At 41.6% G+C, this 72,089-nt stretch overlaps 1 protein-coding gene across 1 annotated transcript; it reads left to right on the forward strand.

Moving 5' to 3' along the window:
* The first annotated feature begins 5,661 nt into the window (after positions 1-5,661).
* LOC128742321 (neuroligin-4, Y-linked) lies at positions 5,662-33,825 on the forward strand. Its single transcript, XM_053838651.1, has 7 exons — positions 5,662-6,325; positions 29,898-30,050; positions 30,124-30,601; positions 30,682-30,849; positions 30,933-31,122; positions 31,642-31,790; positions 31,854-33,825. The coding sequence occupies exons 1-7, from the start codon at positions 5,662-5,664 to the stop codon at positions 33,823-33,825; spliced, it is 3,774 nt and encodes a 1,257-aa protein (XP_053694626.1).
* Positions 33,826-72,089: the final 38,264 nt, after the last annotated feature.

The following is a 72,089-nucleotide window of genomic DNA, read 5'->3' on the forward strand; positions in this document are numbered from 1 at the left end:
GCCAAGGTAGACAAATTCATCGAATACCTCAAACTCATCGCCGTCGATCAATATACTACTGCCCAAGCGGTGTCGTTCGGTCTCTGTTCCGCTGGCCAGCATGTACTTTGATTTAGACGTATTTACCTTTAACCCAATCTTTTCTGCTTCGCGCTTTAGTCTGGTGTACTGTTCAGCCACCGCCACAGATGTTCTGCCGATAATATCCATGTCATCGGCAAAGCAGACGAATTGACTAGATTTGTTGAATATCGTGCCCCGCGTGTTGATATCCGCTCGGTTCATAACACCTTGTAGCGCTATGTTGAACTGCAGGCATGAAAGACCATCACTTTGACGAAGCCCTCTGTGTGATTTGAATGAACTTGACAATCCACCCGAAATCCGAACACAGCACTGTGTACCATCCATCGTAGATTTAATCAGTTTGATGAGCTTCCTGGGGAAGCTGTTCTCGTCCATGATTTTCCATAGCTCTTTCCGGTCGATGGTATCATATGCGGCTTTGAAGTCAACGAACAAACGATGCATGGGAACTCTGTATTCACGGCATTTTTGGAAGATTTGCCGCAGTGTAAATATTTCATCCGTTGTAGAGCGATCTTCGACGAAGCCTGCTTGATAAGTTTCCACAAATCTGTTCGCAATTGGTGATAGTCGGCGGAAAATGATTTGGGACAGCACTTTATAGGAGGCATTGAGAAAGGTGATCGCTCGGTAGTTCTCACAGTCCAACTTGTCGCCCTTTTTATAGATCGGGCAGATAACCCCATCTTTTCACTCCTCCGGTAGCTGTTCCGTATCCCAAATTCTAACAATTAGTCGGTGTATACAAACGGCCAGCTTGTCTGGTCCCATTTTAATAAGCTCCACTGCGATGACATCTTTTCCAGCTGACTTGTTGTTCTTTAGTTGGATGATGGTCTCCTTAACTTCGCCTATCGTTGGGGCTGGCACCTCTTCCCCGTTTGTTGCACCATCGAAATCGCTCTTCTCGCCGTCATGGGTTTCCGCCTAGGCGCCATTTAGGCATTCGTCGAAGTGCTGCTTCCACCTATCGGTCACCTCACGATCGTCCGTCAGAATTTATTTATTTATTTATCTAGTAGAACTTTCAAGTTTCCTGAGAACGATGCAGCTGCTCCAACTCTGCATATTCCTGCTCTTCCAGGTAGCGCTTTTTCTCCCGAAAGATTTGGTTTCGCTGCATCTTCTTCTGTTTGTGTCTTTCCACGTTCTGACGTGTGGCACTGCGCATTTTGGTCGCCCGCGCAGCGTTCTGCTCATCAATCACCCTCCTACATTCATCGTCAAACCAATCGTTCCCCTGATTCCGGGCCACATGCCCGATGAAGCTCTCCGCTACACTGCTGATGGCTGTTTTGATAGTGTTCCAACAGTCTTCAAGAGGGGCTTCGTCCAGCTCGTCCTCTTATGGCAGCGCAGCTTCGAGTGAATGCGCGTAATTTGCGGCGACGTCTGGCTGCTTCAGCCGCGCGAGATCTATCCGAGGCTGGCGTCGGTACCGAATGTTGTTCACAACGGAGAGTCTTGGTCGCATCTTAACCATCACTAGGTAGTGGTCCGAGTCAACGTTAGCGCTTCGATAGGATCTGACGTCGATAATGTCTGAGAAGTGCCGACTGTCGATCAAAACTTGGTCGATCTGTGATTCTGTCTGCTTTGGTGACCTCTAGGGGTACTTGTGATGGACTCTGTGTACTCTGTGCTGGAAAAAGGTACTACGTACGGCCACGTTCTAGAAGGCGGAAAATTCGAAAAGTCTTAGACCCATTTCATTGGTCTGCTGGTGTGCACTGAACCTTCCAATCACCGGTTTGTATTCCTCCTCCTAGCCGACCTGAGCATTGAAATCCCCGATGACGATCTTGATATCATGTTTTGGGCAGCGGTCGTATTCACTCTCCAACTGCGCGTAGAATTCATCCTTGTCGTCATCGGTACTTCTGAGGTGAGGGTTGTGCACGTTGATGATGCTTATATTGAAGAATCGGCCCTTGATTCTCAACCTGCACATTCGAGGATTGATTGGCCACCACCCAATCACCCGTTTCCGCATCTCGCCCATCACTATGAAAGCTGTACCTAGCTCGTGTGTGTTGCCGCAGCTCTGGTAGATGGTATGTTCATCTCTGAACGTACGTACCGTTGAGCTATTCCAGCACACTTTTTGCTGCGCTACGACGTCGAACTTGCGGCTCTTCAATACGTCGCAGAGCACTCGAGTGCTCCCTTGGAAGTTGGAAGTTTTTCGTCACGTGGGTCTATTCCGATTATTTCAGTAAGAATTTCCTTGTTCTTCGTTCCGTGCTTTAATATTTTTCGTGGTGACGGCTTGCAAAGCCTGCTACACCACCCCCTGTTTCGCTGGAGGGCCAACGAAGCTCGAAAGAGCCCTCCTTTCCTGTTGGCATACGACCTTGGCTTCCACCAAAAGTGACTTAAGCATGGCTATTCTCAGGTCCTTCACTATCCTTCCTTCATGCCGAGTTCTACCTCTTATAGTTTGTATATTGGACGGAAGACTATTTTTGGGAGGGCTAAAGATAGATGTGTCTTTAATTTAATAACTTCATGTTGCTTTATCAAAAGTATATTTAGAAAGCTGAATTATTTTACACAATTAAAATAAGTTCTGAGCGAAATATCTAAATAGTTTTAAAGAAAAAAGATCCAAATAACAATTTTCTCAATATTTCATGGAATGTCTCAAGCTACAAAGGGGTTTTTACTATTAAATTGTTAATGGGGGGTTTTCTATTAAAATGTGGAAAATTGGAGAATTCACGAAAAAAATATTATTAGACTCGATGAACATCCCTCATGAACATCACTACTCACCTGCCTCCGATAATGCATCCATCGGCTATGAATTTTATCACGATGAGGCATGCATTGTAAATATCGGAATTCATTCAAAAATTGAATATTGAATATTGAGTGGGCCGATTTAGCGGGTATAGGTTACCCGGGGACGCCGAAAAGTGTTCAAAATAATAACACCATGAAGCGAGCGTAGTTTCAAGTTGCGTTAGTTGCTTCAAAAGCAGCAGAAGGTGTAATTTCGCACTTTTGCTTTGCACATGATATTCGTACATTCAGCGATGCTATGAAACGTGTAGGGATGGGAAAACTACCACTAATTACTGATAGTTATCAGTAAGCAATAATATCACTAAGTATCGTAAGGTTTCGCAATTATTGATGCTTACTGATACAGTTACGTCACCCCGTTAGAAAAATTAGTTGGATTAAAGTTAATGGTCGGTAGTTGCGTACGATAGACGAAAGTGCCACAATATGTCGTCGTTGTCGTAAGAAGAGAGAGCCGGGGTGGCTAGTACTGTTTCAAGCAGTCGTCTTTATTCAACTCGATCTTGGGCCATTCATCGCAAATTTCCCAGTCGTTTCAAAAGTCATAAATCACTTTCGACTTGGTCAAGCCATCTTGCATGTTGATGTTTCGTATTTCCGATGCCGGTGGGGTTGTTGAAAAGAACTGTTGTCGTAGCTCTGACGTCCGGCATCCTTACGACGTGCCCGGTCCACCGTAGCCTAACGACTTTCGTCAGATGTAGATGGGAGTCTCTGGGATTCACAAGCAGTGAAAGTATGTCGTGATTCATATACTTCTACCCTTAATGAAAATCATGCCTCTCGTTTCGATACCCGTTGGTCGGAACACCGCCTCAAGAGTGATATTGAACAGCATACTGGATAAGCTGTCACCCTGTCCCAACCGCCATGTCTCGAAGGGACTCGATAGTGTCCCCGAGACGTGCGAAACACATCACTCGTTCCAATGTAGCTCTGATTAGTCGCGTCAGTTTATCCGGAAAACCGGTTTCGTGCATTATGTGCCATAGCTGGTCTCGATGTATCGTATGTTGCTTTGAAATCAATAAAGATGTGACCCGAGGACACGATGTACCCTCAACATTTCTGCAAGATCTGTCGGATGGAAAAAAATCTGGTCGGTATTTGCTCGAGCTTCCATGAAGTCCACCTGACAAATTACAATGTAAAATTACAATGAATAATGCAGTTATTACAATTTCCTATTTTCTTGCTACAATGTCGCTACAATGTTACTGATATTTACTGATAGTTATCAGTAACGTACTGAAACTACTGATAGTTATCAGTAACGATTTTTAATGATAGTTCCCATCCCTAGAAACGTAAATGTATGTGGCTCATTAGTTCTAGGCGAATTGAACAATTCGCGTCTCTGTTTTGTTATGATAAAGTCGTTTGCCGATGCTCGGCGTAGATATTCATTTTGCGAATTTTCAAACCTCTGGTTGCCATGGAGAGCACTTACGGGTCCAGTTAGTTATGAAATTTCCCAATTGTTCCGGAGGTACGACACTACTGGCCTAACAAGCCAGACGTCGCATGTTCGAATCTTTTACTATAACGTATAAGAGCAGAACGCTTTGCTCTACATGTCTATTTTTAGGCGTAGTTGTGGGATTTATGAAGTTTATTTACGCGGATTTTGTAATTCACTCGTTTTTTACGCGGTTTTATCAAGAAATGCATTCGCAAAGTTGACATGACGGCCGTACAACGCTCCTGTTCCTGACATCAAACGGAAGCTTCGCCGAACAGCCGGTTATGGAACGTTTTCAAATGTACACTAATTTATTTTTAACAATGGACAATGTGTTTTGAATTTCGGTAAATCAGATCTTCTTCATGTATTTTTGGCTTATTTTGACAAATGTACCAGTTGATTTCGGCGATATTATTACTGTAATTATTGTAATAATGCGTTTATCATTACCGTAAACGTAATATACATTAAACATTGAATAATTTGGTAATTTGAAACCCGACAATAAATAATATTTATGTTATAAATAGGTATTATGGTATTATAGATATCTGTTCTGTTGCTTTGTTCTGTTAAATTATTATTTAAATCTTGGGCTTGAGGTTGCCCATGGATCTCATGGAAATCATTTCCTTTTCCTATGCATACATTCTTCACTGAGGCAGCACTTGGTTTTGTTACGAGAAGCATGAGGCATAGTACAACACTTTTGTTTTATGTCGAGGAAATGATGCGTAAAATCAGTTTCAAACAAGCTCCCATAGAGATAGAGAAATTATCTATGAAACGATGCATTATCAGATCAATGAACGTACCAATTATTCCTGTGCATTCAGAAGTCTAAAATCTTTTCGAGTTTCCACAGCTGTCGGCCCAACTCTACCCGCTCGTCAGTCGACGCTCGTACGCCTTTAAATGTATGGCAGCTCCCATCGGAAGAAACAGCCAAATGTTCTTTCTACATGTACATAAAGGTACAGCATACCTAAATGTGTTTAATTTTTCTCAGTTTGGTGCGACGAAGTCGTTGAAAATGATGTTGACGATGATGATGATGACGACGAGAAGCTAAATAAGTCCGGTTAGCAGGGAAAAAAGTGTGTGTATGTGTATGTGTATGTACGTGCGGAGATGAAAATCTTGGCGCTTCGCCTTTGGCTGCCAGTGTGAGATGCATTCTGGGCCGGTCGGGAAGCGTTTTGTGAAAATACTGAATAATTTACTGCGTCGAAATGCTTGTTTACGGCAACGGTTGTCTCGTGTCCGTGTAGAACGGTTTGCTACAGTTCCAGTAGTGCAAAATGAAATTATTTGTTGTGCTAATTAACCTGGTGTTGTGCTTTAGTCTGGCCTACGAACGAGTGGAAACCAGGACCGACAGCGAAGAAAATCTTCTAGGCCATGGTGATTTGTTGAGTGACCGGAACGAATATTTGAAAAAATCCTTTGCCGCTCTGCTGGCTGACGATGGAAGCCAGATATATCCGTCCATGTCAAATGACGGTCCCTTCGCGGACTACCGGCAAAGCCAACAGGAACAATACGGTGGTAGCCATAGCTACCGCAAACCAACGGTTCAACGAGTACATAGTGTTAGTTACGATCCACGCGATGGCACTCCGTATACCAGAGAGGTAGCAGTGAAGCAGGGTCGGATCAAGGGCATCGTTCGTGTAATGCATCCGCAGTCTGGATTGAAAAATGTCGACCAGTTCCTGGGAATACCGTACGCCGAAGCACCGGTCGGGTCGCGTCGTTTTATGCCACCCGGTGCCCCGATACCCTGGACTGGACTCAAGATGGCTATCAAAATGTCGCCTGTTTGCCCGCAGAATCTGCCCACCTTGAATAATGTAAATAACAATTACTCCAAAGGCAGATATGATCAACTGAAAAGACTGCTTCCCTATCTGAAAGTTGAGAGCGAAGACTGTTTATATTTAAATCTTTACGTGCCGAGCTACGGTAAGTGTCGTCGATGTCAAACAGGCATTTCCTTTTAACCTACATCACAGCAGCATAACCTAGCCAGTAAGCGTTTTTGTACAAGTAAACTTATCGATGCCATCTTCCGAAATTCAATGGAATCCAATTTCCAATTAGCTATTCACCGCTCGGACGAAGGGTACCTACCTTTGATCGCTCTTGCGGGTGTCAGTTTGCTTATGTTAGGTACGTGGCTAAAAACTTTCCTGTCACAGAGCGGCCGGTTTTTTATTACCTTCCATAACAGCAGTTGCTACGCGTTTCCGAGAGCATCTGGTGTAAGTATTTCAACGTGGATTTCTTTTGTTCCGGTAAAGTTTTCTGTAAATATTGAACATTGTGTTTAGCTGAAAGGCATTAAAGTGACAAAGCAATTCTGTGCTGCTTTGCATTTTATTATTGGAATAGATACGGTTCTGAAAATTCTAAAATTTGTTTATGCTGACCGGCTAAGCTAGTATAGATCTATATAATTTCAGATCATATTCAAATACCTTATGATTTAGATAAAAAAATTAAAGAACCGGTTTGTTAAAGACCGAATGCGCCAAAATGGAGGACACAAATTTTCTAGAATTTGACAATGTAGAAAATTGCCGCAAAATTTAAACAATTTATGTTTACATCCATCAATTTTTGTTACAACTTGGTAAGCATTCTCTTGCAGTAATGGTATCAACCAAAATCAATTTTCAGATTCACCTTCAGCAAGGCATCCAGCGAGACAGTACGTTTAACTTTGAAAAGTCCCAAAACTCCCCAAAAAGTTAGCAGATCAGCCCAAGAAGTGACAGAAGCCTCCGAAAGAGGCAAGTCGAATTAAATTAACTTTGTATTGATCGGCTAATGGCATCTGATTGGTCGTGGGTAGAAAAATCGAATAAATCATTTCCGAGGAAAATTAAAATTCCTTCAACATGACAAAGACAACCTTGCCTGGCGTTTTCGTCCTGGCGAAATTGTCCTGGGAGCGGGCGATAGAAATTAAACCAAATTTGCGCCCAAGCACCACACCGTGCCCATCCATTGATACAGCAGCAGCGTCGTCGTTACGTTCGATGCCGAATTGCCGCTAAATTTATGGAATTTCGCCATCCTAGTCTATTTGAGTCATTTCGAAGAAACAAAACAAAAAAAAATCATTACCAATGTGCTTCCAGTCGAGCGCGCACTACGATTGTGATGAATGGCGATGTGACGAGGCTTTTAAAATAAAGTGGGTGGGTTGAGGCGGCGTCAGTTATCGTTGCATGGCGCTATGGCTTGTAAAACGTCACAGCTTGAATTCGATTTAAACGGAACGACTGTTTATTGTTACTTTCGTTGTTCGGAAATTGTGTAGACCATTTACATAACCGAATAGGTTAAATAAATAAGAGTGGTTCTTCTAAGTATTCTCTTTAAAAGCTTAATCGTGACAATTAAAGTTAATCAGCAAAACTTTTTCTACAAGCCCGAGTTACTTGTACCGTTCCATTCCATTTGAATTAAATAATATCTTTGAATGCATGGGCGCTTATGAAAATTAACCACTAGCCTATTGAAAAAAAGCTATTTAAAAGGTATGTATGGTTTGCATTGTTGTTGATTATTGAGATTGCCTTAAAGTTAGGTGGGCATTGGATGGTATTTTCGGCATGTTTCTAATTATTGTTCCTGCTCTGTTTTCGTATTATATGAACCTAAAGAACTAATTTATCACTACAAAATTAATGTGCGACCATAGCACTGTATATTGATAGTTTATTGATAGCTATCCCCCTAATTTTTCTAGGAGAGGTGAAGAACAGAGGGTAGGCCCAAAATAGATGTTGGCTGAAAAACTAGTACCGAACGCTATCTGGTCTTAGAAAACAGCTACAATTATTATTTTTTTTGGAAATTTTTGTGGAGATTGCACTATATGGATTATAAAAAGCAACGAAGTACGAACCTAGTAAGTGTTAAGAATCCTTCCCTTATTTTACGCTAATTATCCACTTCACGTCTAAGCGCACTAAAAAACAACTATTTTTCATTACTTTCTTCTACCACTACATCTATTTGAAAGACTATCGTTACAAAAAATTAATCAAACGTCTGACATTATTAATAAGTCAACACATAAACATGAGGTTGATCTTGCAATAAATCTGTTTAATCGCGATATTACCCTTTCAACGCCAATATAAACCTTGTTTGACTCATTCATTGACAAGTAGCCAAAATAAGATGAATTGTGTATTGCTACGCCAGAGTATTGTTATGGCTTTTCGTAAGAACGTTTTAAGCGTTTATTTTTAGCGTTAATTTTATTATAGACTAGCTGATTGCCCGATCTGACTCAGGGCCCCTTTGTCACTTATACATCTGTTTTTGTAAGAAAAGCGTGTAGGGCGCTATATCTCTGCATATTAGCGTTGATAGGAGGAAATGCTTATCAACTTAGGAACTATATGGGCTTGTTTCATTATGCCTGATTTTTGTTTTCAGGTATAATAAATTCAAATTTGTCACGAGGTTTTCGAGTCACTTTAAATCTCGCATGTGCATAATATTTTTAGATATAAATTACCAAATTATGGTTGTATATGAGCACCAATGGCATTATATTAAATTTATTAAAAGGTATTTTTTAAAGGTATCTTAATTTTCGTAATTACTGGCCTTACCAGAAAATTTTTGAATAGTCAGGTTAGTCTCATATAACTCCCCCCATCTACTAACAACAATTCCTTTCCCGAAATACTTGTGAAGATTCAGAGGATTCCCTGGTCTTTAGTAGCAACAAGTATTGGACTAACATTCCTTCCCATCCCTCCAGGACCCGCATTCGGACGTGGCCGGCGTCGGTATTGATCAGCATGCAGGGACCTGATAAGGTTGCACAATGAGGAATAGCGTGCTGTCCCAAGTATGCTCTTTCCAGCCATCATTTTGCAATTTTCATCGGTTCTGGTCAATAACGGAGTAGCAGCACACGGGCGGTATCCTATGCTTATGCTTATGCTTATACATCTGTTTTTGTAAGAAAAACTCTCATAATGCAAGAAACAAAACCCGGTTTTTCATTTGAATTTGTCAACTCCCACTGTCAGTTCCTCTCACGTTGTCCCCCAATCACTTATAAATCTATCGTCTTCTCGGTAATTTAAAAAAATCGACACATCCATTTTTACGTTTTCGAATCTCCCCCTTTTTAATGGCCACCCTATTCTCCCTTTCAGACATAAAACAGTTTGTACAGCTGCTATCGTTCCAAATGCAAGAGAAACGCACAACTTTACCCATTTGAACCTTTCTCTGCCCTTGTAAGAGACCGTCTCCCTCTTTCTACTTTCAACTCTCTGGTGCTGATTCTGTTATGAAACATGTGACAATAAAAAACATGTGAACAATTTAGAAGTTCCGGAGCTATGACGGTATATTCATTCATACTCACGTTCCACGTCCCATTGCATGTCGATACCTTCCCAGTCAGTTCCCCCATCTGTCACGTAGCTAATGAGCTAAATTCCTCCTCGGTGGAACCCCGTCGCAGTCAATTGCACAACCGCAATCGGTTTAAATGCAAAAAAAAACGCAACCCCTTTTACTTATTCAGATCTCTTCCCCCCCTCTCCCCCCTTGTTAGGGATTCCCCTCTTTCGTCAACTTCCCAGTGCTTATTCCCTAATGTCAAGGAACATGTGTGCCAAACTTGATGAAGAATTGTTGTCCAGGAATTTCGGAGCTATGGCCTTCCCCCCTGTTATGAATCCCCCCTCCCTACCCCACCGTTTTTTGTCAACCGTCAACCCCTTAAGTCAAAGAACATTTATGCCAAGTTTGATGAAAAACCGTGCAGGTGTTTCGGAGCTATGGCCTCCCACCTTGATATGCCCCCCCCCCTCTTCTTGTCAACCCTTCAGTGCTGATTCTCTAATATCAAGGAATAAGTTTGGTGGAGATCGGTTAAGGCGTTCTGGAGTTATGGTGGAACATACATATATATTTACATACAAACATGTACTCGAAAAAGCTGAAAAAATTTAAAAATTAATTTCAAATTGAGTTTTCTGGGAACTTTTGGGGAATAAACAGTAATGTTATGGTTAGGACTTCCGGAAGACTAATTGCTTAATGTGAAAAATGGAAAATAAGATAAAATCTTTTTATTACACTAAAAATTGATTGATTAAGGAGACAAAAACAAAATGGAAACATCCGCCTTGTTATCACCGCATCGCGAATTGAAAGTTTCGGCCTACGGTCAACGTCTTGTCTCACTCGAGGTTACTATAAAACACATCTGATTTCGTTACTTCCTTCTACAATTCCTGGTGCTTACCTGGTACCAGCCGTGAGGTAGGTTTCATGCTAGGCTCAGGTTTTAGGCACAGCGCAGAATGATTAAATGAGCCACTTCTTGTACCGCTTCCTTGCGCGAATGTTGCTCACCATGTTCAGTTTGTCATTCCGGTTCGGTGCCTTTCGAATTTTGTAGACGCGTGCAGCCTATAACGTGTCACTATTTACCGCGCAAAATAAACTGAAATTTCGCTTGTTTTGTCACATTACTTACTTACGTGCTTTAGTGGCGACGGTCTGTTATCAATCCTGCACCGAACGAATTATGGTCCTCCAGTACTGTTGGTCCTGGGCTGTCGTTCTTCAATCCTCTTAAAAACCGGCAGAACGTGCAACGTCCTCGACAGCGCACATCCATCGGGTATGGAGTCTGCCCCGAAATCAACGGCTTTTTCTTAGTTTTCTACTGAAAATAGTTTGGACTTCTCTTTCATCGGGCACTGTGGTCACGCGCCCAGCCCATCAAAGCCTGCCTCATTGTACCACTTTCATTATTTCAGCATATTTGTGTACTTGATACAGCTCGTGCGTTTGCGCCACACTCCATTTTCTATTTTGCCACCAAGTTATACTTGAAATTTCACACTCAATAACTCCAAGCACTAGTCGATCAACTTTCTTTACCACCCATTATTCATATCCGTAAGAGGTCACCTGTTCTATGTACCTATGTTCTGTATAGAGCACCAGTTTTGTGTGAATATGGAAACTACAGGGACTTACCCTGGCTGCATATGCCGTAGAAAGCAGTTGAAATTCGTCGTTTTATTTCGCGGCTTGCATCATTGCATTGTCCCATGGCATTAAGGTATCACGGTATATGAATTACACTACTTACTACACTACTTACACACAGGGTAAAATATGAACCCTCACGAAAACCTCTGCATCTGGTACCAACCGGATTCGGGGCCAACACCACTTTTGCGGCGTTGTTGCCCGGCATTCTCACAATATGTCCCGCACATTGTACCCTTTCAGCTTTAGCAACTTTTTGGATACTGGTTTCGCCGAAGAGCTGCGCCAAAGATGGTCCTAAACACATGGCGTTTGAAAACGGCCAGTACTTTCAAGTCCCCGGCGAGCATCCCTAGTAGCACAGTTGTTACAAACCGGTCGTGGCAACCGATTTGTGACTAAATTTAGTCATAAATAAGTTGCTGCAACTAAAAGTACCAAGTATGTGCTACTTGGGATTGTCCACGTTTCTTGCTCATAGAGGAATAAAGGTCTTACCAGCGTTTAGTGCATGGTGTATTTGGTACAGGGGGAAACTTATCAGACCTTAGGGTCTTGTGGAATCCGTAGTCAGCACGACTTCCGGCAAAAATACGTCTATGTATTTCACTGTTGCAGTTGATGTTCACTGTCATCAACAACCCGAGATATACAACGCGTACGCGTACACCCGAGATATATATCCACGTCGTCAGCAAAACAGATAATTTGGCTAGATTAAAAATCGTGCCCCACATCTTAAAGCCTGCATGCATGCAGCTTCCAGCACGATCTTAAATAGGAGACAGGTAATATCATATTTCAAACGGGCTAGATAACGGGCCCGAAATCTTCACACAGCACCGAACACCATCCGTCGTGGCCTTAATCAGTCTTGTCAGTTTCCCGGGAAAGTCGTTTTTTGCATCGATGCGTCCATAATTTTGCATAGCTTTTCGCAATTGATAGTATCGTAGGCGGCCTTGAAATCTACGAAAAGGTGGTGCGTACGGACTTGATAATCGCGACACTTTAGGAGAATCCGTCGCAGCACAAAGATTTGGTCCGTTGTCGATCGCCCGTCTACAAAATCGGCTTGATAACTTCCCACGAATCTACTTGCTAGCGGTGATAGACGGCGAAAGATGATCTGAGAAAGCACTTTATAGGTGGCGTTGAGAATGGTGATCGCTCGATAGTTCTCATATTCCAACTTGTCACCCTTCTTGTATATTGGGAATATTACTGCCTCCTTCCACTCCTCCGGAAGCTGTTCTGTTTCCCAGATCCTGATTATCAGCCGGTGCGGACGAGTAGCCAACCAATCTGGGCTCATCTTGAAAAGCAGCGCTGCGATGCCATCGTTGCCAGCGACCTTGTTTGTTCTTGAGCTACTTGATGACTTCGATCACTTCATCCATTGTAAGGGGCGGGACATGACCATCATCAGTCGTACTGATGTAGTCCTTTTCCCTGCTGTCTTGGTCTTGGACTGCATCTTCGCGCCATTCAGGTACTCATTGTAGTGCTACTTACACCTTTCGGTCACCTCACGTTCATCCGACAAGATCCCTCTATCTTTATCCCGACATGTTTCGGCTCGCGACACAATGCCTTTGCATTATACGTTCAGTTTCATGTAGAATTTTAGCGTTTCGCTGAGAATGATACAGTTGTTCCATGTCCTAGCAATCCATTTCTTCCAGGCGGCGCTTCTTACCAGGGAAGAATTGGGTTTGCAATCTTCGTTTCTGCTTATATCTTTTCACGTTTTAATGGGTCCCCTGCACAGCACCCGCGCTGCATTCTTCTCGTATAACATCCCCTGCCATTCCTCGTCGAAGCTTTCGCTACGTCGATTCATTCCAGCGAACCCAATGGCACTTTCCGCTGCGGTGTTGATTGCTGCTGTAACGCTTTCCCAACAGCCTTCGATTAATTCTCCTTTCTCCGGCAGTACAGCCTCATGGTATTGCACGTACTCAGTAGCGACTTCAGCTAACTAGAGTCGTTCCGTTCCAGATAGAACCGTGGCGGGTGATGATACCGGATATTGGTTACAACGGAAAGTCTTTGGTGCACTTTAACCCTCAAAAGGTAGGTTTCTTCCAGGCGGCGCTCCTTATCCCGAAAAAACTGGGTTTGTTGTCTTCGTTTCTGTCTATATCGTTTCATGTTTTGACGGGTTCTCGTCTTATTCTCGTCTACCATCCTCTGGCATTCCTCGTCGAACCAGTAGTTACGTCGACTTCTTTCAGCGAACCCAATGGTACCTTCCGCTGCGCTGTTGATGGCTGCTGTAATGCTATCCTAGTAGTCCACGAGAGGGTCTTCCTTTAGTTATCCCTCACACAGCAGCGCAGCCACGTGACATTGCGCGAACTCAGTAGCACCTTCATGTAACCTGAGCCGTTTCAGATAGTACCGTGGTGGGCGACGGTACCGAATGTTCTTCTCCTCTGTTGGGTACTCTAACCACTGCGTCCATTATTTTGAACTATTGTGGTATGTCCCGTTTTATTGTTTTACTATACGCTTCAAGCTTACCTATCACTTATTGACAAAGTAAAAGGCTGGTAGCTGGAGCGAGGTTTATGAACCTAGTACCCTGATCGGCGACGCCAACCAGATCTCCCCTTTTTGATACTGCAGTCTGCGTATTATTTGTGCTCCACGATTGCAGAACAAGGGTTCCGAGGTAAAATATCGTCTTGTACGAAACTGAGATCCTGAAGATGATATTTACTCGGACAATATCCTGTCGCAAGACCGGTAAGGTTACTGAGATCTCTCTTATTGAGACTCAGCAACTTTTGAGTAACCTAGAGGTGGATACTCGACGTAATATATTTATTTAGATTGTTTGAGCGATTGTACAGTCATCCTACTGGCTATAACTGTTCGGCTCTCCTTTTGTTTCAGCCCACCCTCCAGCACACAGTCAGAGATCAGGCAGAGTGAATCTCGACTCTTGAGTAGAAAGTTTTGAGGCCACATCTTCGTTTGTCGACTCACAACGAGTCGGCGTGTTGAGGATAGACGAGGATCAGGACTGAACCCCTGCTAGCGCATCGTTCAAGTCCTGCTCCTCCCCTACTCTCCTCTCTACCTCATTCGGTTCCATGTTTTTCGGCAGAGAGAGCTTGCACGGTAAGAAAGCGTCCACTGCATTAGTGACCGGCTTGATGCAGTAAGGGCAAACTGCTGTGGAGGGCGCCCTGGTACTCCACAGGCTCTGTTGCGGAGAGAGAATTTATAGAACCCCCTCCACCATTCATCCCTCGGCACGGGTCGCGTCACACCTTGGATTATGGGTTTATCCATTCAAGTTTTTACATAATAGCCATGGATAACAGCTATTGCAACCATCTCCTTTGGGGGCTTTGGACCCTCTGCATTGGCTCCTGGGAGTCAAGAGAACCGTCCTGTAGGCGGAGAGTTTACACTTCAGCCTTCGCATGAGTGCCCCCTTCTCTGTTCGCATACGACCCTAGTTTCCACCGGTTGTCCGATTTCCACTAAGGAACGTATCCCGGATGGTACCACGAGGAGGTCGAGATAGGAGTTGCTGAATAAGAGGCTCTGGAACCTCATGGTGGTTCTGGAGCGCATTATTCAACCATTTACCATCCAAATGTTAGTTACAACGGAACATCTTTGGCGCACTTTAACCATCAAAAGGTAGTGATCAGACTCGATGTTTGTGCCACGATAGGTCCTAACGTCGATGATATCCGAGGTTCCATCAATCAAAACTTGGTCGAAAATTTAACAAAATAAAAACCGATATGGGCTGTGCTGGATTAGGTACTTCGTATGGCCATACTTTTGGGTGTGGCGAAGTCAATGGATCGATGGTCGTTTTCGTTCGTAGGCGGGTGTGCGCTGAACTTTCCAATAACCGCTCTGAATGCCTTCTCCTGGCCAACTTGAGCCTGAGGTTTCCCATGACGATTTTGGCATCATATCTTGGGCAATTGTCGTATTCACGCTCAAGTGGCGCGTAGAAAAGCGTCCTTATCGTCCTCGTCACTTCCTAGGTGTAGGTTATGCAAGTTGATAATGCTAATGTTGAAGAAACGGGCTCTAATCTTCAACTTGCACGGCTGTCGATTGCCAACCACCCAATCGCACGCTTTTGCATGTCGCTCATCGCAATAAAAGCTGTACCTAGCTCACATGTATTGCTGCAGCTCTGATGATGATGCAGATGATATATCCATTCCCCCTTCCAGCATACCTCTTGTAGCACAACACTTTCAGTTCCATGTTCCAAGCTTGCAATCGTTAGTCTTTTTTCGTTACCTTTGCTTATGCCGATTGTTCCGGTCCCTATTTACATTATTTGCTTTCTGTATTGGTATTCTTTTACGGATGGCTTGTAAGGCCTGCACACACACTGACACGAGAACGATAATTCCCCCTCCTCTGTCAGCATACGATCTTAGTTTCCACCGGGGTTGGTGACCCGATCTCCACTAAGGTTGTTCGTAGCCCGACTGATACCATGACTGGCGGTAGGGATAGGAGTTGCTGGATAAGAGGCTGCCATAGTGGTGTATGTAGTATGCATTATCCACCCGTTTACCAACCTCTACAATTTATCCTTAGACATAATTTTGCAGCAGTCGAAAGTTTTGCGAGATATTTCAAAGATTTTTCAAACTTAGTATCCATGCAAATAAATGCGCCCTTTTTAAAATGATGCTTAAGTTAAAATAATGTCACAATCTGTGAAAGATGTGCTTTTTCTTGTATCAAATCTGCTTTTTTGGTCGATTTCGCGTAGCATTGCTCTAATGAGTTTCTATATTGTAAGAATTTCGAATTTTGACATCAGTAGATTAGACAGCCGAATATACCTTAACTATACCGTTTTCGGCTCCCACCTGCCCCGAGGTACCTTACTAATTCGATTCGACTACTCCGTAAATCCTTCTTTAACCACCTGGAGGGGCGATTAAACTTTCCCCATTCATTAATTCGCTAATTGCGGTGCAAGTTTTTCGTTACTGTTATATTGGTTCGTGATTCAGATTAAAACTTATTCTCTGCTTTGCCAAACACGGTTGTATAGTTGGGATTCTTCGTAGGTATATGGTTTCATTTAAACTTTTTCAGTTTTTTTGATAACATTGTAAGGCTTTGTTTGTGGGAAGAAACTGAAAAAATCATTTGTAGATGAAAGTTTGTCGTCCATTAGCTGTTTCATTTGCTCACATTCGATAGTTATTCTTTCGTTTTAAATCGAACCTAAGAACAAACTTGTTCAATTGTCCGCTGTGAAGTTGCTTATATTTGCTTTCACTGTGAAGTTGTTTTTCTACGTGCGAGAAATAAGCGAGAAGCATTTTTGCTTTAGCTATCATGCATACGTTGAAAGGTTTTTCCACGAAATTTCACGTACGTGTGAGCAGACTTACCGCATATTCTAGCCGATTTTGGTATTATTCATAGAAGCAACTTTTTCAATATAGAGTAAAGACTTTTGCTGGATAGCGACATGCTGAAAAGAAAGTCATCCTGTTTTCAATCGACAAGTGATTTCCTGTCGTCGTCACTGCTAAACAATCAACTAGTACCGTACTTTTCTTCGATACATAAGCATAATTATAATTTCGTGATAGGTCGGTAATTTCGACCTAGGCCATGCAGTGATTGTGTTCAAGGCAAAGCATAACGGGCATAAGCAAAGAGGGAAGTGTAAAAAAGTAACTTTATTTTCGCCTACTTATTACAGAATTTTAAAGAAATCCATTAAGTACACAGATCATATCTAAGTTAATCTACGGCCCATTAAGGCCCATCTTAGAAAATGTCTGGATTGAAACTTTAGAACAATAAACATCACCAACATGATTCTATTTTTATTTCAATATCACAGTGGGTATACGGATACTCCGCTCCCACATAAGGGGCCATACGCCTATGACCGAAACTGGCGATTCCTTGCAAGTTTTTCTGTGCTTGCCACCTACAAAATACATTGCAGGAAAGTCGCAAAAATTCCTGTAGGTGGACAGCACCACCTACCTCCTTATTCGTTTTATGTATTCATACTCCCTATTACGCATATAGGTATGCAATACATTTTCCACAAAACACATTGTTCTGAATGGACCCATCTTCAAAGTGCGTTATCCCTTGGGATGTGCTTAGATTTGTTTGTTTAAACGATGTTTCCATTACGTCAGGGAAACGCACAAAGTGCGCAAATATCAAACGGTCCCATTTCGGCATATTTTGCAAAACCACCACATAAATGCATGGATGTTTCATGAACGCCTCCGAACGGACTACTGGCAGACTGGCTACTACGCATGTAATCTCCCACATTCATTGGATCAGGGATTTGCCATCGGAACAAAACATGTCGTTTCAGATAACGATTCAGACGATGATGATTCGATTTATTTAGACAGTATAGTAGTGTTGATGGTTTTCGGTGCGACACAGCCATAAAAACATTGCGAATCAAATTCCGATTACCGGATGATTGAGAGTGGTCATTTGTTTTTATTGTCGGTTTAGTAAAGGTGTTATAATCATGACAGTCGCCTGTCATTCTTTATTGATTTTAGGAGGTTTTAATGAGCAGTCAAAAATTTACATTGCACTTCATGGCAAACAATTTTTGATTGTTTAAACGGTTTTGCAAATGACGTATTTAGTATGTATTTCGATAGGCTGTTACATTATCGTAAATGCTACGGTTTAACAGTACAGTAAAGTTGCTTTTTACACGGATTTTAAATAAGATTTGGTTATTTTTGATTACTTGAGAACAATTCAACCAATCGACTTAATTTTAATCGTATTTTCCACAATGATTTACCACTAAAAACAGCTATCTAAAAATTTCGCTTTTTACGCGATTATATAGCAAATCTGGAAGCTGTTCCTCGCGTAAAAAGTGACTCAATTGAAAATCACGAAAGCAACATCAACGTCATGTGGAGCCATTGTCATCTCTAATTAAGAGAAAGCTTTACAATTCATTAAGAGTTCTATTCAGCTGCTAAGTCTTTTGTGGCAAATCATTCATTTTACGCAACCAATTCAATTTCAATGCTGTCGGTAGAAAATAATTGATAGCCAGATCTAACGCGTGATTCAGTCTTTTGAGTGCATACAGTGTCCTACGAAACACGCTTGCAGGTTAAACCATTTTCACCTTTCAATGAAAAGGCAAATGTTATTGAAGCCAGATTAATACAATACCATAAACGCAGGTAATTCCGACCAGTTACTAAGTCCGATCACTCAACCCAAGTAGTCGACTTTTAAAAGATTGAATTAAAATTCATAGTTCAAGGGCAAGCTTTGATCATAAGAATTCTCATTAACTAAAGGGTGTCCCACATGAAATTGCACCACGGAAGAAACGCTGTAGAAAATGACCTAATTGACCGATCCTTTTCAAACTTTCAGACAATAAAATAAACCCATTAGTACGCTTTTGGCATATTTATTTCATTCAACTTGCATACCATATGCTGTATGCTCGCACCTTACGCTTAACTCCACTCATAAGGTTCTATACAACATCTGGTTGCATCTTCTTCTATACGGAAACCCACTTTTACATCATGTCTTCCTCATATTTGACTTCCTTGGGATGTTTCCGCTTTATTATAGCCCAGTATTTTTCGATGGGCCTTAGTTCCGGTGCGTTGAGGGGACGAGGAGCATTCTGTGTGTGTGTGTGTGTGTGTGTGTGTGTGTGTGTGTGTGTGTGTGTGTGTGTGTGTGTGTGTGTGTGTGTGTGTGTGTGTGTGTGTGTGTGTGTGTGTGTGTGTGTGTGTGTGTGTGTGTGTGTGTGTGTGTGTGTGTGTGTGTGTGTGTGTGTGTGTGTGTGTGTGTGTGTGTGTGTGTGTGTGTGTGTGTGTGTGTGTGTGTGTGTGTGTGTGTGTGTGTGTGTGTGTGTGTGTGTGTGTGTGTGTGTGTGTGTGTGTGTGTGTGTGTGTGTGTGTGTGTGTGTGTGTGTGTGTGTGTGTGTGTGTGTGTGTGTGTGTGTGTCACTAATGATGTATGTGGTGCAGAGTGGGACTCTAACCCACTAAAAACTCCAAGGGCGTCTGACCTTAACCCCCCCGGAACTACCCTTAAGTATTACTTCGGGGAAAGTCTGTGTTTGTACACTACTCCGTATACCTATCGAGACGTGAACCGATCCAGAGATGACGACCGACATAGCGTCCACTTCTTCACAGCCACCCTCTCAGGGTTCTGCCATCCTTAATGCTACTACATGCTCCTTCACCGTCCACTTTCGTTGCACCGTTCACTTTCCTTGCACCTGTCGAGATGTGTCCGATCCAGAGATGACGACCGTCATGACTGTCATCTCCTCACGGACACCCTCGCAGGGTTTCATGTTGGGCTCAGCACTGCTCCGTCGAGTTGGCCACTGCACTTTCACTTCACATGTCGAGACGCGAACCGTTCCAAGGATAGCGACCAACATAACATGTATCCACTCACGGCCGCCCTTGTAGTGTTTCTGTCCAAGCTTGGTTTGCTCCGTCGCACTCGTCACTCCACCGATGCGTCTGTCGAGACAATGCTAATCGGGAAGAGTAGTTCGCTGGTCGTTTCTCCACTGTCATTGCAGTTGCAACATGATCTGTACACTGTGTCTCTACAGTGCTCCGCATACCTATTGAGTCGTGCACCGATGCTGGGATTAACGTCCATCCCTTCACGGCCACCCTCGCAGAATTTTTTCCGTGAGTGTTGTTATTTTGTCAACTTTCACTCTGCTATCATCGACTCGAGTAGTCCCCGACGGTGGAGCTACCCTACTCCGGCGAGAAGTTCCCCGGCGGTGAAACATTCCCCGAGACCGATTATACGAGACTCTATTTAAGGACTTAATTGTTGATCCTCGCGCCATTTTCGCTGCACCGCCGACATGATTTGTGTGATGGTTCGGTTGACTACATTCCACGTGTGAATGTCACGACACATTTTTTGAACTACATTATCTGGGCTGGAGTCCTCACCGCTAGTAGCAAACATTGCGCTTCACATTGCCCCGAATCGTGGGCAGTCAAACACCACGTGCTCCGGTGTTTCTTCTACGTCAGCGCACTCCGGGCAGAGAGGTGACTCTGCGTGACCGAATCTATGCAGGTACTTCCTGAAGCAACCGTGGCCTGACGGGATTTGAGTCAGGTGGAAGTTGATTTTCCCGTGTTTCCAGTTCATCCACGTGGACACATTTGGGATCAATCGATGTGTCCATCTTCCATTGACTGCGTTATCCCATTCCACTTGCCACTTACGCAATGTATCTACCCGTGTTCGTTTTCGAGCACCGCGGAGACCTCTGTTCCTGTAGCATTCTAGATCCTCCTCCAATACTAATCCAATGGGGATCATGCCGACAATGACGCAGACCGCTTCCAGTGATATGGTGCGGTAGGCGCTCACTACTCTCATGCTCATCAATCTGTACGTGCTATTCAAACGTGATAGATTTCTGTTCGTTCTTAATGCCGAGATCCATGCAGGGCTGCCATACCTAAATATTGACGTGGTTACACTAGCCAGGAGCCTTCTGGTACTATTTATCGCCGAATTGTTCAGCAAAATTCTGGTTAGCGCTGATCACAGCGCTTTTGCTGCTTTCTGACAGGCTACGTGACTATTGAAATTCAGTCGGTCGTCGATGATCACGCCCAGCTGCTTCATTTCACGCTAAGAGTCGATGATGCATTCCCCGACTAAGATCTTTGCCTGCTGCACTGCTTATCGGTTGCTAATCACAACTACCATTAGCATTAATAGTTAGTAGATTAGCACGATGGATTTTTTTGCAGGCAGTGAATGTTGCTAGAGAATAAAATTGAGCATTGAGCGTCCAGCATCGCAAAATACAACCAGTCTAAGCATATCACATATACACTAGCGCCACTTAGTGCGACAGTTCTGCGCTATTTCCCATGGCATCTTGAAGGTGGCAGTCATTTGACTGACCTTACCGAAGACCGCAACTTTCTAGATAGTTAGCAGCGCAAGATAGAGCCAATACAAATATATTACATATACACTAGCGCCACGTCGTGAGACAATTCCGAAATACTACAATCCAACGAAAAGCCCTTGATCTGCTGAACAACTTTGTCGAAGACACCAACGTTCTATACGGTCAAGATCATGAATTATTCCATGTTGAAACCAATTAAGTCAATTCCCATATACTACATAGCCTCCAATAAGACGGTTTCCATTAACGCGATCCCTATTAGCGTCCTTATAAGGGGGATTACTGTACCAACATAACTTCCATGCTTTCACGGGTTTCTAGCCTTGCTTGCTACTGCTCCATTGTGCTGGGCAGGGCTTGAAAAGGGATCGCAAGTTGAATGTGACTGCCGTGAATGCGAACTTTCCGCATTCAAACTCCGCTTTTTGAACGATCATTTGACTGTTTTTTGAATTCAGTCAATTTGCCGCTTGCGCTGCTGCCGTCTTACAATTCATGCGGCATCTCTGCAGAAGCAAACAGTCAATCTCCCGTTTTGCTTTGCGCTTTGAGAATATAAACTGCAAACTGACTGGAAGCATACGGTGACGTATTTTTTCGTTTCTCTTTTTGTCTCCAAATCGGCTGCTCACAGTAATAGTTTGTCACCCGGACGTCGGTCCGACGCAAGCAAAATATTCGTTTGTATTGGGCGGAGTCCGACCGACTTCTTCCATGCACATGTAGTGGTTGTTTTTTTGTAGTATTGAATCATACGATTGTGCGGTTGCTTTTCGTAAGCGTGGTGACTGCCAGTCATTTGACTGTTTGGCAGTCATTCGCTGCTCCAAACGGTAAAGGCAACTTGATCGAAACGAAAATGTTAAAAAGCGTTAGAATGCGTTCATACTACTGCGTGCCATCGGCGTTTGACTGAGCAAACTGCCAGTTGTGTTATGCATAGCATTCGTATTCCATCACTAAACGGACGGTGTGAACTTGAATGCGCGTTGGTGGGACTGCGGTAGAAAAAAAGGATCGGTCGAAGCCCTGGTGCTGGGTGCTCTGCTTCTAGGTGCACCTGTCGAGGCGTGAACCGATCCAGAGATGGCGACCAACATAACATCCATCCTTTCACGGCCACCCTCGCAAGCCTGGTACTGCTCCGTTGTACTCGTCGCTCCGCTTCCGATGCGCTGTCGAGACGTGCTAATCGGCATGGTAGTTCGCTGGTCATCTTTCCATTTTTGTTTCAGCTGCAACATAATCTGTGCTACAATGTTATTGACGGCATTCCAGGTGTTCTCCTTTCGACACATTTCATCCACTGTATTGCTCACACTCAGAGGTAACATCTTGCTCCGCACCACGGCAAATCTTGGACAATCGAAGGCCACGTGTTATAGTGTTTCTACGGTCCCTTTGTATTCCGGGAAAACTGGTGTCGCGGCGTGCCCGAACCGGTGCAGGTGTTGCCTGAAGCAACCATGGCCCGACAGAAACTGGGTCAGGTGACAGCCGACTTCCCCATGTTTCCTGTTCAATCAAGTCGAAAGACCCGGTATAAGCCGGTGCGTCCATTTTCCGTTCTCGGCCGTGTCCCAGTCTTGCTGATTCCTCCCCCATCAGCTACCGAACTCCTCTGGTGTTACTTCGTCCGTAGCACTGGAACGGAGATTGGAGAGGCAATTGAAACGGGGATTGAGGCAGTCATTGGAACTGGGATTGGAGCGGTGATTGGAATGGGAATTGGAACGGAGATTGGAATGGGAATTGAAACGGAAATTGGTACGCGGATTGGAACGTTCTTTGAAACGGGAATGGGAACTGGGAATGGAACGAGGATTGGCACAGGGATATAATCCATAATAACCATCGAGAACGGGGATTGAAATGGGGATTCGGACTGGAATCGAAACGGGGTTTAGAACATGTAATGACCAATGGATACGGGGACTGGTACTGGGATCGGAACGGAGATTGGAACAGGGTTTGGAACGGGGATGGAACAGTCATTGGAACGGCCAATGGAACAGGGATTGTACGGTCATTGCATTGGAACGGTCATTGGAATGGGGATTGGAACGGGGATTGGAATGGTGATTGGAACGGTGATTGGAATAGTGAGGAACGGTGTTTGGAATGAGGATTGGAACGGAGATTGGAACGGGGATTGGAACGGTCATTGGAATAGGAATTTGAACGGGGTTTGGAATGGGGATTGGAACGGAGTTTGGGACAGGGATTGGAACAGGGATTGGAACGGGGATCGGAACGGGGATCGAACGGTCACTGGAACAGGGAATTGAAACGGAGATCGGAACGGTGACTAAATCACTTGTGGTGGCATATAGAGGTCATCTATACCTATAAAAAGGATTTCTGTCTGTCTGTCTGTCTGTCCCTATGTTCCTTTTAGAATCGAAAACTACTGAACCGATCGGCGTGAAAATTTGCATGTAGGGGTTTTTGGGGCTACGGAAGGTTCTCTCGATGGCAAAAGACCCTTCCCCCCACTAAGAGCGGGGGATCCCATACATATGAAACACAAATTTCCTCATAACTCGAGAATTAATCAAGCAAATGGAACAAAATTTTACATGTGGGTCTTTTTGGAGACAGGAATTTTTTCTATGGTAAATTGAGACCCCTCCCCACTTTAGGAGGGCGGGCTCTTATACAAATGAAATGCAATTTTCCTCATAACTCGAAAACTAATTAATCAAATGGAACCATATTTGGCATGTGGGTGTTTTTGGAGGCATTATTTTTTTTATGATGAATTGAGACCCCTTACCTGTTTAGGAGGAGGGGGGGGGGGCTCCCATACAAATAAAATACAAATTTCTTTATAACTCGAGAACTAATCAAGCAACTGGAACCAAATTTAGCATGTGGATGTTTTTGTAGGCATTTTTTTCTATGGTGAATTGAGACCCCTCCCCTCTTTAGGAGGGGAATAATGACCCTTCTCCCTTTTAAGAGGGGGGGCTTCCATACACGTGAAATACAAATTTCCTCATAACTCGAGAACTAATCAAGCAAATGGAACAAAATATGACATGTGGCTGTTTTTGGAGACAAGAATGTTTTCTATGGTGAATTGAAGCCTTTCCCCGCTTCAGGAGGGGGGCTCCTATACAAATGAAATACAAATTTCCCCATAACTCGATAACTAATTAATCAAATGGAACCATATTTGACATGTGCGTGTTTTTGGAGGCATGATTTTTACCTTTGTTATACTATATAACAAAGGTTTAGGAATTTGTCGAAAAACACGAAGTTGATCTAAGGCCCGGAGGGCCGAGTCACATATACCAATCGATAGGGTTCGACGAATTGAGCAATGTCTGTGTGTGTGTGTGTATGTGTGTGTGTGCGCTGCTTATTTTCTATCGCCTATTTCTCGGAGATGGCTGAACCGATTTGTCTGCTATTACTTTTGTTTGAAAGGTATTATAGTGGAGAACATTGCTGTGCTATCTGTTTCGTGGTCCGACTTTTCGTTTAAAAGTTATAAGCAAGAATGTGAAAACTACGTGACACGATTTTCTCCGGAACCACACAATCAATTTCAACGATCTTAGTACCAAATGAAAGCTCTTACTATTGCTAAACATTGTGCCAAGTTTTATTGAAAACAAACAAGTGGTTTAAAAGTTAGCCTTAAAAAACCAGTTTTGACAAGGTTCAAATGATCGCCTGTTTCTCAGAGATGGCCAAACCGATTTATGCGCTATTAGTTTCATTTAGCAGGTAATATAGCCGGATAGATCACTATTGAATGGTTTTTTGGTTGGACGTTTAATTTGAAAGTTATGAGCAATCGTATACACCACACCAAAATTAACAATTATTTATAATGATGAATATGATGAATGACTACCAACAGATGGATTCATTTTATACATTTTACATTTGCTGATAGTTTTGCTGCATACAGACACCATTTTTCCATATGAAGAAACGACAGAAAATTTCAGTTGGGGCAAATTGCAGTACACCTTAATGCTGCTAGCTTCGTTTCTGTAATGTCGATTTATGCTGATCTATTTTCCCAACAATTTAACGTATTAATGCATTGAATAATTATGACATTTTTCTCATAACAAGTTTATTGAAAAATATACGTTAGATAAACAACGATTTGTAACTTTATAACACTATGGCGTTCAAAAACCTACACGTGTTGTATAAAATACAACAGCGTGCGTAACCGAAGGTTAATAAAAATTGATGAAATTTATTCAAGAAAACTTTATTATTGTGAATCAGATAGAATGGCATGACAGGAAATTATGCATAGTTCAAAAACTCATAAACTAGACCTTTACTACGCAATGTATATGTTAAAGAATATTATTTCTTCTTACAACTTACTTTTACTTGCATTTACCCACATTAGTAACAACTTACTCAGCAATTTCATAAGAAAAGGTACTACCAAAATTTATAAGTGCCGTAAAACGGGCTAACATTGACCACCGGGGTAACATTGATCAAATGGACCATTCGCATAAATAAGTGAAATAAACCACTACTGCCAACTTTCCTGAACTGATCAATGTTTCCCCGTTTTACAGTACTTCTATTTCGTTCAAAGTTTGTAAACTTATTCAGTTTCCAAAAATTTTATGTAAACAAACGCACCACGCAATCTTAACCAATAGATGATTTATTTTCCGAGGACTTGTCGATTTCTATCTAATAGCAAGTAAGACCGTATAACAAAGGTGCCTTTCACCACTAGGTGGATTAAATCAGGTTTTTTTCTATGATTCCCCTCTTCCTTTTTAGGAGGGGGGGGGGGGCTCCCATACAAATGAAATACAAGTTTCCTCATAAGTCGAAAAGTAATCAAGCAAATGGACGCAAATTTGGCATGTGGGGGGTTTTGGAGGCAGGATTTTTTTAATGATGGTTTGAGACCCCTAACCCTTGTGGTAGGGGGACTATCATACAAATAAAACAAAATTTTTTGCGTAACTCAAAAACTAATCGAACTCGAGAAAATTTAGACTCTTTCATAAAACATTAATCAATAACAAGACTACCAAAAACTATCAATAGTAACATTAGATAATTCAGCGAGAGACGGCCACAGTCCGCGAGTGTTGCCGGCGACCTGCCGTCGGAAGCGCCGGCCACTGCGGGGGGCAGCCCCCCGTAGAGATCACCTCTATCTAGGTTTATTTATTTTCCTAGATCTACTGACCTCCATTACTTTCCTTCAGTTGGGTCACCCCTGCGAAAAGATACTTTCTACGAAAAGATTTTCCTTGAAATGGTACATCCCGCGTAAGGTTTTTCGCGAAATGGTATTCTGCGAAACTCTATATCCCGCGTTATGGTCAACCTTGAATTGGTGTTCCGCAAAATGGTATTCGGCGAAATGGTTTGTAATGATGGCGAATATTTAAATGCTATCTGCTTTATTTTATCAAGCAGAAGTTGTTTTCTACTTTACTGTGAGGAAAATTTGTATATTAAAACACCCATGAACTCCCCAGAAACTAGCAAAACTCGAGATTGTGACAAAGGTCATCCGAGATTCACGATTTATGTACAACACAGTTTAATTTGTGGCAATACGAAGTTTGTCGGGTCAGCTGGTAAACTTATAAATAGGATTTTGTAAAAAACCTATGATAGAATATTTTGAGGCCTTCGTTAAATTAATTATTTTGACCAATACTAACATCATAGGAGAAAAGTACATGAAAGTTTGATAATAAGTGCCGTCGGACAAAGCGTGTACCTCGAAGCTAACTGGGCGGTTACATCGATTGCGCCGGCGACATCCATTGTCCCTATAGTTTATCCCTGCTTGATTTCCGCGCTTCGAGAAGGAATTTACGACGGCGATCATTATAGCAACCATGATTTTATCATATATGCTATGGTTACAATCAGCCTACTGCTGCGATGATTCTCCTATTTACTTATTTACTTAGGTGGCTTGCCGTCCTAAGACAAAGCCTGTTGAACAAAGTTTTTTCGTGTAACTCGGTTGAAGGCTACCGCTCTCCAATTCCTCGGACACCGAGTACTCTCCGCTAGATCTCGCTCCACGTGGTCTAACCGGATTCCTACCGGATTTGAGGCGAACTCCATCTTTGCAGGGTAGATGTCCGGCATTCTTGCAACATGCCCTTCCCATCGTATCCGTCTAGCTTTAGCCACCTTTTGGATACTGGGTTCGCCATATAACTGTACGAGTTCATGGTTCATCCTCCGCCTCCATACTCCGTTCTCCTGTACGCCACCGAAGATCGTTTTTAGCATTCGTCGTTCGAAAACTCTGTGCACTTGCAGGTCCTCCTCGAGCATTGCCCATGTTTCATACCCGTAGAGAACAATCGATCTAATAAGCGTCCTGTACAGGGTGCAATTTGTACGGGGACTTAGTCTGGTCGACCGCAATTGCTTATGAAGCCCATAGTAAGCCCGACTTCCGCTGATAATACGACTCCGAATCTCACAGCTGGTATCATTGTGCGCCGTTACCAGTGAGCCAAGGTAGACAAATTCGTCGACTACCTCAAACTCATCGCCGTCGATCAATATACTACTGCCCAAGCGGCGTCGTTCGATCTCGGTTCCGCTGGCCAGCAAGTACTTTGTTTTAGACGTATTTACCTTTAACCCAATATTTTCAGCTTCGCGCTTTAGTCTGGTGTACTGTTCAGCCACCGCCACAGATATTCTGCTGATAATATCCATGTCATCGGCAAAGCAGTCGAGTTGACTAGATTTGTTGAAGATCGTGCCCCTCGTGTTGATATCCGCTCGGTTCATAATACCTTGTAGCGCTATGTTGAACAGCAGGCATGAAAGACCATCACCTTTACGAAGCTCTCTGTGTGTTCCAATGAACTTGACAATCCACCCGAAATCCGAACACAACGCTGTGTACCATCTATCGTAGATTTAATCAGTTTGATGAGCCTCCTGGGGAATTGATTCACCTATTTACTTCTGTCGAATCTGTGCTCGAATTTGATACATCTGCATCTCAACTTGCTAACCAAGTGAAAAGAATGAATAACATTTAGTTGCAGTATGTGCACTATTCATTAAGCCAAAATTGTCAGATGAATTATAATAACTAAACAAATTAACAAATAATACTATTCGCTGATGAGATCCCGAAATACTGTTCGTCCGTTTGGAATCCTAATTACAATAATAGTGCTGAGAATTAAGTTCGCTTTGCGAAAGCTGCCATCCAGAAACCCGTGCCGTCTTCTCAGCAATGAAAGCCGCTATCTACTGATCGGTTTCAAGCCTATCCGTGTTCGTAGGGCTGCTTCCAGAGCACTGTTTAGTGAGGACAGCTTTCAGGGTAGAATAGACTGCCCCGCACTTTTGGTACAAATTGACTTACATTTTAACCATAGCGGAATAACGCAGATTACCACTTCGTTGCGATAATTACAACATGAACGGTAGTCTGCGGCAGGTCTTTAATCAGGTTTCGTCATTGTTCGGCTTCAATCTGCCACAATGGATACTATTCAGAAGATTTGCTTGCTTTTTCCGGCAGTGGTAAACCGCAATAGATATACATATTTATTTTAATTTTTTTTTGTAAATGTTTATTCACTTGACTATTTTCAATGTAAACAATCATTAAGGCTGAATCGAGTCCGTTGATTTAATAATAATAACAAAACTTTACCGGACAAGAATTATTTGCAAACATAAACAAAACAAGTGAGAGCTTATTTCCCAATGTTAATCTGGCAGAGAGTAATTCTCACGCAGTTTGGGCTTATTCAAAAATCAGACGAGACTAGTTGTGGCGAGCAATGGCAACACGGCGTGGTGAAGGAATAATTTTTGAATTGATTTTTAGTTTGCGTAAGTCAACTGTTGGGAAATATCTTGTAAATCTTTCTTTTTCTTATCTTGTGCTAAAATAATAAAGTCAGGCAAACCTAACACAACTGGTGGTCTCTTGACTTACCAGAAGTGGTAAATAAACCACCAAGTTCCGCCAAGCCAAGTACTCCTTATTACTAACTTACGAACGGTTACAAACTATCATCATTCTGATCCAATGTTTGACGATGGAATTTCTACTGAACAAATTGATTTGCGCTCTGTGCTATTTTGTTTTTTAATAAACCCGGAATTAAATGTTATTTTAATTTGTTTTGTATATTATTAGCAAGGGATGAGAGCTCCTTTCCAAAAACAAATGCCTAAAATTGTTTTTCCTGCGCTAAGCATATTTTAGCTGGCGAACCAAAATTAAATATATTATTTTGATGAATTGCCGATAATCGTAAATAGAACAATCCTCTCGTATTAGCCATAAATGGTCAAGGAAATTGGTCAATTTGTCGAAACAAATGTTTTAATTAAAACCTACGCAAATTGCAATTTTAGCTCGGCGGGTGGCAGGCCAATTTCTGTTATCTCTCGTCAACAGATGGCTTCGGTTCTGGCCGATGTTTCTCTGAAATCAATTTAACTAATTATGTACCTGTCGGATTCACTCTGATTAATTCGTTTCTCTGGTTTCAGATGGAATTGGACCACAGGCCAAATATCCGGTAATTGTGTACATCCACGGTGAGTCGTACGAGTGGAATAGCGGGAATCCGTACGATGGCTCCATCCTTGCCAGCTACGGCCGGGTCATCATGGTAACGCTTAACTTCCGGTTGGGAATTCTCGGTAATGATGCCGGCAGATTATGAGATAAAAATGAATTTGAATTTTCGATAATCAACGTGGTTTATTTCAATAGGATTCATGAAACCAGGCATCAGTGATCACACTACAAGTAACTTCGGTTTGCTGGATCAAATCGCAGCACTACAATGGATAAAGGAAAATATTGGCGCATTCGGAGGGGACCACAAACTGGTAACGGTGATGGGTCACGGAACGGGAGCAGCCTGTGTCAACTTTTTGATGGTTTCACCTGTTGCCAAGGGTCTTTTTCATCGTGCAATTTTGCTGTCGGGATCTGCTCTTTCAGATTGGGCCCTGACACAGCATCCGTTGCAGTCGACAATGCAAGTGTTGCAAGGACTGAACTGTCCTTTGAACGGTGACAACGATGAAGTTTCTGCTTGCCTACGCAGAAAGCGATACAGCGAGATTTTGAACGTTAAAATAGCCTCGCCACAATTTTCAACGCGCTTCGGTCCGATTGTAGATGGGTTGGTTATTCCGAATACACCACACAAAGTGATGGGCCAATATAGTGACATATTTAGTGGGTAATTTCAACGATTTATCATTGTTTGCATGATGAGATAATTTCAGTGTGTGATTTTATGTTTTTTGCACCCACATTCAGATACGATTTGCTGTACGGAATGACCGAGTTGGAATCATACAATATTTTGAATGCTGTGGCCCTGGCGTACGGACTGCTGGAGAACGAACGGGACAATTTATTGCGGTTTTATATGCAGAATCGATTCGAGATTCGCCCGGATCTGGCACTGGCCGCTACGCTTAGCGAGTATGTACCGGGATGGCACAGTTGCAATTTGTACTGTTTATTGTTTGAATGATCGAACCGACAAATTTAATTCCCACCCACAGGTACACTGGAATCCTGACCGATCCGAACAAGTCACTGGCGGATATACACCGTGACACTTTGCTGGATATACTGTCCGATGCTCGGGTGGCTGCTCCGATGGTACAGACAGGGCTCTATTTGGCTAAGGTTAATCCGAAGTGCTACATGTACGTTTTTGGCCACAACAGCGAGGCGGGAGAGTACGGGCGGGTGAGTTGTAGATTATGTGTATCTTTTCGATTTACGCTAACGTCTTGGGCTTGGCAGCAGAGCTTTCTTCGGCTTGCTTAATCAAGCTGATTACACCGGTCGATACGATTTTGCATAACCAGTCAGGAGGGGTGAAAACTTCTCTTATTATTTGACTTCATTTGGATAATTTATTTCAATAAATTATTTGATAAATTTGATGTTTATATTTTGTGGTTGAAATTATACTGGACTAAGACCAAGCGTCTCCATTGGGTGAGAATTAATGGAGACGCACGGTTATTAATGCCATAAGCACACAAACAAGACGCGAAAGTTTTTTTTACGTAAATTTGGCCTATATTTGAAAAGCTAAAAATGAATATTTAATAAATTATAAACATTTATTTTGTGCTCAGTAAAAATAAATAAATTAAATCGCATTAAAAATTTTAGTTGGTATGTGGTTTAATATGCAACGACTGACTTATCTTTTCTTGTAGTAGGTTTACTCATGTCTTTTACTTTCTGTTATTTCAGTTATCGCAGAGCGTGGTAGGAGAAGATTTGGCTTATATTTTTGGTGCCCCTCTTGGACAGGTAGGGCCCTTTCAGACACACTACAATCCAAGGGAACGTTTGTTCTCAGAAGCAGTTATGAAATATTTTTCCAACTTTGCTCAAACAGGGTAGGTAGCAAATAGCTAATTCCCACTCTCAGTATTTTAACGGCCATTATCTTATCATTCTAGAAACCCTAAAGCTCCCTGGAAAGAGCTGTTTCTCAACATGAATCCAGAGGACTGGCGCTACTACGATGTCGACTGGCCGGAGTTCAATAGCGTAAACCAAAGTTTTCTCCATATGGGCTTGACACCGGTTGTCAGTCGCCATTATCGGCAGCAGTATATGAAATTTTGGAACCAAAAGCTCCCGGAGGAGCTAAAACGAATAACCACGTCGAAGCCATATTCATCTTATTCGGAATTTTTTGCCACACCCGACCGCCGTATGACGACTCCCAATCCGGAATTCATCACTGGCCATATCAATCTATTTCCAATCAAAGTTGATGTTGAGAAGCCCACCGAAGACTCATTTAAAGCCCTGGTCTACCGCATGAAGGACTCGAATACTGGTGGAAGTCCCGGAATGTATAATGCACCGGCAGCTTCGGTGGGAATTCCAGCGGAGGCACCGGCAAAAGAGAAACCGGAGCCAGCCAACGTCGAGCAGGAGGTGGACGGGTCGGAAATGATGAAAACGGAAGCGTCCCTCACGATGCTGATTGCAGTGGCAATTGTTTTTCTATTGTTCAATATTTTTGCTATTGTTGGATATGTCATCAAGCGCCACATTGGCAGTAGGAAGGAGGAACGGAAATTCAATGACAATATTCTTGAAAGCGCTGCTTCGATAAATGAAAAACGATCAAAGTTGAACGACGCCGATGAGGGCTATATTTTGGATATGATGAGAAAATCTAATGCCTACGAACCGATGGTGAAGGCGAACAATTTCACTTTGCCAAGACAGTTCAGCGGTGATACTGTGGATGCTCACACAAAAGTTTGTGACTGGATAGCACAAGATTATGGAACAGTTTGTCCAAATCAAACTCAATGCGATACAATTGGACCTCTCCAACCGTGTCAGGACGATAGCCATAATATGCCTCAGAAGATAAGTGTTGCAATCGATGCGACTCCCCAAGCTAGGAGCAATAGTGTTTTACGACAGGAACCGATTGAAATTACGAAAGCCAAATCATTTGAGTATGCTTCACCGGACGATTATGCAGAAAGTGTAAGCCAAGACTCACCGTGTGATTCTGAGCAGCGGCAACAATGCTCTAGCTCAGGCTCATCGTATTCATACAACGATTGCGATTATAAAATTGAACCGAAACATTCGAAATCCGATCACAATCCGATTTATAACAACTACCCCTGCCAGACAGAGGAAATTACCAGTTTCATCGAAGCTGGCGATATAAATGTAACTTCAAGAGATAAAAGTGAGGAAAAAGATCCACTTTCTCCTGAGGAAGCTCTAAAAGTAATTCAGCGTCGAAACTTTCCCAAAGTTCTTCCCGATTACCCGAACGGAATAGCGGGAATAACGGCGTCTATGAAACGACGCTCGTTGCCTCCACAAGCTTTCCTACTTGGCAGTTCCGGTAGCTTGCGGAGAGACAACTCCCGTCTTGTACCTGCGCCTCCACCTAGAATCTCTTCAACATTGGGAAGACGCTCATCAAAACACAGAGCCAGTAATAATTTTTTGAGCTCCCCACCTATAATGGCTGAAGAGCCACCAATAGACGAGGAGCCACCAATTTCACTCAATACTTTACACGTAGGACCATTGCTGCCTAAGCACCAAGAAAGCACCTACGTTACAATGTCCCGACAAAACTCTGTCGATAACGAACCGACGCCGCTGGTTGAGGAGCCGGCAGTCGATATCATTTGTATAGAACATAAGCCCGAAAGCCACTACAGCTATATCAAGCCACCAAGCAGCATCAAACCCCCATCATCATTTAAGTCATCTCCACCGAGAGACTTGGGTCGACAGGAATGCCGGATCGAAGGTCAACCGAATCCGTCCGGATTGTCAATCAGTCGACCCAGTCCCAGTGCCTTACAGCGAGAACTTAGTTCTGATTCGTCCGCCACCGATACCACATCGGGTAGCACCGGAACGATCAAGCAACTGTAGGCTATTGATAGATCACGTAAACAAGCAGCACCAAACAAAGTGAGCGAAAGGAAACAAGAAAAGTTTATCACACTGCAAAGTATTTATTTATCTACCCACTTCTTCCACTCACGTCCAAACCATTGACAACATAATTCCGATCATCTATTTATTCAACTGCAAATTTCTACATACTGTAAACAATGTCGAGCTTATAATGTATTTACGATTAGTGCTTGTGCCTAATATGTTCCGCCGTTGGTTGCTAACGGCCGGATACAAGTACTTTTATAGATTTATAAACACACAATCAGTCGCTCGTTGCGCAGCGGCATCAGAATAAATATTACACATAAAGGGATTTTTATATAGAGTAACAGCACCGAACGAAATTCTATTTAGATGGAACTGAACGAAGTCCCTTAAATTTTATCCTACTTAGGAGTATCTTATGATGGTTTTGTGGTAAAAAGGCGCAAATTTTAAGTTTAAAACTGAGAAGTTTTTTTTGGCGAGTTTTCCTTTATTTCAGTTATTTCGTTGCTTAACGTCAAATGTTGGAATAGATGCATTGCATCTTACGTTGCCTATTAGTGACTATAAACTAGAAATCAAAGTTGATGTGTCCAAATTATGTATAGCTGCTGTTGGGAACCAAAATAGGTTGGTAACCCTATTATTAGGTATTTATTTTAGTAGAATTAGGTATTATTTTAGAAAAATTCCAAAAGCCAATACTAACCATTCCAGAAATCCTAAATTTACCGTACTCGGTCGATGCACTATGGTCCAATAGGGCAAAAAGTGAAACATATTTTTTAGCATCTTTTGCTTTCATTTTAACAATAAAGTGTCTTTGGAACTTAGGAATACTCTGATAAAAAATCGAAAATCAAGGAAATAAAATAAAACCAATAGAGTAGAATGGAGTGAGGAAACATGTAGAGGTGTTACCGGTCCCCGTCCACCTACACGAGTGTACCCAAATGGGCATACGGACGATAAGCATATGGACGTTAGGCATAATGGACATTGGGCATTGTCGTAGCCAGCCATTTTGATGGCAATTGAAGCGGTAACAGAACGGCGTCCAACCGTGTAAACTATAGCCAGCAAAACGATCGTAGTCGTAGTTCGTACACCGGCAACTCGGAGACCATCGGTACTATGACAGAGAACCTTTCGACAGTTCTCTATCTTTCCCTTACATTGCCATAGAGTACGTATAAATAGACTGACAACAAAAGGCCTTTTCTGATGCGTTCGTTACATAGCGTTTTATCAATAATTTTCACTGAAGAACATTATTTCGTTCATTTCATTTGAAATTAATCTTTATGGGCGATAACCTGAATCTACTACAGGCATAAATACATTACGCGAAATAGACGATAGGCATAATGGACGATAGGTATAATGCGCCGAAGGCATAACGGAAGATAGGCAATCTGCCATTAGCTTGCAAAAGGTTCAATCGACTCAGTTTAAAAAAGCATTGCATCAGGGTGAACCAGATTGCCTATGAAATACACAAATTACCGAATAACGAATGACTGAAACTCAATTGGACTAAAATACAAATGGCATAGTAGATCTAAGGGAATCACAAATGACCGAAGCACATGTGGCCGAATGGAATAGGAAATATTAGCGGTCTTCGACCTGCTCAAACTTCGACTCAATTAAGGGATAACCCCTACTAGTCAGTAAACCGAGGTAAGTAAACCTACGTAAACATATTTTATTTATTTGTAACCGAGCCCTTTGCAATCGCCAGGGGGTGCGGCAAGGGGATGAACTGTCCTGTATGTTATTCAATATCGCTATTGAACGTGTGATCCGGCGAGCGGGCATCGAAACAAGAGAAACGATCTTCAGCAATATTGGGATCTCTGTTTACCACCGACAATAATACGAGTAAGAAGATTGCAAAACGCTAATCAGATGGGTATAATCCTCTACGTACTACGTACTACGATGGGCCGACGTAAAAATTGTTACCATAAAGCCAAATTAAAGCGTATCGATTGGTGACAAAAATACGTTGCCATAAAATTAATAATTATAAGAATCATTCTCAATACAGCAATACCACAATATAAGCATAGGGTAAGGTGGTGCAGAATGCATCGCTTAAGCAAAACATCACTTTGCAGAGCAACGGCGTGTTTGTTCCATGTTTTTCAACTTCTAGAAGATTTTGGGATCTTTTCTACACTTACTTCTGGTGAAATTTCCTAACAAAAACCAGTATTTTTTGTTATTTTTGACGATTTTTGGCAAGAGTCAAAATCATTATGTGAGGCAGAACGCCAAAGCCCGTGGACAAAACGCACCAAGTTTGCCCAGCTAGGCGTTAAACGCAACCAAAAAATTTACCATTCAATCACGTGTTGTATAAACTCCTAAAACTAGGCTGCCGCAATGGCGAAAGCGTTCGTTATAGCGTTTGTTACATACGCTTGTTTGCTGGGATACAATGGGTTCATATCTCAACATTATTGGCAATAAAATTTAATCGTCTACTTTTCTCCAACTGATGTGTGATGAAATATTGTAAGTTAAACAATGTACAATTAGGTTTAAGGCAAATTCTAAGTCCTATACAATACATAATATTGCTACATTTTTAATAAATAATCCGAAACAAAAGATGTACTGCAAGTTAAAAATACTTTATAACTGTTCGATCCCGCCGTGATGCATTCTACCCCTGTTTTGTATTTTGAAGTTTTTTGAAGCAAATTTACATATAATCACGTGTTGTATAAACTCCTAAAGATAGGCTTCCAATATGGCGGAAGCGTTTGTTATAGCGTTTGTTTCATACGTTTGTTTGCTGGGATATAATGACTTCATATCTCAACATAATTGGCAATAAAATTTATTTATTTATTTTTCTCCAACTGACACTCCTATCTGGCACTTCCGGTGCAGATGAAGCTACCCAAGTATGACCATAATTTAATGCACCGGAAGTGCCATTTCCGAATATTGTCCTGCTAACTTTATCTAAAGCTAGCAGTACATTTTCTTTTTCGCTCAATCTATACCTATAACCTATACCTGTCTGTCTGTCTGTCTGTCTGTCTGTCTGTCTGTCTGTCTGTCTGTCTGTCTGTCTGTCTGTCTGTCTGTCTGTCTGTCTGTCTGTCTGTCTGTCTGTCTGTCTGTCTGTCTGTCTGTCTGTCTGTCTGTCTGTCTGTCTGTCTGTCTGTCTGTCTGTCTGTCTGTCTGTCTGTCTGTCTGTCTGTCTGTCTGTCTGTCTGTCTGTCTGTCTGTCTGTCTGTCTGTCTGTCTGTCTGTCTGTCTGTCTGTCTGTCTGTCTGTCTGTCTGTCTGTCTGTCTGTCTGTCTGTCTGTCTGTCTGTCTGTCTGTCTGTCTGTCTGTCTGTCTGTCTGTCTGTCTGTCTGTCTGTCTGTCTGTCTGTCTGTCTGTCTGTCTGTCTGTCTGTCTGTCTGTCTGTCTGTCTGTCTGTCTGTCTGTCTGTCTGTCTGTCTGTCTGTCTGTCTGTCTGTCTGTCTGTCTGTCTGTCTGTCTGTCTGTCTGTCTGTCTGTCTGTCTGTCTGTCTGTCTGTCTGTCTGTCTGTCTGTCTGTCTGTCTGTCTGTCTGTCTGTCTGTCTGTCTGTCTGTCTGTCTGTCTGTCTGTCTGTCTGTCTGTCTGTCTGTCTGTCTGTCTGTCTGTCTGTCTGTCTGTCTGTCTGTCTGTCTGTCTGTCTGTCTGTCTGTCTGTCTGTCTGTCTGTCTGTCTGTCTGTCTGTCTGTCTGTCTGTCTGTCTGTCTGTCTGTCTGTCTGTCTGTCTGTCTGTCTGTCTGTCTGTCTGTCTGTCTGTCTGTCTGTCTGTCTGTCTGTCTGTCTGTCTGTCTGTCTGTCTGTCTGTCTGTCTGTCTGTCTGTCTGTCTGTCTGTCTGTCTGTCTGTCTGTCTGTCTGTCTGTCTGTCTGTCTGTCTGTCTGTCTGTCTGTCTGTCTGTCTGTCTGTCTGTCTGTCTGTCTGTCTGTCTGTCTGTCTGTCTGTCTGTCTGTCTGTCTGTCTGTCTGTCTGTCTGTCTGTCTGTCTGTCTGTCTGTCTGTCTGTCTGTCTGTCTGTCTGTCTGTCTGTCTGTCTGTCTGTCTGTCTGTCTGTCTGTCTGTCTGTCTGTCTGTCTGTCTGTCTGTCTGTCTGTCTGTCTGTCTGTCTGTCTGTCTGTCTGTCTGTCTGTCTGTCTGTCTGTCTGTCTGTCTGTCTGTCTGTCTGTCTGTCTGTCTGTCTGTCTGTCTGTCTGTCTGTCTGTCTGTCTGTCTGTCTGTCTGTCTGTCTGTCTGTCTGTCTGTCTGTCTGTCTGTCTGTCTGTCTGTCTGTCTGTCTGTCTGTCTGTCTGTCTGTCTGTCTGTCTGTCTGTCTGTCTGTCTGTCTGTCTGTCTGTCTGTCTGTCTGTCTGTCTGTCTGTCTGTCTGTCTGTCTGTCTGTCTGTCTGTCTGTCTGTCTGTCTGTCTGTCTGTCTGTCTGTCTGTCTGTCTGTCTGTCTGTCTGTCTGTCTGTCTGTCTGTCTGTCTGTCTGTCTGTCTGTCTGTCTGTCTGTCTGTCTGTCTGTCTGTCTGTCTGTCTGTCTGTCTGTCTGTCTGTCTGTCTGTCTGTCTGTCTGTCTGTCTGTCTGTCTGTCTGTCTGTCTGTCTGTCTGTCTGTCTGTCTGTCTGTCTGTCTGTCTGTCTGTCTGTCTGTCTGTCTGTCTGTCTGTCTGTCTGTCTGTCTGTCTGTCTGTCTGTCTGTCTGTCTGTCTGTCTGTCTGTCTGTCTGTCTGTCTGTCTGTCTGTCTGTCTGTCTGTCTGTCTGTCTGTCTGTCTGTCTGTCTGTCTGTCTGTCTGTCTGTCTGTCTGTCTGTCTGTCTGTCTGTCTGTCTGTCTGTCTGTCTGTCTGTCTGTCTGTCTGTCTGTCTGTCTGTCTGTCTGTCTGTCTGTCTGTCTGTCTGTCTGTCTGTCTGTCTGTCTGTCTGTCTGTCTGTCTGTCTGTCTGTCTGTCTGTCTGTCTGTCTGTCTGTCTGTCTGTCTGTCTGTCTGTCTGTCTGTCTGTCTGTCTGTCTGTCTGTCTGTCTGTCTGTCTGTCTGTCTGTCTGTCTGTCTGTCTGTCTGTCTGTCTGTCTGTCTGTCTGTCTGTCTGTCTGTCTGTCTGTCTGTCTGTCTGTCTGTCTGTCTGTCTGTCTGTCTGTCTGTCTGTCTGTCTGTCTGTCTGTCTGTCTGTCTGTCTGTCTGTCTGTCTGTCTGTCTGTCTGTCTGTCTGTCTGTCTGTCTGTCTGTCTGTCTGTCTGTCTGTCTGTCTGTCTGTCTGTCTGTCTGTCTGTCTGTCTGTCTGTCTGTCTGTCTGTCTGTCTGTCTGTCTGTCTGTCTGTCTGTCTGTCTGTCTGTCTGTCTGTCTGTCTGTCTGTCTGTCTGTCTGTCTGTCTGTCTGTCTGTCTGTCTGTCTGTCTGTCTGTCTGTCTGTCTGTCTGTCTGTCTGTCTGTCTGTCTGTCTGTCTGTCTGTCTGTCTGTCTGTCTGTCTGTCTGTCTGTCTGTCTGTCTGTCTGTCTGTCTGTCTGTCTGTCTGTCTGTCTGTCTGTCTGTCTGTCTGTCTGTCTGTCTGTCTGTCTGTCTGTCTGTCTGTCTGTCTGTCTGTCTGTCTGTCTGTCTGTCTGTCTGTCTGTCTGTCTGTCTGTCTGTCTGTCTGTCTGTCTGTCTGTCTGTCTGTCTGTCTGTCTGTCTGTCTGTCTGTCTGTCTGTCTGTCTGTCTGTCTGTCTGTCTGTCTGTCTGTCTGTCTGTCTGTCTGTCTGTCTGTCTGTCTGTCTGTCTGTCTGTCTGTCTGTCTGTCTGTCTGTCTGTCTGTCTGTCTGTCTGTCTGTCTGTCTGTCTGTCTGTCTGTCTGTCTGTCTGTCTGTCTGTCTGTCTGTCTGTCTGTCTGTCTGTCTGTCTGTCTGTCTGTCTGTCTGTCTGTCTGTCTGTCTGTCTGTCTGTCTGTCTGTCTGTCTGTCTGTCTGTCTGTCTGTCTGTCTGTCTGTCTGTCTGTCTGTCTGTCTGTCTGTCTGTCTGTCTGTCTGTCTGTCTGTCTGTCTGTCTGTCTGTCTGTCTGTCTGTCTGTCTGTCTGTCTGTCTGTCTGTCTGTCTGTCTGTCTGTCTGTCTGTCTGTCTGTCTGTCTGTCTGTCTGTCTGTCTGTCTGTCTGTCTGTCTGTCTGTCTGTCTGTCTGTCTGTCTGTCTGTCTGTCTGTCTGTCTGTCTGTCTGTCTGTCTGTCTGTCTGTCTGTCTGTCTGTCTGTCTGTCTGTCTGTCTGTCTGTCTGTCTGTCTGTCTGTCTGTCTGTCTGTCTGTCTGTCTGTCTGTCTGTCTGTCTGTCTGTCTGTCTGTCTGTCTGTCTGTCTGTCTGTCTGTCTGTCTGTCTGTCTGTCTGTCTGTCTGTCTGTCTGTCTGTCTGTCTGTCTGTCTGTCTGTCTGTCTGTCTGTCTGTCTGTCTGTCTGTCTGTCTGTCTGTCTGTCTGTCTGTCTGTCTGTCTGTCTGTCTGTCTGTCTGTCTGTCTGTCTGTCTGTCTGTCTGTCTGTCTGTCTGTCTGTCTGTCTGTCTGTCTGTCTGTCTGTCTGTCTGTCTGTCTGTCTGTCTGTCTGTCTGTCTGTCTGTCTGTCTGTCTGTCTGTCTGTCTGTCTGTCTGTCTGTCTGTCTGTCTGTCTGTCTGTCTGTCTGTCTGTCTGTCTGTCTGTCTGTCTGTCTGTCTGTCTGTCTGTCTGTCTGTCTGTCTGTCTGTCTGTCTGTCTGTCTGTCTGTCTGTCTGTCTGTCTGTCTGTCTGTCTGTCTGTCTGTCTGTCTGTCTGTCTGTCTGTCTGTCTGTCTGTCTGTCTGTCTGTCTGTCTGTCTGTCCGTCCGTCCGTCCGTCCGTCCGTCCGTCCGTATGTTCCTTATAGAATCGAAAACTACCGAACCGGTGAAATCGGCGTGAAAATTTGCATGTAGAGGTTTTTGAGGCCAGGAAAGGTTTTAGTGATGGTTAGTTAAAGACCCCTCTAATGGTTAGTTAACCCCCACTAAGAGGGGGGGCTCCAATACAAATGAAACACAAATTTCTGCATAACTCGAGAACTAATCAAGCAAATAGAACAAAACCTGGCATGTGGGTGTTTTCGGTGACAAGCATTTATTCTATGGTAAATTGAGACCCCTCCCCTCTTTATAAGGGGAATTATAACTCCTCTCCCCTTTAAGAGGGGGGGGGGCTTCCATACAAATTTCCTCATAACTCGAGAAATAATCCAGCAAATGGAACCAAATTTGGCGTGTGAATGTTTTCGAGGGCAAGAATATTTTCTATTGGGTGAATTGGGCCCCCTACCCGTTTTAGGGGGGGGGGGGATCCTACACAAATGAAATACAAATTGCCTCATAACTCGAGAATTAATCAAGCAAATAGAACAAAATTTGGCATGTGAAAGCTTTCGAGGGCAAGATTATTTTCTATGGTGAATTAGGACCCCTCCCCACTTTAAGAGGGGAGGCTCCCATACAAACGAAATACAAATTTCCTCATAACTCTAGAACTAATCAAGCAAATGGAACCAAATTTAGCATGTGGGTGTTTTTGTAGGCAGAAATATTTTTTATGGTGAATTAGGACCCCTCCCCACTTTAAGAGGGGGGGGGGCTCCAATACAAATGAAAAACCAATTTCCTCATAACTCGAGAACTAATCAAGCAAATGGAACCAAATTTGACATGTAAGTGGTTGTGGAGGCAAGATTTTTTTCTATGGTGAATTGAGACCCCTCTCTTCTTTAGAAAGCGAGTTATGGCCCATCTCCCCTTTAAGAGGGTGGGCTTCCATGCAAATGAAATGCAAATTTTCTCTTATCTCGAGAACTAATCAGTCAAATGGAACCAAATTTGGCATGTGGCAGTTTTAGAAGGCAGAAATTTTTTTTATGGTGAATTACGATTCCCTACAAATGAAATTCAAGTTTCCTTATAACTTGAGAACTAATCAAGCAAATGGAACCAAATTTGGCATGTGGGAGATTTTGGAGTCTTGAATTTATTTTACGACAGTTAGAGACCTCTCACCCCTGTGGTAGGGGGATATGAACTCATACAAATAAAACGGAAATTTTTGCGAAACTCATAAACTAATCGAACTCGAGAAATTCGAGACTCTTCCATAAAACATTAGTCAGTACAAGACCACAAAAACTATCTATAGTAACACTAGATCATTCAGGACGAAACGGTCGCGAGTGTTGCCGGTGACCCGCCGTCGGAAGCGCCGCCCAGTGGGGAGCTTGCAAAACTCGAGATTGTGACAAAGATCATCCGAGATTCATGATTTATGTACAACACAGGTTAATTTGTGGCAATACGAAGTTTGTCGGGTCAGCTAGTTTCATAAGAAATACAGTCTATCTAATTGATATACTATCATACTCAATGATTCATCACAAAAATGGCATTAGCCAGGCATTTTTTCACATATATTGCAAAAAACTTCAAAGTACAAAACAGGGGTAGAATGCATCACAGCGGGATCGAACAGTAATAAAATATTTTTAATTTGCAGTACATCTTTTGTTTCGGAATATTTATTAAAAATGTAGCAATATTATGTATCGTATAGGACTTAGAATTTGCCTTAAACCTAATTGTACATTGTTTAACTTACAATATTTCATCACACATCAGTTGGAGAAAAGTAGATGATTAAATTTTATTGCCAATTATGTTGAGATATGAACCCATTGTATCCCAGCAAACAAGCGTATGTAACAAACGCTATAACGAACGATTCCGCCATTTCGGCAGCCTAGTTTTAGGAGTTTATACAACACGTTATTATATGTTTTATATACAGGTTGCGTTTAACGCATAGCTGCGCAAACTTGGTGCGTTTTGTCCACGGGCTTTGGCGTTTTGCCTCACATAATGATTTTGACTCTTGCCAAAAATCGTCAAAAATAACAAAAAATACTGGTTTTTGTAAGGAAATTTCACCAGGAGTAGGTGTAAAAAAGATCCCAAAGTCTTCTAGAAGTTGAAAAACGTGGAACAAACACACCGTTGCTCTGCAAAATGATGTTTTGCTTGAGCGGTGCATTCTGGACCACTTTACCCTACGTTTACACTCATCTTACAAATTTTCTGGCTAAAGCTGAAACCGCCTGTGCTCGAAGTTTCAAGATTATGGATCCAAATTATGGAGGTGCTGTATATTTTATCCCTTATCGTATCAAAGCCAAGCGCTGGTGATTGCTATAACAATTTTCGTTGAGCTTTGAAGATACAAAAATATTTCATGCGAGCAAGCGATACAAAGCTTCTAGCTTGTTTCGTTTGTAGGAGTATTGAAAAAGCTTTCGAGGCGATGTAAGCGCACTTTAAGCTTTGCGATGCAAACAAACCATTCGAAGTTTTCTGGGTACGCATAGCTTGCTCTCAAACGAGTAACACTTTGTCGAAAGCTTTTGAATGTGCTTTTGCGATATTGAAATATTTCGTATTTTAAGCGGTGTAAGCTAGAAACCATGTTGCATGGCAGAAATAAGAAAAACGTGATGTGTGATTCCCGAAACTTTTGTTTCACCTTTAATGGTTCATTTTTGTTGTTTCAACGAATATGTATTTTATCTAAGAAAGGAATGTTCAAAATCGGCAGATTTTTATACATCACTGTGAGGCCAACTTTCGAAAACGGAATGCAGCGTCTATGTTTTGCTATTTACAATATTCAGAATTGCATTAGTTGCTTATCCTAAAACAAATGAAGTTCAAAACTATTCCCTAAAAGCTAGTTTAAAGTTTTAATCACAGAAAAATAGTTACAAAAATTATATTTATTTTTTTCAACAACAAATACAAATTTATAATAGAATTAGTTCTGATTAGCAAGTTTAAATAAACTAATTTTTTTTCGTTTTTTACCAAAATTGTTCTCGATAGTGAAGTGAAAGTAACCAAGATTGTATTCTATATCAACTTATATGATAATTTTGTCACGATTAGTTACAAAATTTCAGCATTCTTCTTTCTGAATATCGTACAGATATCATAGTATGTACAACGTTCACACATTCTTGAAATCTACAATCGATGTGTCACAGTACATGTTCTCTAGATGCAACATTGAAACAAAAAAATAAGCTACCTACTTGAACGAACGGACGAATAGCTAGAAAACCCATCTACATTTTAAAAGTTTATTTTCTTTTATTGACACTACTTTTACTTCTGTTAGTTGACGTCACAACTTAAGTCTACGGGCGCTCGTTGTCTATGCGCCAATAATGCCAAACGCCACGGGTCAACACTGTCTATCATTGCATTAGCGCGCGTTGCCAAAATTAAACATGTTTATCGTCTGTCCCAACCTACTGGAGACTTTCGGTTCTCGTGTTTTCTGCCGGTTCTGTTGGTGTTCTCCATCGACGTCGGCACACTGCCATCATCTTCTGGAATTTCCGCTTCTACTGGATAGCAGGTCGGGTTATACGTTTATTTTAGCCTATCCTATTTTACTTTGTAATTTTATTTTTGTGCAACAAATTGCAGCTATCCTAACTGGGAATTATCGTCTTTGTATTTAACTTTACGTTTAAGGATTTCTGCTGTTAAACCATTTAACCGATTTGAATGTTTTTAGTTTTAAATGAAACGTATTTTAATGAAGTTTTCATAAAACATATTGTTTTGAAGCTTAAATGGGGTTTTCATGGTTTGTAAACCAACCAGATCCTTATGTTTTTATTTTTTCTGTAAAGCTCAGAATTTTAATCAGAATAATTCCAATAATGCAGTGGACACGTATGGCGTTTAATATTTTCGACAAAGAGGAACCAGAATTATCAATTTGCTTGCTGATAAAAATAAATAATCGTGCGTCTCCATTGCAATGTCGAAGTTTTGTTTCTTTAACTACTTTTATCTTAAAAACAGAGCATTATTCTACTCTAAATTTTTGAGATGTTATGAAAATGAGTCTCAACCTTTTAGACAACTTATAAATAACGGTAGCATAATAGAATTTAGTGTTTTGAGCTTTTATTCAAGCCGGAAACACAAATTATCCCAGCCAGCTGCGCTTTAAACGTAAGCAGCTTTCAATAACGCGGGAAAGTTGTTCACGTCACTCGAGCTGTGAAAAGTATCGTAATGATCGCACGGGCTGAGGTTACCATCTTAAGATTTATCTTCCAATTTTTTTTAATTAAAAAGCCACTAAGCCGCAGCATAGTTCTTTTGAGCACAGAACAGTCTGCCGGCAAGGAATGTACACTCTTAGCAAAAAGTTTTCTGCTAAGAAAATAGTTGGTATCGATTGAGCGAAAGAAACATCCCGTGGGAAAAGAAAAGTATGTATCTGTTTCAGTTTGCTTATCCCTCTTTTCTCCAATTATATTGAAAATTCGAAATGATACTGAAAGCTACAATTGAAAAAAGCGCAATTTCTTGCAAGAGCAGGCGTTCTTCAAAAAAATTCAATCGTTCTTAAAGCTGGCCCAGCAAATAGCAAAACAAAAGAACCTGGCTGAGAAAACACTTAACAGGGTTTACAGGGGGCTCCCCTTGGTTCTCTGGTGCACGTGCAAGTTGGTAGATGAATTTTAATTGAGCTGAATTATTTCTGAGTGGACCGAAGACGTTGGTCTTTTGCATCGAATGAGAATTTGATCCTTATTTCGTTTCACATCGGCGGAAATCCTACGATAGAAGTTGAGTGCCAAGAGTAAGCAAAGCGGAGATGAGGTATGCAGAAAAACAATGAACTCTGACGGATGTGAATGAAACGGAAACTTTCTCCCCCAGCATACTGCTTGATAGTTGGACTGAAGCGCGATGAAAAGAGAGGCTTCATAAATTATTTCACTCGAATTGCGAAGCATAGCTCTAGGAAACTGGAAGTGCAAGTTTCAACTAGGAAGGAGGCTCCGAAATAAGATGTAAAATTCATTGCTTTTGCTAATCTTAGTTTGGCTATTTTCGATATTTTAACTATACTGAATATTAGTAGCGATGCAGTATCAACTGCATACTTGAGAAAATGATGAATTTACTAGATCAACATAAAATAGTTTTCTTCTTTCAACAGTGCAGAAAGGTAGCAGATTCTTGTAAAAATATTTGGTTTAATGATATTTGGGATCTGGAAATTAAATAAAAAGAAAACTTATTCAATTTAATTCTTTTCGGTATATTTTATTCTTGACAGATACGTATTTCGCCTACGACTTGCAGGCTTCGTCAGTGTCTATTTTCAAACTAAATTACTTACTTTACTTTAGTGGCAACGGTCCGTTACCGATCCTGCGCCGAACGAATTATGGTCCTCCAGTACCGTCGGTCCTGGGCTGCCGTTTTCCAATCCCCACGAACACCAGCTGAACGTGCATCGTCTTCGACAGCACACACCCACCGGGTGCGGGGTCTGCCTCGGAGTCTACGGCCTCTTCCTGGTTCTCTGCTGAAAATAGTTTCGGCTACTCTTTCGTCGGGCATTCTGGCTACGTGTCCAGCCCACCGCAGCCTGCCACATTGCACTACCTTCACTATATCAGCATATTTGTATACTTGGTACAGCTCGTGATTCATGCGTCTGCGCCACACTCCATTTTCCATTATGTCACCGAGTAAAGATCGCAGAATTTTACGCTCAAAAACCCCAAGCACTCGCCGATCAGCTTCCTTTAGCGTCCATGATTCGTGTCCGTAAAGGGCCACCGGAAGGATTAGTGCTCTGTAGAACGCCAGTTTTGTGCGAATTTGCAAACTACGGGACTTCAGCTGGCTACGTAATCCGTAGAAAGCCCGATTCGCGGCTGCAACTCGTCGTTTCACTTCGCAGCGTGCATCGTTGTCACATGTCACGAATGTACCAAGGTATATAAATTCCTCCACTACTTCATATCGTTCCCCATGTAATTCTACCTCGGCACCAACACCACTTGGGCTCCCACGTTCCCTACCAGCAACCATGTACTTCGTTTTGGCGGTGTTAAATGTAAGTCCCAATCTCGCCGCTTCCCTTTTAAAGGGTCCGAAGGCCTTTTCCACTGCTCTACGGTTGATTCCGATGATATCGACGTCTCCACAAAACCAAGAAGCATGTGAGATTTCGTGATGATAGTTCCATTCCTTTCCACGTTTACCCTTCGTAATGCACCTTCCAAGGCAATGTTGAATAGCAGGTTAGAGAGTGCATCCCCTTGCTTCAGTCCATCCAACGTCACGAAAGCAGCTGAGGTCTTACCCGTTATTTTAACGCATGATTGTCGCGCGAATGAGCGTAACTAGTTTCGTCGGAAAACCATGTTCTACCATTATCTGCCACAGCTCATTTCGTTTAACTGAATCGTACGCCGCATCTCAGTCTGCAGAACAGGATACGGGAAAGCACCTTGTAGGCAGAATTGAGCAATGTAATTCCTCGAAAGTTTTTACACTCCAGTCGATGTCCCTTTTTGAAAATTGGGCAAATGAGGCCATCCAACCACTCCTTCGGCATTTGTTCTTTCTCCCAGATCCTGACAATGATCCGGTGGATTGCTTCGTACAGCCGCTCGCTCCCCGCTTTTAGAAGTTCAGCCGGGATACCTCCTTCCCAGCAGCCTTACCGTTTTTTTCAGCTCACTGATTGCCTTTTTAACCTCCTCTTGTGTTGGTGGCTCCACAGTTTGACCATCGCTTACAATTCCTATCCTGTCCCTGCTGATCTCCGCATTTACCTCTCCATTCAACAGTGTCTGAAAGTGCTCCTTCCACCTGGCTGGTACCGCCGTTTTGTTGGTAAGCAGGTTGCCAGCACTATCATTGCACATCACAGGCATGGCAAAATTCCTGCATCTCACCATTTTATAGAAACTCCATGTGTCGTTGCTGACGTATCGCTCTTCTGCACCGCCGAGCACGTGCTCCTCGTACTCGCGTTTCTTTAGACGATGGATTCTGTTTCCGCAGCTCTAGTCTCTCTGTACCTCTCTCTGTTTTGACGCGTTACCGCAGTGAGCATGCGACTCCTGGCCTGGTTCTTTTCATCTGTCACTCTCTGGCATTCGGCATCAAACCAGCTGTGACGCTGTCTTCCACGCGTCGTGCCTACCACCTCTCTCGCTGCTGTTTGGATGGCACCATGGATGTTCCTCCACAGCCCATTTATATCTTCTCCTTCTACCTGCTGTTGGAGATTCGTTGGTCAAGCTTCCTGGCGTGCTCCACTGCAGCGCCGTCTGTCGTTACCTGCTGGATGTTGAAACGCAGCGTCCTCTCTGTGCGAGCTTTCGCCGTGTTCGACAGCCTTGCGCGAATCTTACTCACTACGAGATAGTGGTCAGAGTCGATATTTGGTCCTCGAAAAGACCGTACATCGATAACATCCGAAAAGTGTCGACCGTCAATCAAGACATGTACGATCTGAGAGCTAGAGTCTCCATTTGGATGCCTCCAGGTGTGTTTCCGAATATTCAAACGTGGAAAGTAGGTGCTACAGATGGCCATTCCTCTGGCCGCGGCAAAATTTATGAGCCTCAGATCGTTATCATTGGTCGACAGATGCAGGCTATGTCTTCCAATAACTGGACGGAAGAATTCCTCTCTCCCGGTCTGCGCGTTTGCATCTCCGATGATGATTTTCACGTCGTGTTTTGGGCACTCTCCATAGGTCCTCTCAAGCCTGTCGTAAAACTCGTCCTTAGCATCATCGGATTTATCATTTGTTGGTGCGTATAAGTTGATTAGGCTATAGTTGAAGAATTTGCCCTTAGACCTCAACACGCGTATACGGTCATCTACGGGCCTCCACCGGATAACTCGTTGCTTTTGTTTTCCCAACACTACGAAACCGACTCCATGTTCTGCTTTTTTACCGCCACTGTAGTAGATGTGGTTCTTGAAAGAAGTGCCTGAAATAGGGTCTACTGCACGGAACTCCCTTTCTCCGGAATTTGGCCACTAAACTTCCTGAATAGCAACGATCTCCACTTCGAGTTGATGCAGCTCTCGAGCAAGCAAGCCAGCCCGTGCCGGTTCATGGAGAGTTCGGACTTTCGGAGTTCGGTCCTGAATTTCTTTCTTCGTTGTTGGTGCTAATTGAGTTTTCGGTATACTACCTCACCGGGGTCGCGATACCTGCATCCCGCTGATGGGTCTGCCATCTTAGGTAGGCTTGCGGGATACAGCATTTCATATTCAGCCGCCCGTTACGAGACAGACGCTGTGTGAGCCGCCCCTCACCTGGAGAACAGGCGCTCTAGTTCGCACCTCCTAGCTTAGCTGCTTCAGTAAGTACATGAAGCATTTCCGGGTAAGGCCATCGACCGTCATTTTACTTTGATCTGCGTTGAGGCGCCAAGTGGGAGCTTGAGAGAGCCAGAGCTATGTTTAACGCTCCTTCCAACGCTTACCTCCACCACCTCAAATACCATTAGCAAAACCATGAAACCGTCATAAACGAAACACGGCAGCAGTATCATATCGCTGATCTCCGCATCTGTAATCAGCAAGTTAAGAAAACTTGCTAGCGGTGCAAGAACCAGCACGTATCGCTTAGTCCGTTGTTCATGGTAGATGTTCCACTAGCTCGCCTCGCTGCTTTCTCACGACAGCCTTCTCCGACTCACACGGAAATGTACTATTTCAGGCCAATCGAGATGGTCGTGGGGTCAATAATCAAAAGGAGTTGGGGAATGTTAGCCACCTGCTTGACGGTGCGAGCAATCCACATCGAGGTTGTGTATTCGCTAAGCACAAGCTGCATGTATCCTAGCGATCCGCAATTTCATTGCCCACTGCTGCACTCCGCAAAAGATATACAGTGACCGTGGCACAAACTTCGTGGGTGCAAATCGAGAGCTGAGGCAGCTCAGCGACGCGCTAAATCAACATGAGCTGATAAAAGATTTTGCTGAAAATAACATAGAAACGATGTTTAACCCACCACTGTCGCCGAACATGGGCGGTAGCTGGCAGCGACTCATCCGCACCGTTAAAAACAACCTGATAGCAGTCTGCTCCGTGAAAAGACCATCCGACGATTCCACGAATAGTGGAATTTAATATAAAATTTTTTTTTTCTTTTCTTCAATTGCAGTTCTTCTTAGTAGTTGAATTTAGGTAGGTTGCTTTACTAGGGCTACACTACCAAGTCTCGCGATGGGGCTACCATTCTAGCAGCCGCCCACTCCGGATCAGACGCCATCGCAAGCCGCTCCTAGCTTGGGGTACAATCGCTAACTTGGTTGAAAACTCGTCAAACAGACTTGAAACACCGCCCGGAGCGATGCCGCTGCGCGCTGCTTCCCATCCAGGCACGCACCACAACGAGAATTTTCGATAGTAGCACGCAGTGCCGCTGCTGCATATTGGCACGCACCCGAAGAAACCAAAACCCCGAACGAGGTGCTTTGTTTTCGGCTTCGGCACGGATGAGCACGGAGCGAAGGCACGCATGATTTCGTTCTTTGCGTTCTTTCTTCCTCATACGTTCATATTCGGTGTAAGTGACTGAGTCGTTAGGAATTTCGGGCTCCGTGTTCCAGCCGTGCTCCCTAGGTGCTGGCTGATATGAGCTGGCACGGTTTAGCTCGCACACTAATAGAACCAAAACAACTCCTTGGTGTGATATGGTAAAAACTTATGAACGGTAGCTGGTACCTTCCACAATGCTGTGTTGGTGTTCTGTATCAGCTGCTGCTGCTCAGTACGTCGGTCAGACGTTGTTCAAGTGAACCGTTGGATAATGGATTCACGGTAGGCATGATTTCTATTCGATGTAATCGTTATTAGAATACAGAGAAACACTTCGAATCAAGTTAATTTTTCGATTTATTAACTGCTTTTTTTCTAAACTGATTGTTAATTCATTCATATAAAACATCTGATTGTGTTTTCCCGCGGAATATTCAACGTGCGAAATTTACTAGTTCGTTCATAAAAGTATTGAGCATAGTATAATATTTTTCATTGATAAAAGGCATCATAATCTTAGTCAAAGGAATTTGTATAGTGATGATTTGTATGGCACACAGTAGGTTTTCTGTATTTTCGTCCGGTGCCGCCAGGACCGTTAGCGGAGCGGTGCGTGCTTTCACATGTCACGTAACGTCAAGCCATCAAGAGCCGTCTCTGACATCGGAAGAGACGCCGAAGGCTGACAAGGTGTTCGCAGGAGTGCCTCCCTTCCTGTTGCTATACGACCTTAGTCCACCAGCGTTGGTTACCTGATCTCTGCAAAGGTTGCTCGTATTCCAGCTGGTACCACCAGAATGCAACGATTGGAGTTGCTGGATAAGAGGCTATAGACCACTGTGAGATCTATTTTGTGCCTGCTGGTACGCGTGGCACTGATTTTACGCATTATCCCGCCACTCACCAACATACATGATGCACCTCGCAGTTTTTGAGGAAAAAGAAACAAGAGCATGGTGCATACTGATGTTGGGTGAATTTTCAGCCAGTTCACTGACTTGCGGTTTCTTCACTCGCCCACTGTTATTGAGACTCACTTAAATGTTTTTTGTTTGAAATTCTTTATTTCATATTTTCGGTTTAATTTTCACTTACTTCAAGCTTATTATTTCCATAATCAAAATTCACGGTTCGCCCTTTTTTTCATTTTGGATGAATCGGTATAAACAGCGATGGATCCAGTTAAGCCGGATTAATTTTAATAAAACGTTGATTTGTTTTTCACAGAAAAAGTTGACGTTGCAGGCCGAATGTTTTGTAAACATTGGCCCCAATTAGCAATGACACGGGCACGGATATCTTTTTATCCGGTTAGCAAGATTTTGCTCTCAGATTAGACACAGATAAAAAAAATTAAAATCGACATCAATCACACGACTACGAACAAGCTTCTCACCATAACCTTTGTTCTTTTCCATTCCGTTTTTCTTTGGCATTTTTACCAGCTGGTCAACGGTACGCCAGCAGCAGATAAAATCCAAACAGAACCGTCGAAAAGCCATCGCGATAAAATATGGTTACATCCGTTCCCAATTCCATATCTTCCACGCGCGCGTTTAAAGTTCGTTCCAAGTACCATTTATCACCCACTAATAAAGCAGTATATTTTCTACCCTGACGGCTCCTATTATAATGTGGATGAACAAAACACACCGGCAGCATAAAAACGGAATGAACTAATTCTCATGCCGACCAAGCTCTCGAGGCTGGTGCTTGGAATGTTCAGAGTTTATCTACAATATGCAGGATAAACAAAAGGTAAAACCATCGTCACTGTTAATCCACCTAACTGAATCAATTTTTAATTTCTTTGCTGAGTGCTGCGCAAAATATAGAGACACAAACGTGCAACTGCAATAATGTTGTTCGCATAAATTAAACTTCAATGCTTTTCCAGTGCGAATTTTCCATTCCCAGTTGCATATAAAAATGGACTACAATTTTTCTTGCCTCCACAAACTCAAATAAATAGGGCAAAGAACAAGCTTTGTAAAAAAGCGATATATCATCAACTTTTGCGAGAAATGCAATATATTGCGAAATAAGTAACGTTATTTCACTACAGCAGATTCTAGTACAAACGAACGTTACAAAGCATACGGTATACTGTTTCGTTCGTTAATAAAATTGACACAACAAATGACAGTGCAAGTCCAAGTAGATATATCGAAAGATGGATGCTTTTGATCTACTCGATACTGGAGAAAATTTGATAAGCAATTGCGTTATGCCATGTTATCATTGTCGCATTGTTCTATCTAGTTGGATACTCTGGCACGACTGGATAAAATATAAGATTTTTTGCTGAACCGTGCTTTCCGGACATCGACATGGATTACCAGATGGTCAATAATATGTATATATAAAATCTAGATGAGCTTGTGAACATTAGGTTTCAAATATAACGAATGCCGAATAATTGTGAGATGGGCTATAGGTGTTAGCTCTGCTGACTTTTCAAAGGCCCATGACGAATATCACAGTGCACAAGCAGCGCATTCCGGAATAATTTTCTGGACAGCTGGTGCCGCTTGAAATAATACTAGAATCATGTATACGTTATAGGTAAGGGTAAGCGGGGCAAGACCGCCCGCCTAAGCAAAACCACCTGTATAAAAAAAAGTTGTAGCTCAATTTCTAATTTATCTGCTTTAAATGAACAATTGATCTATTACCTACATATAAAAAATAAAAACATAAATATCTGTAATGATTTTCTATTTTTTATTGCGATTTGGAAACACGTCCAAAAAATAGAGTATTTTTTCCATGCGGGTTGAAACACGCCCACTAACGGGGTAAAACCGCCATAGCATATAACTTTAACAATATTCAACCGATTTGAATGAAACTGGTGGCATTGGATTCATGAATTTATCTAATTTAAACAAATTGAATCAGTTTGCTATCAAACAATACATAGTTCCCCGAGATTCGCAAGTTCGAAAGAGTGTCCGGCAACCACTCGTATTGGAAGAATATCAGTAATATAGGTACCGACAGTCTTGAAATTGATACCGTGTAGTTTCCTTAGACAACAAGATGGATCGGGTTAGGCATCCTGGAGTCAATCTTTAAGGGCTAGAGAGGATCTAAGATAAAATATAACAATATGGGTATTAAAGTTCCTGCAATTGATCCGGTAGGTCATTTTTTGACATTTCAAATTGTTCTGATTGATAAAGCAGATACATATTACTTTTCCATTGCTAAGATAATTTGCTATATTTTCATAAAAAATATGTTTATTCTATGTTATTTGTCCCAAGAGGGAGGAATTATTAAAAAAAGCTATATCCGAGAAAACAAGAAAATGTCCATAGCGCCCGCAGGGAAAATTGGCGATTTAGATTTTTCCAAACAGTCCACCAGCTATAAACTAAGCACATTTATATTGTTTTATGTAAATCTGAGATCCTTTGGTCCAAACTATGCAATTATTTTAAAAATCTCCTTATCACACTAGCATTATACACGACGGTCTTGCGCCGTTCGTTGTGGGCGGTTTTACCCCCAAATGACCGATTTACACATTTCACTATTTATTTCAACAAAACTGGATGAACAGTTACCTAATTTAGGTACTGTCGGATGAAGACAGGATCAGAGAAGCGATGTGGGTTGGATTTACTGAAAGTTTTAACGTTTTGAATAAAATAAACCCTAAGTTCTGCGGGAACAAAGTTATAAAAAACGAAACGATTATAACGAAAAATCTATTTTTATTTATTTCTCCGATAGTTTATACGATATTGCTGTACAAGGTATTGTAAAATATTGCGTACGCATTCAGTAATATGACTGTCATCAACATTTAACACCAATTTGAGCAAGGCCCTGTAAAACCATGGTGGGCGGTTTTACCCCGGCGGGCGTTGTTACCCCGTTTACCCTTACCAATCGATAAGGTTCGACGAATTGAGCAATGTGTGTGTGTATGTGTGTGTGTGTATGTGTGTATGTGTGTGTGTGTATGTGTGTGTGTGTATGTGTGTATGTGTGTGTGTGTATGTGTGTGTGTGTATGTGTGTGTGTATGTGTGTGTGTGTGTGTGTATGTGTGTGTGTATGTGTGTGTGTGTGTGTATGTGTGTGTGTATATATGTGCGTGTGTGTGCGTGTATGTGTGTGTGACGCTTGACTTTAGTTGTCTGTTTCTCGGAGATGGCTTTTTTTTTTTTTTTTTTAACGAGTAGGGAAATCTGCTATCAGACACCTGAGAAGACAGCTCAGGGAGTGGGGTTTGGTATCCCGTGAAGATCGTGGAGATCCAGACCCACTAAAACCCAACTCGAGTCTCCAGCCTCAATCCTCCCCGGAACCACCTTCTCGGTATTACTTCAGGGAGGGGCTATTGTGCTTAACGCACGCTCTTAGATAACTACTGGACTATGGTAGTTAGGCTGTTTATTCGCCGTTGATCGGCTTTCCAACGATTTTGTAGCTCAAGTACGATCTGGGTAGCAGCCGCATTGACCGCACCCCAGACGTCCGAGCTAGAACACATCCTTTGGACTAAGTTATCCGGAGTAGTGTCCTGTCCGCTAACTGCCATCATGTTGCTTCTCACGCCCTCGAAACGAGGGCATATGAAGAAAGCATGTTCTGCAGTTTCCTCAACGTCCGCGCATTCAGGACACTCGGGGGACTCCGCATGCCCAAATTTGTGCAGATACTGTCTAAAACAACCATGCCCTGACAGAATCTGTGTCAGGTGGAAGTTGACTTCGCCATGACGCCTGTTGACCCATCCGGATAGTTCCGGGATAAGTCTATGTGTCCACCGGCCTTTTGTGGAATCAGACCATGCCCGCTGCCATGTGATCATCGAGGCCGATCTTGTGGTACTCCGTATGCCTCTAGTTCCACGTTGGTTGAAGCACTCTACGTCCTCGCTGATGATGATACCAATAGGCATCATACCCGCTAAGACGCAGATTGCGTCATGTGAAACTGTGCGGTACGCACTCGCCACTCTTAAGCACATGAGACGATAGGTGCTTTCCAGCTTGGCTAGATAGCTTTTGGTACCTAACGCCGATGACCACACCGGCCCGCCATACCTGAGTATGGACTGGACCACGTTGGCTAAAAGCCTTCGCTTGCTGCCATATACCGCAGAGCTATTAGACATCATACGAGACAATGCCGAAATAGCTGTGGAAGCCTTCTTGCAGGCATAGTCGACGTGGCTCCCGAACTTGAGCTTGTCGTCGACCATGACTCCAAGGAGTTTTAAGAACCGCGTTGACGAAATAGTGCAGTCCCCGACACTGATATTTGCTTGCTGCACCGACTTGCGGTTGTTAACCACGATAACCTCCGTTTTATGATGCGCTAGGTCCAGTTTCCTGGATCGCATCCAATCTTCAACAATGCTTATAGAGTGAGCAGCCGTCAACTCAACCTCTCTGATAGATTCACCGTAGACTTCCAAGGTGATATCGTCCGCAAAGCCGACAATCGCCACCCCTACCGGAAACTTTAGCTTCAACACCTCGTCATACATGACGTTCCACAACACCGGGCCCAGTATGGAACCTTGCGGAACCCCTGAGGTGATTGGAACGCATTTCTGACCCTCCTCCGTGTTGTAGCATAGCACACGATTCTGGAAATAATTTTCCAGAATTCTGTACAGCGACACCGGCACTTGGACGTTCCGAAGCGAGCTGGCTATGGAGTCCCAGCTAGCGCTATTAAACGCATTTCTCACGTCGAGCGTGACAACTGCGCAATAACGAATACCTGTCCTCTTGGGCTGGATTGCCACCTCGGCTGTCTTAGTGACAGACAAGATGGCATCCACCGTAGATTTGCCTTTTCGGAAGCCGAATTGGTTCCTTGACAGACCGTTTGTACCCTCCGTGTACTGTACGAGTCTGTTAAGGATAACCCTCTCCAGCACCTTGCCGGCAGTATCGAGTAGACAGATCGGCCTATATGACGAGGGGACACCCGGATGTTTTCCCGGCTTCGGCAATAGGACCAGGTTCTGTCGCTTCCATCTGTCCGGGAAGTGGCCAGCTTCCAGGCATCTACTCATTACTGCCCCGAATAATTCGGGAGCCTCTAAAATAGCCGCTTTAATGGCCATATTCGGGATACCGTCTGGCCCCGGTGCCTTGCTCACCTTTAGGGATTTAGCGATATCAATGAGTTCCTCGTTCGTAACCGTCACTTCCTCCCCGACCTCCAAACCGCCGTCGCCCACGTTACTTTGGATGTTCGGCTGGGAGGCCGACCATCCTACGCTATGGTCTGAGATACTGGAACGTCGGCCGTGGGACGACTCAGCGGCCTGGGGCCAGGGCCTTGGCTCGTGGCGCGGAAAGAGGCCCTCGATGATCCGCTCCAGCATCTCTGGCGATTGCTCAGCGGGCGCCATCACACCCTTGGTCTTTGCCATTACGACTCTGTAGGCATCACCCCACGGGTTCGCATTGGCACTAGCACATAACCTTTCAAAGCAGTCTCGTTTACTAGCTTTTATCCCGCTCTTAAGCGCTGCGCGTGCAACAACGAGTGCTACTCGACATTCAGCCCTGCTTTCATCCGAACGAGCTCTTTGCATAATTCTCCTCGCACGAAAGCACGCTCCGCGGAGTTCCGCAATTTCATCTGTCCACCAGTAAGCCGGTGACCTGCCATACCTAGGACGACCTTTCCTAGGCATGGTAGCGTCACATGCTCGCGACAGTACCTCAACCAATTGATCAGCGTTCGGATCGGGCATACCGCGATCACCGCACTCTCTCCGGATCGCTTCCACAAATACTTCGGGATCGAAGTATGATGTCTTCCATCCACGGGTGGTTGGAGTGTTGGCCCTACTCGCCGCCTGCCGCCTCGTTATCTGACCGACACCATAGCGGACCGCCTGGTGGTCACTGTGAGTGTAGCCATTATCTACCCGCCAGTCTCCTATCAGACCAGGACTGCCGAAAGTCACGTCGATGATAGACTCCGCACCGTTCCTACTGAAGGTACTTGTGTTGCCGACGTTGGCCAGATCTACGTTAAGCTTTGCCAGAGCTTCAAGCAGAATCCGACCCCTATGGTTCGTGCGACGACTTCCCCACTCTACCGCCCAAGCGTTAAAGTCGCCCGCCACAACCACCGGCCTTAAACCAGTCAGCACAACTGATACTCGGTCTACCATCCGCGTAAACTGCTCGATAGACCAACTCGGCGGAGCATAACAACTGCAGTAGAACACTCCACCCACTTTGGCAACCGCAAATCCCTCGTCTGCAGTTGACACAACCTCCTGAACCGGGAACCTGCTTGTTGTCCATATAGCCGCCGTCGCAGACCTATCTCGGAGATGGCTGAACCGATTCGTTTGCTATTACGCTTATTTGAAAGGTGTTATCACCTTGTAGATCACTATTGAATGGTTTTGCGGTCCGACATTTTGTTTAAAAGTTATAAGCAAAAATGTTAAAATTGCGTGACATGATTTTCTCCGGAATCGCTCAACCGATTTCAACAATTTTAGTATCAAATGAAGGCTCTTGCTACTGCAAATTTTTTGGGAGAGTTATATCGATTGTTCAAGCGGTTCAAAAGTTATGCTTAAAAATGTGCTTTTCAAGGTGTCAATTAGTCGAACGTTTCTCAGAGATGGCCAAACCGATTTTGGCGCATTTGGTCTCATTTAGTAGGTAATATAGCCTCATAGATCATTATTGATTTGTTTTTTGATTGGACGTTTAATTTGAAAGTTATGAGCAGTCGTGTACAGCATAAAAACATTTACAATTATTCATAACGATTTTAACCAGATAATTAATCAGATTTCAATTATCTTAGTATCAAACGCCCAGAGCCCTTAACGCTGTGAACATATCTGCCAAATTTCATTAGAATTGGCTTTACCAATCAAAAGTTATTTGAAAAACATTGATGAAATTATTTAAGCAAACTTTACTGATATGAACCAAATAGAAAAACACGCGATCATGTGCTCTAGAGCGCAAAAATGCTTAATTTTACAGGTAGTGTGTCTTTGAAACAGTTTATTTAAAAAATATGGCGTAACTTTCTACACTATTAGGGTGACCGTAAATCCACCTATTAGGGTGTTACAAATTTTTGTGTTTTTAAATGCGCCCAAAAAAGTACAGTGTCTCCACAAAAGTTGTAGAACACAATAAAATAAGCAACTTTGCCGTACATAGTAACTATCTACCTCTTACTGGTTGCGAAAATTGAAAAATTGAGATATCGAAAAGCGGCTACGTCACAATTTAGATAATTAATTTTTACACGTCAAAACAAAAATCAGCCAAATCGGTCCTCTAGATACTGAGATACACGCACCGTCGCTGAAAACATATGGTTTCGAGGAGAGCACGTTTAAACTATTGTAGGTACAGCATTGCACTTCCCTTCAAGCGATCCCACAGTTTTACTGTAAATTCTCAACGAGACCACGTACCGAATACTCTGGGCTCAACATTTCTGAAGATAAAAGGTTCCCTTTTAAATATTAATCCTGCCCAAGAAAAAAATATTCTACAAATTTATCAGTATATTACATACACTTGCCTATGTGTTGATGATAACTACCATTACTGCCCATAACAGGCCCCTGTGAATTTCACCACTTTTGAGATAAGCCTAGGAATCGTTTTTAAATTGTTCATGCTTTCAATATTTCAAACAGTAATGTTAAGTTTGTTCCCAAAATTTTGAAAAAAATATCAAACTATGTCAGTCACAAGTTACAAAAAACGGCATAACAGTCTCTGTAGTGAAAATATAACAATAAACAGCTGCTTTTAGGAAATGCCTGGACCAATTTGACTGAATAACTACCAAACGCAAAGTTTTGTGGCCTAGAAGAATTCTATTGAACAGAATTTGGAACGGATGTACGGTTCCGAAGATATGTCTAGAACAAGTTCCGGAATTTATGAAACTTGAACATAGAAGCACCTTGAATCATAACAAACCCGTCATGCGACACCTCCAAATACTCGAAATTGCACAACCAGACCATTGGAAGTCGTATAAAATGTGCAAGAAAAGCGTCCAGTTTCTAACTTTCTAACGAATTTTATCTCAAATGACAAATGATATGGTATAACAAAGGTTCCTTTCACCAATAGGTGGATTAAATCGGGTTTTTACCCAAGGAGTTGACTCGTATATAACGGGTGGCAACTAAAATTTTGGAATTTTTTCGAGACCCCTATGCACAACAACAAACGAGCTCAGAGAGAAATGGGAGTGTGAATGTGATAGCTCTGTCCTCTTTCTGCCAGTATTTTTTGTTTTGTTAATGCCTGCCAGGTTTTGCTCAAAATGGCATCAAAATAAGAAGCATTTTCTGAGTGCGTTGTACACTTTTACGAATTGCACGAAGATCTTGGCAAGAAGTTAATAGTGAAAATGTTGCGGCTTCGACTTTTTACCATATCCTAAGATCCCCAACAAGCAAGGTAGTGGAGGACCAGTCAAAATTATGGACGCAGAAGGACTTCATTCTCATTTTCGTGCCTTCAACAACAAGGATTTCGTAAGCCGAAGGGATGCCGTAATAAAGTTCAACTGTTCCCACTAGTACATCTGCAAAAATGCTAACAGAAGATAAAAGCCCCAGAATACACTGAGGGACAGATTTAGACGCTGAAATCCCAATGCCGCTGGTTGATAACAAATTCTTCTGGAAAATGTTTTCTTTTGGACGATGAAAGTAGTAACTTCCCTCTTTCGAAGACGCACATTCCCGGAAATGATCGATACTATTCCATGGTTAGTTCTACTGTATCTCCGAATATAAAATTCAAGTTTAAACATAAGTTTGAACAGAAAGTGAATAAAAGTTTGAAGAAAATATTGATCTCGTTTTCACGTCAGGAAAACGTCATGCAGATGGTCAATACGTATTTTGGCCGGATAAAGCATCATCGTATTACGCCAAAAAACACAATCCTGAATTCCCATTTGATCCCAAAATGCACGACCTGAGAAATTTGCCTCATTGTCGCCCAATCGAAGTTTTCGTTGGGATTTTGAGCTCCTTGGTGTACAAAAATATCTGGAGAGCCACTAATTGCAAACAGTTGATTGGTAGAATCAAGAGATGTGTTCGCAAAGTTGACATAACGGCCGTACAACATTCCAGTTCCCACATTAAACGAAAGCTTCACCGAACACCGAAAACGGACCTTTTTCAAATGCTCACTAATTTTTTTTCAACAACGGATAAGGTTAATTCTTTTTACTTTTAACTTTTGAATTTTTACTTATTACTTTTTGCTTTTTACTACTCATTTTTTACTTTTTACTATTTACTTTTTACTTTAAACTTTTATATTTTTACTTTTTACTTTTTACTGTTTCTCCTCTTCTGTTGGGTACTCTTACCACTGCGTCCTTTATTTTGAACTATTGTGGTATGCCCCATTGTTTCTTTTGCTGTACGCTTCAGGCTTACCTATCACTTATTGAGGAAGTGGTAGGCTGGTAGCTGGAGCGAGACAGGTGCCAATCAGGGATGACTTGATTTATAAACCTTGTAATCCTGATCGGCGACGCAAACCAGATCTCCCTAGGCTCTAGTAGGCCCTTTTTGTGATACTGCAGTCTGCGTCCTACTAGTGCTCCACAATTGCAGAGTAAGTGTTTCGAGGTTGCGCTCTCGGTATTACACAGGCGACAAATATCATCTTGCAGGAGACCGAGATTCCGAAGATGATATTTACTTGAGCAATGTCCTGTCACCAGACCGGTAAACGTGCTGAGATCTCTCTTATTGAGACTCAGCAGCTTTTGAGTAACCTTAATACTAGTTATTATATTTTTACCTTTGTTATAGTATATAACAAAGGTTTAAAAATTGGTCGAAAAACACGAAACTGATCCGAGGCCCGGAGGGCCGAATCACATATACCAATCGATAGAGCTCGACGAACTGAGCAATGTCTGTGTGTGTGTATGTGTGTGTGTATGTGTGTGTGTGTGTGTGTATGTGTGTGTGTGCAGCTCATTTTCTATCGCCTGTTTCTCGGATATGGCTGAACCGATTTATGTGTTATTAGTCTCATTTGAAAGGTATTATTGCCTAGTATATCACTATTGAATTACTTCGTGGTCCGATGTTTCGTTTAAAAGTAATAAGCAAAAATGTGAAAACTACGTGACACGGTTTTCTCCGGAACCACACAACCGATTTCAATGATCTTAGTACCAAATGAAAGCTCTTGCTAAATTATAAAAATTTGCAGGAAGTTTTATTGAAAACAAATAAGTAGTTTAAAAGTTATGCTTAAAAACGTGTTTTGACAAGGTAATAATTATCGCCTGTTTCTCAGAGATGGCCAAGCCGATTTATGCGCTATTAGTCTCATTTGAAAGGTAATATAGCCGAATAGATCACTATTGAATGGTTTTTTGATTGGACTTTTAGTTTGAAAGTTAAGAGTAATTGAAATTACACGTTAAAATTTACAATACTTTATAGCGCTTTTAACCAAGATAATTTATCTAGTTTCAATTGTTTTAGTATTAAACGAGAGGTTTTAACACTGCAAATGTATTTACCAAATTTCATAAGGATTGGTTCTACTGGTCAAAAGATATTTAAAAATGATTGATGAAATTTATTCAAGAAAACCTTAATGACCAAACCTTTAATTGGACTAAACATTTAAAACAGAATAATATAGTAAAAATGTGTAATTTTTCAACGGATGTTTCTTTGCAGCAGTTAATTAATAAAATATAGCACATTTTCTTACACTTTTAGGGTGACCGTGAATCCACCTAATAGGGTGACACAAATTTTTGTTTTTTACATGCGTCCAAAAAAAATAGCGTCTTCACAAAAATTCTAGAACACTAAAATAAGCAACTTTGCTGCATATAGTAACTATCTGTCTCTTACTGGTTGCGAAATTTAATGATTTGTTTGAAGAAACCACTTTAAAATCAAGCAAAGCAAAGCCATGGGTGTAAACGTCCTTCAGAACTTGACCCTTCTTTATCGACAGACTTCGCAGCCGGTTATTAGAGTACAGGAAAATTACGGGGCTAGGGCAAAGATCCTATTAACTTTGTAGCGACACCGATCAGTCGAGATTCGAACATACAATGACTGGCTTGTTAGGCTAGCATTGTACCCCGAAGCTAACAGCCACTTTAAAATCAGATCTGCTCAAAAATTCGGTATACGATGTTTTCATTGCTTTCCTATATTCTATAAAGTAATTTATAGCTTAAAATACACTCTGAAAATTGTTTATCGCTAGGATGCATATGGATGATAACTAGCACAGCGTTAACAAACAGTTGAATTAAATTCCGAAGACGTGTCGATTTCTTAATGATCATTTCCAGCTCAAAACGCTAAGCGCAAAAAGCCAGTTTTTACTCGACTATTTTCGATTTGAATTGGAATTTGAATGTGAAAATAGTTTCTTTCTAAACCTAATATTTGACGAGCAGCATTCCAAAAAGTCTCTTTGCGACTCGTCCCTTACGGTTATTACGGCGACATAAATGCACTTGAATGCGTCTATTTTGCATGAAACGGTTACTAGTGTTATTGGAAAGCTTATCCTTAGAATAATTGGGTTGAAATCTATTTATGCCGCCGTAATAAGCATAAGAGAAGAAACGCAAAGAGAATCTCTCATTTGCACATTGGACCTTTTTGGTCCGAGATTGGTCGGTCGAGATTTCCAGGTTTATCTGTAAGTAAAACATAAAAAGGTTTGACAAAACGGGTCTTTTTTTAAAAAGGAGGTACTACCACTAATCGTACCACTTATGGAGGTATCAATCGGCACCAAATCTAAGATTTTTGCTTTCTGACCTAAAATGAACAATCTGACAAAATTTGGTTCAAATCCGTGAAAGTCGATTACACGGTTATCGGATACTTTGTATGTGTTGACTCCAATAGATAATTTTGAGATTTCACAACTGAATAACTTGAGAACGGCTGGGCTTAAGAAACAGTTTATATAAGAATTTAGTTCAAAGTGATGCGTATATAATTTGACTCTGTCAGTTTTATGAAAATTACAAATTCAAATACAAATCAAACATAATATTTTAACTGAAAATGCCTATGTCAAATGACATATAAGATGGTATAACAAAGGTTCCTTTCACCACTAGGTGGATTAAATCGGGTTTTACCTTTGTTATAGTATATAACAAAGGTTTAGAAATTGGTCGAAAAACACGAAACTGATCCGAGGCCCGGAGGGCCGAATCACATATACCAATCGATAGAGCTCGACGAACTGAGCAATGTCTGTGTGTGTGTATGTGTGTGTGTGTGTGTGTGTGTGTGTATGTGTGTGTGTGCAGCTCATTTTCTATCGCCTGTTTCTCGGATATGGCTGAACCGATTTATGTGTTATTAGTCTCATTTGAAAGGTATTATTGCCTAGTATATCACTATTGCATTGCTTCGTGGTCCGATGTTTCGTTTAAAAGTTATAAGCAAAAATGTGAAAACTACGTGACACGATTTTCTCCGGAACCACACAACCGATTTCAATGATCTTAGTACCAAATGAAAGCTCTTGCTGAATTATAAAAATTTTCAAAAAGTTTTATTGAAAACAAACAAGTAGTTTAAAAGTTATGCTTAAAAACGTGTTTTGACAACGTAATAATTATCGCCTGTTTCTCAGAGATGGCCACGCCGATTTATGCGCTATTAGTCTCATTTGAAAGATAATATATCCGGATAGATCACTATTGAATGGTTTTTTGATTGGACTTTTAGTTTGAAAGTTATGAGCAATTGAAGTTACACGTTAAAACTTACAATACTTTATAGCGATTTTAACCAACATAATTTATCTAGTTTCAATTGTTTTAGTATTAAACGAGAGGTCTTAACACTGTAAATGTATTTACCAAATTTCATAAGGATTGGTTCTACTGGTCAAAAGATATTTGAAAATGATTGATGAAATTTATTCAAGAAAACCTTAATGACCAAACCTTTAATGGAACTAAACCTCAAAAACAGAATAATATAGTAAAAATGTGTAATTTTTCAACGGGTGTTTCTTTGCAGCAGTTAATTAATGAAATATAGCACATTTCCTGACACTTTTAGGGTGACCGTGAATCCGCTTAGAAGGGTGACACAAATTTTTATTTTTGAAACACGTCCAAAAAATAGCGTCTTCACAAAAATTGTAGAACACATTAAAATAAGCAACCTTGTTGCAAATAGTAACTATCTATCTCTTACTGGTTGCGAAATTTAATGATTTGTTTAAAGAAACCAGTTTAAATTCAAGCAAAGCAAAGTTATGGGTGTGAACGTCCTTCAGAACTTAACCCTTCTTTATCGACAGACTTCGCAGCCGGGCCGGTTATTAGAGTACAGGAAAATTACGGGCTAGGGCAAAGATCCTATTAACTCTGTAACGGCACCGGTCAGTCGAGATTCGAACATACGACGATTGGCTTGTTAGGCTAGCATTGTACCCCGAGACAAACAGCCACTTTAAAACCAGTTCTGCTCAAAAATTCTGTACACGCTGTTTTCATTGCTTTCATATGTTCTATAAAGTTATTTAGTAGGTTAAAATACACACTGAAGATTGTTTATCGCTAGGATGCATATGGATGATAACTAGCACAGCATTAACAAACAATTGAATTAACCCTCTAACGGGTAAGACCGTCTGTAGACGGCCTTCGCTTTTGGAGTTCCAGAGCCGCATACGAAATTTGTTTTTAATTGGCAATATACAAAATGTGTTCAGAACAGATTTCTTGACATTTTGATACTAATATCATAACATTCTGACCATGCATTCAAAAGTTATCATATTTCAAAAACAAAAATTCCGAAAAATTCCGAAAATAATTAATGCGCGAATATTCCCTTTTTTACCTTTGAAGGAAAAGGACATCTAGAACAAAATGATTGACCTAAAAATGTTTTTTATGGGTAAATTTCATGCATTATTTTAATTTTGTAATATATCTGAATTGAAAAAATATCTGGGCAGAGCGTTAGACATGAAAAAAGAAAAAGAGAAATTGGACTTTTTCTTATCTGGCACTCCCCAGATAATTATTTTTGTATGAAAATCAGAACTTAAGGTTTTTTAGTGTGTACTTTCATTATAAAATAGTCATAAGCTTGATCGCATCGTTTTTACGTTGTTGCCCGTTAGAGGGTTAAGTTCCGAAGACGTGTCGATATCTGTATGATCATTTCCAGCTCAAAACGCTTAAAAAGACATTTTTTTCTCGACTATTTTCGATTGGAATTGGAATTTGAATGTGAATATAGTTTCTTTCTAATCCTAATATTTGACGGGCAATATTTCGAAAGGTCCAATGTGCAAATGAGATTCTTTTTGCGCCTCCTCTCTTACGCTTATTACGGCGGCATAAATGCACTTGAATGCATCTATTTTGCATGGAACGGTTGCCGGTGTTATTGGAAAGCTAAAATCCTTTAGAAAAATTGGGTTGAAATGCATTTATGTCTCCGTAATAAGCATAAGAGAGGAGACGCATAGAGAATCTCTCATTTACACATTGAACCTTTTGACATGTTGGTCGAGATTTCCACGTTTATCTGTAAGTAAAAAATAAAAAGGTTTGACAAAACGGGTCTTTTCTTTTAAAAAGGAGGTACTGCCACTAATCGTGGGGGGTATCAATCGGCACCAAATTTAAGATGTTTGCTTTCTGACCTATAATGAACAAATGAAGGTCGATTACACGGTTATCGGATACTTTGCATGTGTTAACTTTAATAGATAATTTTTAGATTTCACATCTGAATAACTTGAGAATGGCTGGGCCTGGAAACAGCTTATTTAAGACTTTAGTTCAAAGTGATGTGTATAGAATTTGACTCTGTCAGTTTTATAAAAATTACAAATTCAAATACAAATTAAAAATAATATTTGACCTGGAAATGCCCATTTCAAATGACATATAAGCTGGTATAACAAAGGTTCCTTTCACCACTAGGTGGATTAAATCGGGTTTTTTTTTGATTGTTTGAGCGATTGTACGGCCATCCAATTGGCCATAATCGTTCGACTCTCCTATTGTTTCAGTCCACTCTTCATCACACAGTCCGAGATACCGCAGAATGGATCCGGACCTGTGAATGGAGAGTTAGAACCACATCCGGCTAGTTCGTCTGCAAGTTCATTTTCATCTATTCCGCAATGACCAGGTTTACTGTTTACTTTTCACTTTTTACTTTTTACTTTTTACTTTTTACATTTTACTTTTTACTTTTTACTTTTTACTTTTTACTTTTTACTTTTTACTTTTTACTTTTTACTTTTTACTTTTTACTTTTTACTTTTTACTTTTTACTTTTTACTTTTTACTTTTTACTTTTTACTTTTTACTTTTTACTTTTTACTTTTTACTTTTTACTTTTTACTTTTTACTTTTTACTTTTTACTTTTTACTTTTTACTTTTTACTTTTTACTTTTTACTTTTTACTTTTTACTTTTTACTTTTTACTTTTTACTTTTTACTTTTTACTTTTTACTTTTTACTTTTTACTTTTTACTTTTTACTTTTTACTTTTTACTTTTTACTTTTTACTTTTTACTTTTTACTTTTTACTTTTTACTTTTTACTTTTTACTTTTTACTTTTTACTTTTTACTTTTTACTTTTTACTTTTTACTTTTTACTTTTTACTTTTTACTTTTTACTTTTTACTTTTTACTTTTTACTTTTTACTTTTTACTTTTTACTTTTTACTTTTTACTTTTTACTTTTTACTTTTTACTTTTTACTTTTTACTTTTTACTTTTTACTTTTTACTTTTTACTTTTTACTTTTTACTTTTTACTTTTTACTTTTTACTTTTTACTTTTTACTTTTTACTTTTTACTTTTTACTTTTTACTTTTTACTTTTTACTTTTTACTTTTTACTTTTTACTTTTTACTTTTTACTTTTCACTTTTTACTTTTTACTTTTTACTTTTTACTTTTTACTTTTTACTTTTTACTTTTTACTTTTTACTTTTTACTTTTTACTTTTTACTTTTTACTTTTTGCTTTTTACTTTTTGCTTTTTACTTTTAACCGTTATGTGTGCGACAAAAAAAACACCTTTAGCAGGGCGACAAGGGTACCCGGGTACCCAAAATTGATATTGTCATAACATCAACAATTTTAAACCAATTTTGATGAAATAAGTGTCATTTGATTCGTTCATTTATCTAGTTTTGAATTATTTGGCCATTGGGCCATTAACAGACATACGGGGCTCAAAATTCCAGAATTCCGACAGAGTGCCCGCTGTGAGGTAGAGAACTGATTGTATTGCAGGAAAATCAGTCATGCGGATATAAAACCTCTAAAAATTCATACAATGAACTATTTCATATAACGAGATGAATCAGGTTGGCCATTCCGGACTAGGTTCCTGTGGAGTCATGGGTAGCCAGTCTAGGATTGGAGGTAAAACCTAGCAATATGGGTATCAAAGTTCTTGGAATTAGTTCGGAAGGTGATATTTTTTACATTTCGATGTATTTTGATTGGTTATTTCGAAAATGGTTTCTACGGGATCCCAGATGATACCGCAGGATTCAAGATAATGCTTAGCATTATCAGAACAGTTCAAAACGTAGAATCATCCGTTATACATTTGGAACCAGTTCCAAAATTATTAATCAGTACTAAACTGGCCATATCAGTTCAAAACATCTAAAAGATCCGCTAAACTAATCCTAATATTGGATTAGGCACCCAACTGGCCATCTGTAACCCTACAGGAACCCAATTCTGGAATGGACAATGCGATTTAATGTCACCAATTTATATAATAAGATGAAAAAAGGGTCCACAATGTCAAGTTCAAAGCTAATAGCTTTGCTGAAAGCTGATATTCTTTCAAAACAAGCGGCTTCCCACGTTTTACCGGACATTGCTCCGGAATTACCGATTCCCGGGAACTACATGTCATTTTAAGGCTAAATGCTTTACCTAATCAAAACTAGATAAATGTACGAATCAAATGCCACTGGTTTCATCCAAATCGGTTCAAATTAGCCAAAGTTATGAACATAGCAAATCATGGGTACCCGGGTACCCTTGTCGCCCTCCTACGTAATAAAAAATTCAGGAGCCTTTCATTGCTAATCCCCTTTATGGATATGCCCCGAAACACCCTCAATTACTTAAGATCAACGAGTTTTACGAGGTCGCAAAATTTCAATGACGTATGTTTTAAATTGAATGAGTTATAACAATTTTAAAACTGAAAAGGTACCCGGGTACCCTGTTGCACACATAACGGTTAATTTTTGATGTTAGAGTCTAAACTGAAAACATTTTTTTATGCGTGGTCATATTTCCAAATTCCAGTATTTTGCTAGTACGAAAACAAGTGAATTCCAGAGAGAAGGGTATTGTTGGGGCACAAAACCGCATTATAACAGCGTTGACCTCCACATTAGTAGGCAACGATCAGTATACACGGACGAAGGTGCAGACAAAGTGCTGTTGTTGTACCCGCTAGATATTATAAAAATAGGCTATTATTCAACGCATGTATAAATACGATAATAAACGTGATCTAGAGGGTTCAGTCAATTCACAGCCACCGCCGCTAGCAGTGGACTGCACATCACAGCACTTCTGTTTCATTATTGCTTGTGAATATCACGGTCCCGTTAAGTAAACCAAAGGCGATCACAAACATGTATTATCAATCGGTTTTTATGTCACAGAAAGCAACTAGAATGATTTTGACAGAAAGTTACTGGTTTTCAAAAATTGCAAAATTTCAATGGTGTTTTGATTTTATTCACCTATCATTTCAATATGCACGATAAAATTTAATGCGCAAATGTTGCACAACTACGGAAACTGCTGGAAATTTATTATTTATTCTGTCGGATATTTTATTATAGTCGCCATAAACCAAATCGATCAGGATGATCTGGCAGTAAAACTTTAACTTTTCTGTTCGCTAATATGTATATATTCAAGTTAACAAAGCTAGCTGCCTGATTTAGCATTTACCAGGGCAAGCTTTATGCTTTATAAAACAAAGCGTTATGTAGTTATGGCGGTGGCTGTCAAGCAGCGAAAAGCATAATTGGGTTTATTGCTGCTTTCAGCAAAGCGTAATAAAAGTACTTCAGCTTACAGCCGGATTCTTAAAGAGGTTATATAGTAAGGCGGGGTATAAGTGAGATGTTTGAAGTTGTCATCAATTTTCGCGAGATAAAAAGAAGCATAGCAATAAAATATATTTTATATTGATGCAGTAATTCAACTATCTTCACATTAAACTATAAATTTTCTAGAGTAAGAGTGATATGCTACATAAATTCTCTATGTTTCTGATTAAGTGCCAAATCGCACTTTTGCTCCATCAGTGGTTTAAAAGTGCACAGCAGTAGCTAACAAAACCATAATATCTTCAATCTGCGATGTGTTTCGAGGTAAGAAATATTCTTAATTTGCACTTTTCCTATTTTCCACTGGCGTACTGCAGCCTCCATTAGATCGAAACTTTACCAAACATTTTTTTTTGTTTCGCCAACCAATAGATTCTGTTTTCCTTCGGCCAGCATCTGTAGAGCATACAGTTTTCGGCAGATCTTCCATTTCTAGTAACTGTAATATAGTACCTAAAATTGTACATAATTCAGTTTTTATGACAGTAGATTTTACATATATTTTAGATTTTACTTTTACGGAGGGAACGGTAGAAGAAAGTAATGAAACGAAGAGTCGATAGAATCTAACTTATTAGGCCGTGTGGACGAAAGAGTTCGAGCAAACTCTCCCATAAGATTTACACGGGAAAAGCAAAGCAAACTTTTTTATTCATTCGGCATATTGAGACCAGGCGTGAAGGGAAAAGAACGGAAGATGGGGTGGTAAGGGAAGGTCATATGAAGCAATGCTTAAGAAGTTGTGTACCGCAATCTTTTATCCAAGCTGGGGGGTTCTATGGATCGAACCAAGCTGTAATCGGAGTATTACAGCCGGATTCGAACCCACTCCTCTCACCAAGACACGTGGCTCGCCGATGGCAATGATCCTTTGAACCACAGAGGTGTTGGACAAAAGAGAGACTCCACAACGCCCTTATTAAGCATGCGACGTATTACAAACTCTAGCAATATTTGGCAGATTGCGTTATTTTTAGACACAAATTGTGCTTCTTCCTCCGTCTACTGTAGAAACCACCGGTTGGTCTATTCCATAGGAACGGAGCCTTTCCCCAAACTTCCGTGTTTAGAATCGCGGCTAACACGCTGACAGACAAACAGAGTCACGCGTAGTTACCTTATAAGTCACAAGGGCCTGCATAGTGTCGTCGTTCCGTCAGTAAAATGAGTTGGATTCTCGGTCCCTAAACCGCACTTTTGCCCCACTAGGCGCTTGACGGGGTTTGATCAAATTACGGAAAAGTAATTGAGTAATCAAGTAGTCGAGCAGTCGAACACTTGAGTATTCCAGAAGTCGAATAATAGTCGAGATGACGAGCAGTTGTACTGGCGAGTAGTCGAGTTGAAGAAGTTGAGTAGTCGGGGGTGAACCCTCATGGCCTACGTAAGCCTATGTCAACCATGCAGCTGTGTCCTTATTTCAATTCTATTCTTTTTTCTATATATTTGAAAATAGTAACAATTAGTCATTAATACGATGTGTTATAATTTAGTTATATAATCATTACAATAGTTATGATTCAGGCGCTGAATACACTTGGTGTTTTGTTATTTTGATTACTTCCGGGAATTAATTTACATTCGTTGTTAGAAAACAAAAATAATTATGTTAAGTGCATGATTAGGTTCGAGTCTCATTTGATTTCTCATAGCTTTAAAGCACAATCAAACTGTTGAAAATTTTCCCTCCCCAATTATGTGGTGAAAAATAACGGAGTCGGCGATCCTTAATGTATCTTGCTAATCAAGCAGAAACAAATAAACTTCCAGAGAAAGGGATCAGAGATTGCGCAACGATAGCATTCTATACCTATCGCTCCTACCCCGGCTGAAGTGGAAAGCTTTGAAAATTCTTTGTCACTTGGGTAAATCCTAAAATTGAATTGTGCCTCGACTAGGAGGTCGACTCGCACAAATCCCCAGTGATACCACCGAGATGCGGTTTCGTTTCTACCTACCTACTTCTCTTCGGCAACATCAGCTGGAATCGGCTTGGAAAATAAATCGCTTCCCAAGCAATCTGCAAGCCATGCGATGCGATGCGATGCGATAGGGATTTGTCTATTCGTAAACGATTTGCCTCGGCTTTCATGATGATAAACTTGCAGACAAATGGTGTAAATGAATCCGTTCTCTTTCAGGCTACCTCAGGCTGTGTGCGGGGTTAATTACTGTTATATTGAAAAAGTTTTAGAATTTGTGAGCCGCGAGAAAGACTCAAGTGTATGGCACATGGAGGGAAGTTTGTTTTGTAAATAAAGCTGGAAACAAAACAAACTGTAAATAAAGCTGGAAAAACCGGAAAAACACGACCTATGACAATTTTTATTGTAAACTGTGGAAAGGGGATAAAAGAATTTGATTTTTCAATTTTTTTGTGAATAAAGTTTATAAACAAAATGAATAACAAAATTGTAGTTTTCAATATTTCTACGACATTAAAAGAAAAATTTCAGTTTGCTATGAAATGGAACTATCTTGGTTATTAACTGATCCGCCCCCTTCCATACTCATCAGATAATCAACTTATTTAACTTATATCTTTTCCCAGATTGGTTTTATGTAAAGAACAAATTGCAATCGTCAACCGTAATAAAATGAATCTATAAGCAGAAATATGTATTTCCTCTGATAATTAGTCATTATTTACATATTTTCCATTGAACTTCTTATATTTGGCG

Source organism: Sabethes cyaneus, chromosome 3, assembly GCF_943734655.1.
Source record: "Sabethes cyaneus chromosome 3, idSabCyanKW18_F2, whole genome shotgun sequence".
Lineage (NCBI taxonomy): Eukaryota > Metazoa > Arthropoda > Insecta > Diptera > Culicidae > Sabethes > Sabethes cyaneus.

Excerpts from the sequence above, each read along its gene's own strand:
- LOC128742321 (XM_053838651.1), top strand. The coding sequence starts at position 5,662 with ATGAAATTATTTGTTGTGCTAATTAACCTGGTGTTGTGCTTTAGTCTG. Across the intron at positions 30,850-30,932 it reads CTGGCCGCTACGCTTAGCGA|GTACACTGGAATCCTGACCG; the intron begins GTATGTACCGGG and ends TCCCACCCACAG. Across the intron at positions 31,791-31,853 it reads TCCAACTTTGCTCAAACAGG|AAACCCTAAAGCTCCCTGGA; the intron begins GTAGGTAGCAAA and ends TTATCATTCTAG.